The 72089-nt window shown below is 41.8% G+C and overlaps 4 protein-coding genes across 5 annotated transcripts in view; 1 reads left to right on the forward strand and 3 right to left on the reverse strand.

Moving 5' to 3' along the window:
- Window positions 1-3892: 3892 nt before the first annotated feature.
- Window positions 3893-5794, forward strand: c1ql3b (complement component 1, q subcomponent-like 3b; the record flags this gene model as incomplete). Its single annotated transcript, XM_081374407.1, has 2 exons — window positions 3893-4468; window positions 5615-5794. The coding sequence occupies exons 1-2, from the start codon at window positions 3911-3913 to the stop codon at window positions 5792-5794; spliced, it is 738 nt and encodes a 245-aa protein (XP_081230533.1). The 5' UTR covers window positions 3893-3910.
- A 10974-nt stretch (window positions 5795-16768) lies between these two features.
- On the reverse strand, window positions 16769-28775 carry pter (phosphotriesterase related). Of its 2 annotated transcripts, none has more exons than XM_081374401.1 (5): window positions 28642-28775; window positions 25991-26435; window positions 24592-24857; window positions 20504-20644; window positions 16769-17333 (listed from the first exon to the last, which is right to left on the reverse strand). In XM_081374401.1, exons 2-5 carry the CDS (start codon window positions 26420-26422, stop codon window positions 17123-17125), a joined length of 1050 nt encoding a protein of 349 aa, XP_081230527.1. In that variant the 5' UTR covers window positions 26423-26435; window positions 28642-28775; the 3' UTR covers window positions 16769-17122. The 2 variants fall into 2 exon arrangements, with proteins under 2 accessions (XP_081230527.1, XP_081230526.1); XM_081374400.1 differs by lacking the exon at window positions 28642-28775 and adding an exon at window positions 28457-28528.
- Window positions 28776-38369: 9594 nt separating this feature from the next.
- Window positions 38370-45851, reverse strand: LOC308696052 (extracellular superoxide dismutase [Cu-Zn]-like). Its single transcript, XM_081374403.1, has 2 exons — window positions 45653-45851; window positions 38370-39147 (listed from the first exon to the last, which is right to left on the reverse strand). The coding sequence occupies exons 1-2, from the start codon at window positions 45653-45655 to the stop codon at window positions 38476-38478; spliced, it is 675 nt and encodes a 224-aa protein (XP_081230529.1). The 5' UTR covers window positions 45656-45851; the 3' UTR covers window positions 38370-38475.
- An 18799-nt stretch (window positions 45852-64650) lies between these two features.
- Window positions 64651-72089, reverse strand: part of mmp16b (matrix metallopeptidase 16b (membrane-inserted)) — a gene marked incomplete at both ends in the record, with an annotated part of 34756 nt that continues 27317 nt past the window's right edge. The window contains 6 exons of the mRNA XM_081374395.1: window positions 64651-65018; window positions 66858-66973; window positions 67088-67238; window positions 68197-68335; window positions 68409-68626; window positions 70052-70213. Of these exons, the coding sequence (XP_081230521.1) occupies window positions 64651-65018; window positions 66858-66973; window positions 67088-67238; window positions 68197-68335; window positions 68409-68626; window positions 70052-70213 (1154 nt within the window). The remainder of the gene's footprint in view (window positions 65019-66857; window positions 66974-67087; window positions 67239-68196; window positions 68336-68408; window positions 68627-70051; window positions 70214-72089) is intronic.

The raw sequence follows: 72089 nt of genomic DNA on the forward strand, positions 1-72089 counted from the left end.
TCTCTGTTACTTTAATGTCCTATTATCACTGTAAAGCTGCTTTGAAACAATCTACATTGTTAAAAGCGCTATAAAAATGAAGGTGACTTGACTATTAGCTGTATGTCCATTCAGATCTATATGTGGACAAACATGAAAATACAGACATTGACATTGAAGTCAGACAATTTAATATTGTATTTGGATCACCAAAAATTGCTTATTGGCACTAAAAAGTGGAGAGAAACATACGTGTACCAGGAATAGCTGTTTTCAAAGTGCACAGCAAAAAGTGAAGACCAAATACATTGTCATAACCATCAATATGCTAAAAGTTTTCAGAGAGCTGTAATGATTGAACTAGGGTTATTCAAGTGCTCAATCATCAAGATCGAGAAAACATTGAGAGCTCCACATTGTGCCTGTCTGCTTGTGTGGACATGACAACCCATTCTCTCTGAGAGCTGTTTGCCCATTTTCTACACCGCTAATAAGAAAACCAGTCAGTTTCAGTTTAGGCAGTGGCACGTGTGGCGTGTATGGTCACGTCGTGACTTTTTCCTGTTCACAAAGAGGACACTGACACCAACAGACAAGACAGAGCAGGTTACTTTTGATATGAAACTAATTCTCAGCTCTCAGATTCTGTCAATTTTATTACGAAAATCAAACAATATCGTTTTGGCGCTTGTAAATGTGATGTGACAGATCGTGGTCGTGAGCCGAACATCTCTTAGCCTTCTCTTTACTACTAGTTGATACCCAGAGAGCACACGTACGTCTGGCCGACATCGGCCCAACATCGTTCTTAAGTTATACCTTAAGCTGAACCTTATCGTTAATGCGTGTTTCCCGAAACATTCTTAGTTAAGTATACCTTCTGTGAGTCATACATTCGGAAGGTTGGTAGGTATATGGCGGTGAGGATATTTCTTCACCGGTTAATCAAAGTGTGACAATACCGGTATCAATGACAGGAGCTTTTAAATCGCACATTTGAAAGCAAAACTAAAATGTGCACGTCCGCACAAGGATTCATAATGGTGCAGAGCAGAGTGAGCGTTTTCAATTAATTCCCAGCAGAGGTTCATAGGTGCTCTGTTCTGCTTGCTTGCGCCCGTGAACACGCACCATTATGAATGCCCGTGCAGACGTGTGCGCATTTTAGTTTCACTTTCAAATTAGGGCCAATTTGGGGGCGGATTGCTTGAATGTTGAGTTCAGCCGATTATTCTTAATGAAAAACACCAACAAAACAAATTCGCTTAAATAGGCGCTTTTACATTTCGCTTTGACACCAAATATTGCTCCATCATCTTGTCAGTCAGCTCTTTACTCTCTTGATAAATTAAATCTGACTCCTGTTGCCGATCTTTGTTTTTAATTCAGGAGGGTTCAGGTCCAATGTTCATAGAGCGGAAGATTTTGTAGTCAAATTATCAGCACACATCTCCTCTACAAAACAAACTGACCTGGTCCTTAAACTGGTAAACACAGATTGTGATGGTTCACCGGGGCGAGCAGTGCTGCATATACCGCTCTACAGCTTACGATGCAGACATCAAAAGCCCATCATCTGGATAAAGGAAACAGTTAAAACGTATTTGTTGATGTATTTGTTTCTTAACTGCTTTTTCTCAGTGTTTTTCACTCATAGGCTGCTAGGAAGAGTCCGTCTCTACTGTGGGGCTACACTGTAGCTGTTCCTTTTTGATCCCTTTTCTCCTTCTTTCTGGTGTCATTAAAGCATCTTAACTTGAATTGTGTCTGTTCATTATACTAGAGACAGTTACACACACAAAATTAAGATATTTTTCATATCACTATAGCCTACTTTAACTCCTTTAAATACCAGCTGACAGGGCTCTCTGTATGTTTACAGCATTAGGTGAGATAGCTTTTTTTTTTTTTTTTTGAGAAAAATTAACATGTATATATCTTATTTTTAAATATCCAAAATTTCTTATTTTCATGAGCATTCAAATGTTCTTATTTATTGTTCTATTTATTTTATACTATTGTACTATTTAGACAATAACAAGTTTGCAGTAATGCAAAGATGTCATTATTTCATTTTGCAAAAAAATCTTATTTTAATTAGAAAACAATGTGCATTTAGTTGTTGTTGCTAGTTTGAGAAATACACATTTCAGCATTATCACTAATCTGTGTGTGCATTTTCCTTGAGAACCAAGCAAGTTGACTCATGAAACCATTTGATTATTATATCGCAATCGCAATATTGACCTCAATAATCGCAATATGACATTTCCCCCAAATCGTGCAGCCCTACTTTTCAATCAACAAACAATTGTATAAACTTAAGCAATGGTTTTCATGTGTTCATTTTGATTTCATTTGAGGTCACAAGTAGACTCGAGAGCATTGCTTTTTGAACATCTGTTTACTTTTGTCCTATGCATTTACATATACAACACAACTTGCAATAAAAGTAAATACATATTATTGGAAAAAGTTGCTAGATGTTTCTTTGTCTGTTGGAGCACTGCTGTGCACACGAAGATGGCATGTGACTCATGATATAGCAGTGATCGTCCAATCACGCTGAGTAAACCACTGAGAATGCCAGCTGGAGAGGACAAGGCAGGACACAAGTGCTCATTGACTCAGAGAGGGTGTGTGTGTGTGTGTGTGTGTGTGTGTGTGTGTGTGTGCGCGCGCGCGCGCACTGGTGCATCTGTGTTTGTCTGTGTACATACACTACAAGAGGTGTGAGTGAAGCAGTGAGCTTGTCATGCTAATCTATCATGCTTCTTCACATGAGATATGGCACGTGTACGAATGTTCTGTGTGAATATTATGGTCTATTGTCACAGTCTGAATGAATATCATTTCTGTTTTAATTAATCCTTTTCACAGGCCAAAGCTTTCTCAGGGAAGGGTGTAATAATCTTCATTATAGGCAGCAGATCTCTTTCTCATTCACAAATACCTGTCCTCCTTCAGTTTGACGAGGTGAGAACTTCATTGTGAGTCATATATTAGTGTCTAAGATGACAATGTGCGGGACTTTTTAAGGTGCTCCATCACTCTGAATGGGTGAAATTGATTACATTTCTCAAGCAGATTTATGGGTAAGGAGAGACTTTGGGAGACACTGTTACTGTAGGATGTGCAGAATAACAAGTTACACATTTTTTGTAACATTGTAAATGTTTTTACTGTGACTTTTGATCAATTAAATGCATCCATACTGAATATGTATTAATTTCTTTAAAAATAATTATTGCCCCCAAATCTTCAGTAGGCCTATACATACACATAATTCATGAAACTGCAAAAAATTTAAGAATGTCAAATTATTGTATGCTAATTGAAAAATAAAATAAAATACATGTATTTATCTAAAACACATTTGGCAACACTTAACTCCAACATGGCATTTAATTAAAATGTCCTGGATATCACAATTTAACAAATTTTATTTGGCTATAAAAGAAGCTAACAAAAATGGGTTTACTTTTTGATTTTAGGCCACTTGTCTCGCATCAATCTGTCTTTCTAAAGACACAGGTCACGTGCGCGCGCACTCTCTCTCTCTCACGACATACCCACCCACCGCCCACCCTCAGGTGAGATAGGAGGGATGTAATGCATCCCTCTCACACACATTTCTGTTTGTTTCGCCAGTGTTTAAATTTCATTCGTTTTCTCCATTCAAACTAAAACTTCGTTCAGGTGTCGTTTCCACTAGCTCAGGAATTATATAACGTCTTCATAGCAAAGTTAACTGACTTTATCTGGAGCAGCAGGTTTAATTTTTTTGTTTAATTAGATTTTTTTTTTAGATTTGAACATCGCTTCTGCGCCGAGCAAGATTGCGCGTAAATCTCAGCGCGAGGCGCGGCCGGTGCTGTCGAGACTGGGCGTCAGAGCGCGGGTGCTCGCCACGGGAGTGCTGGGTGTCGTCATGGTGCTGGTGCTGGTCATCCTCATCCCGGTGCTGGTCAGCGCGGCAGGATCCGACCCGCGCTACGAGATGCTCGGCGCGTGCCGCATGGTGTGCGATCCGGCCGGAACGAAGTCTCCATCATCAGCACCGATGGACAACCGTTTAGTTCAGTCCCCACCAACTTTCATCCGCGGTACGAAAGGAGAGCCAGGGCGCTCAGGAAGGATCGGTCCGAGGGGTCAGCCGGGTCCACCCGGACCTCCAGGTCCCCCGGGGGTCATAGGAGAACCAGGGCCACCTGGATTGCCCGGTCCGCCCGGAGTCACCGGTGTCATAAGCGCAGCGACGTACAGCACCATCCCCAAAATCGCCTTCTACGCAGGACTCAAGAAGCAACACGAAGGATACGAGGTGCTGAAGTTTGATGATGTGGTCACTAATTTGGGCAACCACTATGACCCCTCGAGCGGTAAATTCACCTGCTCCATCCCGGGGATCTACTTTTTCGTGTATCACGTATTAATGAGAGGCGGCGACGGGACCAGCATGTGGGCTGATCTGTGCAAGAATAATCAGGTATTTCATAAATCCAGCTGTCACAGTCCGCAGGTGTTATAGCCTATTTATTTTATTCAACGAATCGATCTAGTTTTGGCGCATAAGAAACATGCTTAATTTATTTTTAACATATAAATTTAAAAGTTAATAAAAAAAAAAAATAAGTTAAGCATGTTTCGTATCAGTAGTGCTTATACAATTAATCGATTAATCGCATCTAACAAAGATTTGTTTACATAATATGTGTGTGTGTGTATACACCTTTGATGAACACACACACAATATATATATATATATATATATATATATATATATATATATATATACACATATGGGTGTGTCTGTGTATACATAGTATATATATATACACACACAGACATAATATACAGTAGGCTAGTCAACGTTTGAATTGGATCAAAAAAGTTCATCAAAGGTTCCTAAGACAAGAACTGTTATTGTTCAAAATTCATGTATAACTTTGATGAAAGGTTTTGATCCATTTCAAATGTTGACTACTGTATTATATATATATAAAATACATTTATATATATATACATACATATATAATGTATATACATAATGTATAGTTTATACATTATTTATATATATATATAAAATACACACACACAGACATACACACACATAATACATATATTATACCTATATACACACACCCACACATTATGTAAACAAAAATCTTTATGGTAGATGTGATTCATTGATTTGACAGCACTAATTAGTAAAAATATTATTTGGGAAAAAATAAAGCAAAAAAACGTATCTTCGTTTTTTAAAGTTGAATGTTTCTTACACACTAAAACTAGACTGAACAATTAAAATTTAAATATTGTCCAATTTATGCTATTTAAATTGATATTTTTCACTATTTACTTTACATTTTGTCTTAAGAATATTATAATGATTAGATCTGATTAGATATATATACATACATCTACATCTGATATTGCAAAAAAATAAAAATCATTGTTGTGCATCAGCCTACAAACATGCCTTCTTCAGTGGACAAACTGAAATGTTGTCTTGTCTTAAGAGAATAACGTTAAACTTCCATGGGTACAATTTTGTTTCAAGTCTTTGGAAGTACCAAGGAGTCATAACTTAATGTGCACTTCTCTCATGAGATTAAAAATATATTTCTTGCAGGTGCGTGCAAGCGCGATAGCACAGGATGCAGATCAGAACTACGACTACGCCAGCAACAGCGTGATACTACACCTGGAGCCCGGAGACGAGGTCTACATTAAACTAGACGGAGGCAAAGCCCACGGGGGAAACAACAACAAATACAGCACCTTCTCAGGCTTCATGATCTACACCGATTAACACCTGTGGAAGAAACTGCACTTTCAGATGCACCTCGTTCTGACGTCACGGAGGGCACAAAAAAGTTGAACCCCTCGAGCCTGTGAGGGATACAAGCAACAGATCGTCCGGTTGAGAACTATACATCTCCAAGCATGTGAACACACATTCTACACGCAAATTAGTTTTTAGAGAAATCACTGTGATTTAGAAACAAATCTCACAGTGTAACACTGGTGATTGTAGTATATTTATTGAGAGATTAACCGGCAGAAAGCAGAAAATCATCATTCCATTCCATATGTGCCTAACGTACACTGACACATGGCTGATCCGAAGAGGCTGTTACAGAAAACCTGATATTAGCCCGGAAACAGTTCAATGACATTTCTTTAATCATTTCTCATTCTTCGCACACTAAATGTCACATTTCAACCACAATTCTCTACTGTTTTATATCAATGTTTTCATTTAAAAATATTACCACTGTCTGGTATGTGCAGTGTCATCGAACAAATTGTGAATAAAATATATCGTATGATTTGCATCTGTGTATAAATTTCCTATAATACTAAGCATCCTACATATATAGTGCAACTACATCAATCAACAAATTAAATTCAATACTATTTAGAAATATTTTAGCTTCAAAAGCACTGAACTAAATGCTGCTGTAAAACATCCTCATCTATATCCACAAAATAATTAAAACAGACTCATGCTAGAAAAGTCACCAGCAATCAATAAAGAAATGCTAATTTTAAAGTGCCCCTATTATGCCTTTTGGAAAACCACCTTTCATGCAGTGTGTAATATAGCTGTGTGTGAATGTGAAAGGTCTGCAAAGTTTGAAGATTAAAGTGCACCAAATAAATGATTGTCTCCTAAAAGAAAGAACTGATTCTGAACTTCGTACAGATTTACTGGACAGACTCTTTTATTATTATTATTATTATTTTATCATTATTCACTTTCAAAGACTTTCCAGATGTATTCAAATGCCTCTCAGTTTAGTGCTTTGAAAATCAACAATTATTAAACACATTTAAAGGTGAATCCAGTTTTAAGGGAAAGGGAAGCTAGTGCAAAAATCAAAATAATTTGGATAATAAATTCTTTAGAATACATAATAATATTGACAAGATCTGATGTATATCATTTTATAAAGCTTTTTGTTTTGAGAACCATAGACATAAAAAAAAAAAAAAACATTGCTACCTAAACATTTAGTTCTATAATATTAGAAATCTCTGAAACAACTGCTGATTAATTTTTTTTTTTTTTTTAAAGAGTAGCCTATACAAGTTAAAGGAGAACTCCGGTCAATTTTAACATTGAGCTCATTTTTTTGTACATTTGGAGTGCTGTCAATACAGAGAACAACGACAAAAATCGGTGTTGCCTACACCGAGTTATTCTATTTTTAAAATTTGCACCCTGTTGACTTCAATGGGGCAAGTACTAAACCTGCTTTTAGCCTCTTAACATCCTTGATGTGTCATTACAAGTGCACAGAAAATGTGAGTGATTCCTTCTGAGTGAATCTGACTGCAGTAGATGTGAAAGATATGTATAAAAATGATGTTATTTAAGCCAGCGCACATACCTGTATTTACATCCGGTTTTCGGTTGAAGTCCAAAGTGTGAACTCGGCAATCGACTACTTTGGACTTCCACTGAAAACAGGATGTAAACACAGGTATTTGCGCTGGCTGAAATAACATCATTTTTATACATATCTTTCACATCTACTGCAGTCAGATTCACTCGTGTTCACTCAGAAGGAATCACTCACATTTTCTGTGCACTTTTAATGACACATCAAGGATGTTAAGAGGCTAAAAGCAGGTTTAGTACTTGCCCCATTGAAGTCAACAGGGTGCAAATTTTAAAAATAGAATAACTCGGTGTAGGCAGCACCGATATTTGTCGTTGTTCTCTGTACTGACAGCACTCCAAATTTACAAAAAAATGAGCTCAATGTTAAAATTGACCGGAGTTCTCCTTTAATCTCCCCTCCTTCTCACAACCTGTTTCATCACATGAGGTTATGATGCTGTTTTTACTAAATGAACTACAAGATTCTGGAAATTGAAAATCACTTTTTAAATAGAGATCACAACTCTTAATAGACAATTAATCATAATACGTAATTGACAGATTGTGAGAAAATGTTAGTTGCAGTCTATATAAAAAGTATATTTAATACATTTTTATGAATTGTCATTTAAACAAAATCAGTTTGAGTGAATGATTCAAGGACTCGCTCATAAAGACACCACTTGTTTCATTACTGGATGAATCAGTGATTTTTAACAAAACTCTTAAATGAACAATTCAATGACAAATACATTTTTTAAAGGGGCATTATGCAAGTCTGAGTGTTTTTTCTCTACGAGCTCCCCCTAGTGTCTGGTAGTATAATGCTTTCAAACACTCTGTCATAAAAACGAACTGTTGTCCCTCCCCCCTCCCCACGAGCAACCCAGCTGATCAGCTGTCAACCCAGCTGAGCAGATGAACCGGCTATTTCAAAACCAGTTATGTCTACCGAGGCAAGTAAAGCAATACTTTCTTTCCAACTGATGGCGATTTTTTTATTTATTGTGTTGCCATGCATACTAGTATTTTTACCGGGAACGAACGATATGAACGAGGCGAACTACTGCTTTCGTGTTTGTTTGTTTGTTTGTTTTTGGGAGAATGGGCATGAGCATAAAAAATATATATATATATCGGAGGCTAATATTTGTCCAAAGTTATATTAGCAAGGTCTATAAGTTCATCTGGTAGAATGATGGTTTACCTTTGCTTGTCTAAGAAAACATCTGAACGTTTTTTCTAGCTCAATCATGATATGTGCAACATTTTGCGCGTCTGATATTGCCTACTATCAGACGCGTTGACTTAGTGACATAAAATAAAAGTGTAAGTTACACAAATAAAACCGACAGAGGAACTGCCAAACAACTACAGAAATCAAACGTGTTTGCTATGACAATGCTAACATCAAAGTTATAGTATCTAGCGTACTAGTAAGCCCCTAACAGACAGCGATCATAATAAAAACCTTTACAGACAATAGCAAACATCCTGAGGTCGCAATTACTTGAAATTTAAATATTAAACACAGTTTATTCCAAAGATACTTAACTTACAAGTGCAACAGCAGCCAGGTCAGCATCCGTTTTGCAGGCTTCTGTTTCTCTCAGTTCTCACCATTCTGAAAAAGCCGGTCCGATATATTTACTCGAGTCTGACTTCTTGCTCGGTCAGTCTCCCTTTTCCTCTTTCGTTGGTCCTCCGACAAAGATTTCCTAGCTTTCTGCTTCTTTTTTACAGGCTCAGCCATAACTCAATCTATCGTTGCCCTTTGCTTATAGCTAGCCCGCTGGTGCTTGAATAGGGGCGTGTACGTGTGCAGTGCCGTCAAGCAATTCGTTACATCGCGAGACCTGATATCACGCGATACTTCCTGACACCGACCCGCGTCCCAAAGTTGCAAGTGAGTTTTTTCCGCTCTCGGGCACCAGGGGGGTGCGAAACCACCACCATTCAACCCAAAATAAGTAATATAACCATTCCACTGACTCCGAAGCTGTTCAGTTAAGGTTAAAAAGTTACCTAGTGTCCCTTTAACAGTCGCTTGTCGCCACCTACTGGTGTAACGATGTAATTGATACATTAAGTTACTTTCAAAAGGTGATTTACTCTATTTTGAGCGCTTCCGTAGACATCAGTGTTTTGATCATTTGAATTACTGTAACAGAAATAATGATTCTGTGGTTGAAAAGACTGTTTGTGAAGCTGTTTCACACCTAGACATAACAACTGCACTCACTTGCTCAGCGCTTGAATGTTCGTTGTGATCATCCTCGTCAAAGGTTTAAAAGACAAGAGCCGAATCTACTGTAGGAGTAAGATCGAGTGGGTCTTTGAATTGAGATCGTGAGCTTTCAATAATTAATCGTGCAGTTCTCTTACGCGAGTCCTCTCGTACTGCGTTTTATCAAAACGCTACGGGAAAAGTCTCTTTTCACGAAACACTGAAGCAAAAAATTATCCTTTAATTTTCATATATGTAAAACGCGTTGCGGCAGCAGCAGTCAGCTATGGCGAGACGGCTTGCTCGCTCATTGGCTGCTCTGCGGCAACTGCTTAAGCCTATCGAGCGAGGCCTGAGATGACATCAGGCCAATGAGGGCGCTTTGCGCCCTCCTCGCCACTTCCCGCCGAAACGGGCGTGGCTTACCTCTATAAAAGGAGCTCGAGAAGGCTGATTCACTTGATTTTAATCTCTTCAGCGAAGCGCACGCATCGCTGGATCACGGAAGCAAGCGTCGTTCGAAGCAAGCACTTCAGCGGGACGAGCCCTCGAAGCCGCTGGCCAACGCCGCCTTCTACAGCTGTACCTGCTGCGCTTTCCGACGCCTATATCCTTTATTGCTATATTGCTCTGTTTTCTGTGTGTGTGTGTGTGTTCGCTGCAACACTCACCCCTAAAAGAGCTTGCGCTCGCTGACGGCGAAACGCCCTCACTCCGAGCCAATTGCCTACGGTGACTCTGAGGACTCGCCAGGCATCCTTCCGAGGCTGCCCTTCCTGGAAGCGGACGGCGGGATTAGTTTTTCTTTACGTTACAAGAAAAGCTACCCTGCCTCCGCACGCGTCATTCACCGGCGAAGGAGAAAAGAGTGTTCTCAGTCCCACCGTTGGTCGGTCTCACCTCTTTTCTCTCATATTTCTCAGTTCCCTGTTCGGCGACTGGAAATATTATTGCAGCAAGTGAGTCTGTTATAGCACGCTTGCCTGCCAAAAAAAACGCCGAAGAATACATGTTGACGCCGCCTTTGCCGCCAATGCTTCACTCTGTCAGTCCCCTGAAGGCGACTGCAGAGATGCATTTTGCAGCCAGCGAGCGCGTAGTACCCGCTTGCCTGCAACCGAACACCGTTTCTACGGTTCCCGTGCGTCACTGGCGAAAGGAGAATGGAGTGTTTTCAGCCCCGCTGAAACTGGGCGATATCCACTCTTCTCACATTCAAAGCCTATATCCCCCTGTGGCTCAGTGGCGGAATTATAGGTTTTCCGCATGGGAGACCAGAGTTCAAATCCCGGTCTAGCGGCATATATTTTTATGCCGCCAATGCTTCGCTCTGTCAGTCCCCTGAAGGCGACTTCGGAGATGCATTTTGCAGCCAGCGAGCGCGTAGTACCCGCTTGCCTGCAACCGAACGCCGTTTCTACAGTTCCCGTGCGTCACTGGCAAAAGGAGAATGGAGTGTTTTCAGCCCCGCTGAAACCGGGCGATATCCACTCTTCTCACATTCTGGCATATTTCAGGCGTCTGAAAATGTTAGTATTGCATGTCGTGCTTACTCGCATGCCTGCAAGCAAACGTCAGTGTGGATAATACTCGCGCTGACTTTGTCTATGTATCTTCACTGTGGTCCAGTGGTAGATTATTAGACTCTCGCGCGGGGGTTCTGAGTTCGAATCCCGGGTCTGCCGGCAGAAAATATTTTGCCGCCGAATGCAAATCACTCTGTTTGTTCCCCGAGAGGCAACTGCAGACGTGTTTGTTTTCGCAGCCCACGAGCACGTGGTACATGCCTGCAAGCAAACGTCAGTGTGGATAATACTCGCGCTGACTTTGTCTATGTATCTTCACTGTGGTCCAGTGGTAGATTATTAGGCTCTCGCGCGGGGGATCCGAGTTCGAATCCCGGGTCTGCCGGCAGAAAATATTTATGCCGCCGAATGCAAATCACTCTGTTTGTTCCCCGAGAGGCAACTGCAGACGTGTTTGTTTTTGCAGCCCAAGAGCGAAGTCCCGGCCACGGCCGATGATGCTATATGTGTACAGAAGATGCCCACTGCTTGTGCCCATCCCTACACATTAGCACAGCCCTTCACACAGGGCCCGCGCTCATATATTCGACTCGGGTCGATCACGCACACAACATAGTGAACGTGCCCACTGCCTAGTGCCCACAAACTATGTTCTGCATGCCTTGTGGTTTCTGTAAAGACGAAACCTGTGTGCATTCACACTGCTCAGGCAGACAGTGCACTCATTGCAGTAATTGTGCCCGCTCTCCCGCGCCCACACTTACTAACGGCCATTATATGTCCTACGGGACTCGCCCAGCCCTCCCTTGCTCGGTTAAACACCGCAGCGGGGTCGAGCGCAGGCATTCTGCCCGGCCACGGCCGATGGTGCTATAAATGTAGTCTCGATGCCCACTCCTCAGTGCCCATCACTACACATAAGCACAGCCCTACACTTAGGGCTCGCGCACATAAAATCGACTCAGGTCGATTGCGCTTCCAACATAGTGAGAGTGCCCGCTTCCCAGTGCCCACGAACACTTTGTCTAACAGATCACAGGCTCTCTGTAAAAACGAGACCTGAGAGCGCGCGCTCTGCTCAGGCAGACACCGCGCCCAAAGCAGTAAATGTGCCCGCTCCCAGCCCACATCTACTCGCTCACATGAGTCCTATGAGACTTTCTCAGTCCTCCCTCACTCAGCTAAGCACTGTAGTAAGGTCGAGGATGAGCGTTCCGCCCGCTGTATTAAGCGCGCGCCCCGCCTCAAATGCCACAGGCATAACGCCTATGTTTTTATCCCCCGAAGCGCCTCTGTCGCACGGCGAACAGAGCGCGCTCCGTATCCAGCCCCTAGCCAGCCATGCAGAAGCATGGGCAGCGCTTCCAGGGGTTTCGGACTGGGTGCTAGGCATTATAAAGAGAGGCTTCTCGCTACAGTTTTGTCGACGCCCTCCCTGCGTCATAGCGCGCGTCGAAACTACGGTTTCGTTGGAAGTAGCACACCTACTTCGAGCCGAAATATCAAAACTGATAAGCAAAGGGGCGATAGAGCGCGTTCCCCCAGCTCTAAGCGAAGGGGGGCTATACAGCAGATACTTTCTAGTCCCCAAAAAGGATGGCGGTATCAGACCCATACTGGATCTAAGACGGCTGAACAGAGTATTAGTGAAACGCAGTTTCAAAATGCTCACAACCAGCAAAATTCTCGCGCATGTTCGCCGAGAAGACTGGTTCATGTCGATAGATCTGAAGGACGCGTATTTTCAAATACAGATAGCGTCACATCACAGGCGATACTTGAGATTCGCCTTCGAGGGTCAGACATACCAGTATACAGTGCTGAACTATTTGGACGACTGGTTGATCCTAGCTCAATCACGATCACAGCTCGTGGAGCACAGAACCATTTTACTCGATCACCTCGAGAATCTTGGTATCACAGTCAACTGGACAAAGAGTTCATTGAACCCCAGTCAAACGATTTTGTTTCTGGGCGTCGTTCTGGACTCACAGTCTATGACAGCGCGGCTGTCACCACAGCGCGTGTTGCTCATTCAGCGCGCGGCGAGATCTTTCCGCCGCGGCGCTTTCACCCCGCTCAGGAAGTTTCAAAGGATGCTGGGTCTCATGGCCTCAGCATCGTCAGTTCTCCGGCTGGGCTTGCTCCGCATGCGCCCGCTGCAGTTCTGGTTGAAAGCGCGGGTACCGCGCAGAGCGTGGGCGACCGGTCGATTACGCCTCAAGGTCGATCAGAGCTGTGTTTCAGCCCTGGCGCCTTGGATGGCGGACGACTGGTACCGATCAGGTGTAAGCCTGGGGACTTCCTCGAGAGTGAGGATGGTGTCGACAGACGCATCCACCTCGGGATGGGGAGCGCTGCTTGAGGGCAGACCGTTCTTCGGCCTGTGGTCGGAACGAGAAAAGCTCCAACACATAAACTGCCTAGAAATGCTGGCAGTGCACAACGCAATGACGCGTTTTTGTCCCCACATCAAGGACGAGCACGTCATAGTCCGTTCGGACAACATGGCTGTGGTGTCCTACATAAATCGCCAGGGCGGTCTGAAATCCATATCCCTGTACAGGCTGGCGAAACGCCTCCTATTATGGGCTCAGCACAACTTGCGCTCGCTGAGAGCAGTGCATGTACCTGGGCTTCAGAATGTGGGCCCAGACAGACTGTCCAGGAACAATGTTCCCCCGGGCGAATGGTCTCTACACCCACAAACAGTCCGGCTGTTGTGGGAGAGATTCGGCAGAGCGGAGGTGGACCTTTTCGCGTCCCACGAAAACGCGCACTGCTCCGCGTTCTTTTCAAAGACCGACAGCACGCTGTCCCGAAGGTGGCCGCGCTGCCCGTTATACGCTTTTCCCCCCGTCTCCCTCCTGCCACAGGTGTTGGAACGGGTCAGGAAAACAAAATGCCCAGTGCTGCTTGTAGCTCCGTTCTGGGAGAACCAGACATGGTTCCCAGTTCTGATGCAGTTGGCAGATGTCGCTCCATGGCCACTGCCGTTGAGGAGAAATCTCCTCTCGCAGGCCAGGGGGCTTGATTTGGCACCCACACCCGGAACTGTGGTCCCTTCATGTGTGGGCGCTCAACGGATAGAGGGAGTCGTGAATACCATCACTCAGGCTAGAGCGCCGTCGACTCGGCGGCTTTATGCTTCGAAGTGGTCGGTTTTCTCCGCCTGGTGTACAGCTCGGAGCCTTTCACCCCTCGAATGTGAGGTAACGGAGGTTCTCTCTTTCCTACAAGAGCTGTTGGATAAGGGCAGATCCCCTTCCACGCTCAAAGTGTATGTGGCGGCTATTTCAGCGTTCTCTGGTTCAACGCTGGATCAGTCGCTGGGAAGGAATGATTTAGTCATCCGCTTCCTCAGGGGAGCTAGGAGACTGAATCCACCCAGACCTCCTTCAGTCCCTATGTGGGACCTTTCTACGGTCCTGGCGGCCATGAAAGGTGCCCCTTTCGAGCCTATCCAGTCTATTAGCCTCAAACATTTGTCTTTCAAAACGGTGTTTTTGATGGCTCTCGCTTCAGTGAAGCGCATAGGCGACCTGCACGCGCTCTCTGTGAGCCCGGCGTGCTTGGAGTTTGGTCCTAATGACTCTAAAGTCATACTCAAACCTAAGCACGGCTATGTGCCGAAATCCCTTAACACGCCTTTTCGGGCTCAGGTCATTTCCCTGGCTGCCCTGCCGGCATCGAGTGAGGAAGGGGACTCGAGTTTTCTTTGCCCTGTTAGGGCTTTAAGAGCTTATATGTCCCACTCTGCTGTCTTCAGACAGACAGAGCAGCTCTTTGTCTCGTTCAGCGGACGTTCCAAAGGAATGGCTGTTTCGAAACAAAGTCTATCCAGATGGATAATTGACGCCATAGCGCTGGCTTATACTGCCAAGGGCATTCCATGCCCGTTGGGAGTCAGAGCGCACTCTACGAGAAGCGTTGCTTCTTCGTGGGCTTGGTCCAGCGGGATTTCCCTACAGGATATATGTACGGCGGCGGGCTGGGCCTCGCCGTCTACATTTATCAGGTTTTATAACCTAGAGGTTCCCGCCTTACAGGCTAAGCTTTTGTCGGTGTAATCTGTTCAGCCGTCTAGTCAGACCGCTGAAACCCATGCGCAATGCGCTACCGACTATCTTGGGCAGAACTGTGTAAGACCCACATTTTCCACATTAGTTCAGGTTCCCTACCCTGTCTATGTGATGTTATACTTGCGTCTGTGGACATGTCTATTCTACGACGCTACAGTATAGGGAATTAAGGCTCCCACCCTTATTCCCTGACTCTGTGTGTGTCAATCTGGTGATTATGCACTGTATGCCTGAAATAGCTTCCGGTGATCAGTGTTTTTATCCCAGCACGCACGGCGTTTTGCAAGGGGTTCCCGTAGCGTTTTGATAAAACGCAGTACGAGAGGACTCTCGTAAGAGAACGTACTCGGTTACTAACGTAACCTCGGTTCTCTCTAGAAGAGGGAACGAGTACTGCGTTCTCTGCCGTGCGTACGGTTCACTCTGGTTCGCTTCGGCGATCAAAATCAAGTGAATCAGCCTTCTCGAGCTCCTTTTATAGAGGTAAGCCACGCCCGTTTCGGCGGGAAGTGAAAAGAGACTTTTCCCGTAGCGTTTTGATAAAACGCAGTACTCGTTCCCTCTTCTAGAGAGAACCGAGGTTACGTTAGTAACCGAGTACGTTTTATTGCACTACATTTTTTTTGTGCTGAATTCGTATCACTTTCGTAGGCTATTGAAAGAATAAAAGATAGAAATCCCTTTCATTTCCATTGCCAATTCCATCACCAATTTGAACTGGAATGCCAACCCATCAATGCCATCTGACCAATCAAAGCAGAGCAGACCAATCACAACAGGCTGGAACATCTGACCAATCAGAGCAGACAAAGCTCTTGGAAAGAATGGGTTTAGAGAGAATTAATCTTCGAATGAACCGTTTTCGGACTCTTAGAGAAATGAGGTGATGTTCAATGTATATTATGAGAAAATTAAAGTGTTTTCTGACATTTGAGGAACGTAAATCTATTGTAGGAGGCCTCCAAAACAAAATTAGTAACCTTTAAAATAGCATAATAGGAGCACTTTCATTTGAAATGGAAGGAAACGGGGTAAGATGTTTTGATATGCCGTCATCTAATAAGAACGTTATGGATGACTCACACGGCATTTCTTTTTAACATTACCTTGCTGTTACACAGGAACAGTGCAACTGACAGTGTCATTATTTTACAAGAGGAGTCACTGTGAGCGGCCACCTGCTCCGGAGGAACACCTCTCTGTCCTACACAATGACCTGTCAGAACGCACGCCTTTCAATTATTAGATGTGTATGGCAAGCAGTCTTACTTAGACATACAGTCAAATCCAACCACCTTAGTACTAATAGTCAGTTGTTGTAAAGGGGCATCTTTAAATTCAGCATGATATTGCCATTAACTGTGAGATGTTTGCAGCTACACAATATAAGAAAGCACATTTTGCACATTATTAGAGTGCGATTGGCTAATAATGAATTTTGCGCATAATTAGAACTTTGATCGCACCAGTCCCGTTCCTTCTGTGCTCATTCCACACATAATTTTTCATTGTGATTCCCTGAGTTTAATTAATAGTCCAATTACTTAAAAGCATTTTCTTTGGTAGTTCATCCAAGAAAACAAAGCACCCATTTTCTATGACTCAGAGCCATGTTTTTATTTTAACCACTTTTTTGTGGTGAGAGAACTTTAACAAGACTTAAAAGGTTCAAATATTCAAATCAAATATTTAACAGGCTTCAATGATTAGGGTTAAACCTAACTGTGATCTAAGGGTCCCAACTTTAACATCAAAGTCAAAGTCAATTCCATACTTTTACGTGGATTAATGTTCACCAAAGTATGGAATTTAGCACCAAAATCAATTGAACAACAATGTTCTTAACAACTAAAGGTAGAAATCAATATTTAGTATGTTAACTTGAGGAAGTAAATCGACTTTTAAGGCAGTTGATTTATTTAAACGTCAGCCAGTGTTTAGGATTCTCAATCAGTATTTTGTCCACCTGGTTCTGAGTGATTCCTCGGGACAACATTTTGGGAACAATATTCTCCAGGATGTGGGAGTAGCCATGACCGCCATACTTGGTCAGTCTGTGCTTGGTGTGGATATCATGGGCGATGAGGATTCTGTCTTCATAACCTTCCCTGATCAGAAAGACTAAGCTGGTGGAACAAGACAAAATGACTCTCAATGATCTGTTGACAGTATATAAAATGGATAGTCTCATTAAATTTGTGCATTAATCAAATTTGCAGAAACACAGGTGTGTTTACACTTGCCATGTTTGGTTCGATTAAAACGAATCCTGGTGTGATTGCTCTGTTAGTGCGGTTCATTTGAATAAGTGTGAACGCTGCCATCTGAACCCTAGTGGCATCAAACAAGCGGATCGAGACCTCTGAAAAGATGGGTCTGTGTACTTTGTACAGCTTTCATCAGTCCCTGTACTTGATGTCCCCAGAGCTTTGTCCAGCACAAACACGGTCAGAACATTTAGTATGGTCTGAACACTCTCCATCGACAAACGTGTGAAATCGATCGCGAAGGATATATGTGCAGAGTTGACAAAAAAGAACTAAAACCCCGCCTCACCCAGTTCGCGTACCGGACCTGGTTGAAACACTCATGCATCTAGCTGGCAGAGTGCCAAAACTTCGCCGGCGCCTTCAGCACTGCACTAAACATAGTCAAGCCGACGCGGGAATAATATATCACAGGGAGGAGTTAATAATGAAGCGGGTATATTGGTGCATGCAACATAAAGAAGCAACAGGTGTACTGGTGCATACAACATCAGACCAGCTGTTACAAGCGGTCGGTTACCTACAATCCCAGCGTCCGGAATAAATCCACGGGACGAGCGAAGTGCACAAGCACAATAATAGGGCAGACAGCTGAAACCACCGCATACTGAAAAGGTTGTGCAATAAATGCGTTAGTCGTCTAGGTAGTCCAGAACGCGCTCCCCTCGGGAAAGCACTGTGTTTTTCGTGAACGTGAGGAGTGTGATACCTTCGAACATGGATCTCGGGCAGCGCCTGTAGCTGAATGTGAAAGTGTATGCGTCTTTCAGATCCACCGCTATAAACCAGTCCCCTTGTCGAATGTGCACGAGGATATGTTTTATCATGATCATTTCGAACGCGCGCTTAGCAAGTCTTATGCCACTTGGTACCAAGTGAAGATATGTTTATCTTTACCACTAGGTATTTTGTCATGTCTAATGTATTAATAATGCCATCAGAATGCAACCAAAGCACATGATAGCAATAATTAGATGGCTCTAAGTAATTGTAAATCATACAAAATAAATGCCATGATCACTAGATTTTATACAGGTGTTACTATAATGATTTTGTTATTGGTGATCAGCAACCAGATGTGGAAGTTCATGTGGAAGTTACTGCTTTTTGCCTTGGCATAACTTCTCACTTTTTTTTGACAATACAAGTAACTGTAAAACAGTGGTCAAAAGTCAAGTTTGAGCTCAAGATTTTTTTATGTAGATAATTTTCATTACTAAAGCATCTAATTGCCAGATTTCCAGTGTCTTGCCTATAATTAATCTGGCAGGACAACAAAAAATCTAAAAGTCATTTTTCTCAGTTCCACACTCTAGCGAGTTAAAGGTAGGGTGGGTAGGATTTTTATAAAAAAACTTTTTTCAAATTTGTTTAAACTGTCTTTATATACCAATACATAATTAAAATGTAAGTGCTCTGAAAAAGAGAGTATAAAAATCGAGTGACTGTAGACCTTTTAATCTGCAATAAACACAGCTCATTATTTCCATTCGGGACGAAAAAGTTGATTGGTTTGGGCGACTGTCACTCACTCTCGCAACCATGGCTACCACCCATGCTGCTAGATCTGCCCATATGCGCGCGCACCCGTTTGATTTGAGGAGTGCAAGAGAGACGTGGAACCTACGAAGAGTAAAATTATGGCAGAGAAAGAGCATTCAAAATTCAAAGCACCTGCATATGCAGTCAGCGAAGGCAAACAAGGCAAAAACTACTTCCTCGGACCCTGGTTGCCCGCACTCTTGAACGACCTCCTCTGCTTCGCCCTCGACCCCGGACCTGTCCTCGAACCGACGAAGCGGTACTTGTCTCCGGAGTGTAGTCCTCATTAGAGTCAACAATGTTTTCATCATGGAAACTTGCAAAACACCGTATATGTTATGAATCTTACACGAAATTCACCTTCATCACAGTGTAACTGATGGTAATGGAAAAACGTGTATCAATGCAACCTGTTTTTAGCTTTGCCTTATAAATATAGCTCGTTACCTATAAATATAGCTCGTTACCGAATCAAACAAAGTATATTTTAAACTTTACCAGTATCGATATGCTAGCTTGATAGGGAGTACTAAAAGAAATCTTATTTGTTTATATTTATAGTGATAAAGTTAGGTATTTTATTACATGTGATTCTGACATGATGTCACTACATGCACTGCGCTCCTTCCTCTCCACTCGTCTCAGGTAAATAAATGTCGCATTTACCCTTCCAGCTGAGCCTGAGCATTTGGCGTCGCGCGTTCATGCGTTTTGGGGGCGTGGCTTTAGAAGGAGCCCAGAAGAGAGGGGGTGGAGTGAATGGAAATAATGAGCTGTGTTTACAACAGTCGTGAGAGGTCTACAGACCTTGATTTTTATACTCTCTTTTTCAGAGTACTTACATTTTAATTATGTATTGGTATATAAAGACAGTTTAAACAAATTTGGAATGTTTTTTTTTTTTTTTTAGAAAAATCCTACCTACCCTGCCTTTAAGGCCTTTTGCCTTTGTAGGGCAGTATAGGCGGGTCCACAACGTGCGTACACTTTGTCCCGTAGATGTTCTGCTTGCACACTTTAACCTAACGCACGAGCAGATCCATTTCCTCTCTGGAGAAGCATTTTTCTGCTTGCAAATTCTGCCACGTAAATAGCGAATCCGCCATGGTTGCGAGCGCAACTGGCTTTCAAAGGGAATGGGAGATGAGACTCTGATTGGTTTATTGCACGTTATGCCCAAAACACATCCATTAGAGAATAAGGACAACCCTAGACCATTTTTCCTGTCGTTAAACTAGCAAAAGTGGATTCGGACACGACCTAAGTCCGCTTGCACCGTGCGCTTTAGACCTTGCGCTTAGATCGGTAAAATAGGGCCCAAAATGTTTGTTTTTTGGTCCGGACTAAACAAACCAAGCGAATTGAACTACAAGTGTAAACACACCCACAATCATGTACTGTACTGATTACCAGAAAGAGAAAACGAGGCAGATGTTTATGACCCATCTAATGTAATGCCTGCGTTCTGGTTGGACGCAGATACTTACTTCTGAACTCTCTGGCTGTCGCTAGGCATGTCAACACGAAGGTTGAAGGGGTAATTCAGCATCTCTGTGCCAAAGAGGTCATATTCAAGGTAGCTTCCCATCTTTGCAAACTCCAGAAGCTCTTGACGATCATATATGGTTCTATAAGGGACACACAGTAGAGCATTAAAGGCATGACATATTTTTGTAGGTCAAAATCCAAATACAAAGTTACCATTTTAGCACTTCCGGTTCCATCGTCCTGAAGTCAATGTGTTTTTTGAATGGGTTTGCGGTTAAATGCTTGAAATAAGGTCTGTGGTTAACAAGCTCAAGATATATTCACGTTTTATTCTTTGACACTGTTGTTTCCATTCTATACTCATTCTAATTCTATGAGAATAGCAAAGTACAAACAACAACTACAACAATAAAGACAGAGAAGAACGATATCACTTTCAGAACAACTTTTTTTCCCAGCTAATTGACGCTAAAAACATCTGACAGCCGATCAAATTCCACCAGACTTTGAAGAGTTTGCGAATTTAAAGCGGTCAGACTACATAACTGTGTGAGCGCTTATATTAAACAGAACGTTATCATCCATTGGTGTGGACACTAATATAATTATCATTATAGTTATCATTCTTGAAGTGAATGTGCCTTAATGGTGGTGGCATTGAAGTAATTTGACCGTAGTGTAGTTCGTACTGTGTATAGCCTATGTTAAGCTTTTTATATCTGCCGATTGTATTTAGGCTTCAAAATTAAATATATATGCTTGGTTCTCTAAAATTAATAAACCTCAAATAACTGAGATGATTGTGAAAAAGTAACAAAAACATTAGGTTTTGTGAACTGTAAATATAGTGTAAAATAAGTCTCTAATTTGCCTGTTAGTGTTATTGAATTGTATAATGTACAGAATATATACGTAGGAGTTTCTTCAACAATGGGCACTTTTGTCCATCCCTTAAAAAAACAGTTTTCGCACTCTAGTTTAATTTGTCCACTCACTTCGGCCAAGAGTGGACATGCATGCATCACAGGAAGTTCTGTCCTCTTTCTGTCCCTAAGTCATGAACATTTAATCCACCACATTCCACACCGCGCACAAGTCATTTCCACCACCTCCTCCATACACCACCTACATATTTCATATCTCAAGCTCTTCACTGACACGGTACCACTAACAAGTACAGTCATTTTCTATGTGACCTTCATATAAACAAAAAACAAACCCAGGGTCATAAAAGCGCCAGAAGTTATGGAATGTTTCCGCCACAGAATAAAGATTATCTCACAATTGTGACTTTATTTCTCAGAATTGTGAGATATAAAGTTGCAATTGCGAGTTATAAAGTCAAAATTGTGTGATATAAAGCTGCAATTGTGTGATATAGTCAGAATTGCATGATATAAAGTCAGAATTGCGTGATATAAAGTCAGAATTGCGTATTATAACGTCAGAATTGAGTGTTATAAATTTTGCAATTATGACATCTTTTCTCAGAATTGTGAGATATAAGTTGAAGATCTAAGAAGTTGATATATACTGCCATTCAAAAGGAGTCAGCATGATTTTTTAAAAGAAATGAATACTTCAGCAAGGATGCATTAAAATTATAAAAAAATTATATTTCAAATAAATGCTTTTGTTTTGAACCTTCTATTCATCAAAGAATCCTGGGAAAAAAAGCATCAGTTTCCACAAAAACAATAAGCAGTTTTTCAACAGTTTTTAACATTGATAATAATTAGAAATGTTTCTTTAGCACCAAATCAGCATATTAGAATGGTTTCTGAAAGATCATGTGACACTGAAGACTAGCCTATATTAAAACAGAAAACAGTTCTTTTAAATGAGGTTTTATTTAACAAAGTTCGGGAGGAACAGTTCAGATAATTAACCAAATCATGCACAGCTGTTGATTAATCAGTAATCAACTCAATGACAGAGTATAAATTCACAGCAGACCTGTCTCTGTTCATTGAAAGTTTGTCAGCATCCCTCCTCCACCCCATCTCCTCACTTCCAGTTCCATCTACACTTCCATTTCCATCTACTCCTACCAACTGGGGGGAGTACTTTGGGTTCGGGCCTAACTCCGAGCTCGGAGCCCTCCCCCCGGACAGCACGCCAAATACGCATAAACTTATTGTATTAATTATATGTAGATGTGAACTTGTGAAATTGTAATAAAATGTCACAATTTTACTGTTTTTATTGTACTTTGCCTTGGTGAGCATAAGAGACTTATGCTCTTTTTTTACAGTCTATGATTAGACCGTTTGCTTTTTATTTTACTGTTTGCCATCTCATCCAGTAGCGGCCGCTCTAAACGTATTGTAGCGTAGGCCCATGACCAAATCAAACGAATAATAGCCAATAGCCAGCTTGTTTTGAAAATGCGAGACTTAAGAGACTGCGCTGTAATTCCTGCCTATTACACACACATACACGACCCACAGAAAAGACGCGTGTCAGTATCGAGTTCTCTTTCGGGCTTGAACAAACCATAACACACACATAATGCCAAATGTCCGTTTTGTCGAGTGTCCTCATAAGAGCAGTCTTAAATTATTTAAATAAAGTCTTAAATGAACGTAGAGATGTGAGAAAATGCGGCGCGTGTCAGATTGCGTCTCTGTGCGCAGCGGCTGGTCTTAAAGTGTCATTAAAGGGGTGGTTCGGGATTTTTGACATCGGACCTCATTTTTAAGTCAGCCTGGTTGTTATTCATCAGTGGAGACATTATTTTTTTTTTTATTATCCAGTCCTTATATTTGTATAGTTAGCCGATGCTAGGCTAGCGCGAGTCAACGGGTATATGTTAGCCAGCCATTAAAAACCGTTTTACCCACTCCACAGTGCACCAAACGCAAATCAATTATAACACTAGACTATCGATGTATATGTCCGTTGAGAGAATAATGTTAGAAATCAAACATTACCTTTCATCTCAATGATCCCAAAGGAACTAGTTTCTCAGCAGCTGCGGAATTTTACTATGCTCCGGTTAGTAATGCGGCAAAAAGTAAACACACAGTGTGCCTGCGGCAGGTAAATGCCGGTACTCTTGCATCATGTGTGGACCGGCTCACTCGGTTGCCTAGGTAATCAATATCACTCCGCTGCTGCTGTAGACAAAGGCTTATGATTACAGGGAACAAATTATAACTAATGCAATGTGATGAAAGGTAAGTTTGATTTCTAACATTATTCTCTCAACGGACATATACATCGATAGTCTAGTGTTATAATTGATTTGCGTTTGGTGCACTGTGGAGTGGGTAAAACGGTTTTTAATGGCTGGCTAACATATACCTATTGACTCGCGCTAGCCTAGCATCGGCTAACTATCCAAATATAAGGACTGGATAATTTTTTTCAAAAAATGTCTCCACTGATGAATAACAACCAGGCTGACTTAAAAATTAGGTCCGATGTCAAAAATCCCGAACCACCCCTTTAATGTTAATCAAAGAATAAAGGTAAGGTAAGAGAGTAAATTACTCACTCAGACCCGGCGCCAGGAGGATTATTATACCGGTAGCCTAATCAGCGAACGGCTTTTTCACGCAAAAGAAAAACTCTTCATGAAGCGCAGTGAAACTCAGCGACCATGTGGCGTTTCTTGATGGATCGAGTTGTTCGTTAACATACTAACGTTACATTTTACTCGTAGATATTCGAATATATTCGAATACATTGCTTGATATTCGATATCCGTTCGGATTTGATTTTTCTCAAAAGTGACAGCCCTAATACAGACCACCCTGGTCTCTAGATCAGGGGTTCTCAACTCTGGCCCTTGAGGTCCACTTTCCTGCAGATTTTCGCTCAAACAATGATCAATCTAACCTGTCTATAACTTTAAAGGAATCCTGAAGCCCTTTGTTATCTTGTCCAGGTGTGTTTGATTAAAGTTGGAGCAAAACTCTGCAGGAAAGTGGACCTCAAGGGCCAGAGTTGAGAACCCCTGATCAACATGTTGTTATCAGACATTTGTTATCAGACAGCTGTTAATATTTTGTGGTTTTCTTCCTCATAGGAACCATTTATGGAACATGTTCCAGTATGCAGGTGTTTTCCCACCTCTTCCTACCTGTCAAGATGAGACATGACCGTTTTGGAGATATCTCCACCAGCTTCCTGCAGAATGCGGATGACCTCTCCAGGAGCGGCTGTGTCCCGTCCAGGGTGGATGATGACGGGGCAGCCGAGCTGAGTCTGGGCGTGAGCAGTGGCTCGCAGGACCTTTTTCTCACTCTCTGTGATTGGCCAGCTAGTGCCGATCTCTCCGATCACGCCACAGCGGATTTCTGTGCCGTCTGCTCCATGGAGCACCTCGCTGACAATGATGTCAGTAAGCTTGTGGAAAAAAAGATGACACATTTGAGAAATGGGAACAAATCATTTCCATCTAGGGGTGTGCGATAATATTGTTTATGACGATATCGTAATTGTTGTTTTGTTCTCGTTCTAAAGTTAAAAGTGCAGTTCCAAATAAAGCCTTAACAGAAATGTGGTAAGCAACACACAGTGGTGTTTCGTTCCTGAATTAATCAAATTATGCATTCACATGAATCAAACTAAACGGTTTAAGGAATAATTTAAAGACTCACTCATTAAGACAGTGACTTGTCGCCACCTACAGGTGGTTTTAGTTTCAAATGCAAATTTCTTTAAAAAATATAGTTTAATTTTTATCAATAGTGATTAAATCACTAATCTCAGCATTATTTATGCAATTGTAACTGCAGTGAAAATACATCTAAATGCTCCTTTAGATGTATCTTTTGTTCCACTTCAGCAGTGCAAAAATAGATTTCGTTGATCTAGGGGTGTAACAGTATATCGTGTCACAATATATCGCAATACAAAAATGCAACATGTATTGTGGATAGTGACAATTTGTATCATGAATAGTTTACCCAAAATAAAAAATTACTGTGTGAGAAAACATTTCTATTATAAACTATTATAATGATGAATGTAAATGCATAATAATGCAATGGGGGAATATTTGTGGATCCTGATAATGCCAAATGTCTCATGTTACCAGTAAAAAGTGGCCTACATTATTTTAAATATATCTAGTCAGTGACAGAGTGCAAGCATATTCGTCTAAAACAATTCTGTATTTTCAGCTACAAAATCATGAATTTTTTTATTCTGGTGTCACCATTGTCCTGTGCACTGGGTTACCAGCACCAAGTCCAAGCCTCATTTACACCCACAATGTAACATCAAATTTAGCATTTTAATCAACAGTACATTTTTTGTTAACCTTTTCCCATATGTCTTTGAGTATCGCAATAATATCGTATTGTGAGTTCAGTATCGTGGTATGTATCGAATCGTGCATGGCATGAGGGTATCGTTACACCCCTAGTTGATGATGATTTAATTTGATTGGTATTATTTCCTATTTCCATCATTCTGAAAAAAGAAAAGGCATCCGTTTTGTTTTGCAATGTAGTCACAAGACCACACGCTCCAACCTTCTCAACGGTCATCTTTCGCGTCTCATCAGAGTGGGTCACGTCCACATAGTACCCCGCTCCAGCTATGACATGCACACCCGTGTCCTTCGCCAGCTGACGCAGGACGGGCAGATTTCGGTTGATGCCCGTGGTGGTGTTCTCCACTATGGATCCTCCTCCTGCTTTACGGTAACACAGCAACTCTTCCTTCACCGCCTCGATCTCCTGATTCAACAGCAGGTTCTCTTGGTGGCTGTACGGATTCTGCTGCAACCAGTGAAGATGCTTCATCTCAATGGGAGCTGCGGCGAGACCCTCATCTCCAGGTGCTGGGGGAACGTGGCTGCACTCAAACGTCATTGTGAGGTGTTCGTGTGTCATGGTTCGGCCCAGCTGATCAGGCTCGATCAGACCAAGCACTGTCTGCACCTTACCGCTACGCTCAGACATGGTTTCGGGGATCCTGTCCAACAAACAGTTCCATTCATTAATATAATACTGTTCTGACAGTGTGAAATTTGATTAAAAGTGTGTGTGTGTGTGGGGGGGGGGGGGGGGTATACCGGTAGACACGATTAACTGGTAGAAATTTGCCAACCGGTAGTGATTTTGGACTATGGCTGTGAAACAAAATAAATGTTTGTGTTTACATAATAGCTAATATGGGTGTGTACTGCGTATAATTATTTTGTATAAATACACAAACATGCATGTATATATTTAAGACATTTTTGCATATATATATATATATATAATTATATTATAAATATTTTATATATAAATAAATAAATAACAATTTTTCTTAAATATATACATGATGTGTGTGTATTTACTGTATATATATACACAATACTTATACACAGTACACACACATAATATGTAAACACAAACTTTTACTTTGGATGTGATTAATCGCGATTTCACAGCCCTATTATGGATTATCGTGTCTATCGCATGTCTTACGCTCATGTGACTTTGCTGTGTGGTCACGAAAGCTTATCGTTTGCATGCATTTTTAAACATTGCGGTTTAAAAAAAGCAAATTTTAAAACGTAGAAGCGCAAAAAGCAGTCAATGTGAACTCATTTCAGTGTGATTGTTGCCACCTAACTGGGCTTGAATGGTTAAACACATAACTTGTAACTTAATCATAATAACCAAGTATTTGCAAGTAAACGGTCATTTATGTCTTAAGTGAATGAAGACAGTTGAGAAAGAAAACGCACAAGTATATTGGATCAGTGCAGTCGGTCTTAAAATGACAGCATCCAAATTTAGGCTACCTGCTAATGTTAAACAACAAAAAAAGAGAAAATCCGTCACTGCTCTTGACTGAATCAATTTTTATTTTTTTATTTTTTACTTTTATAAGAATGCATTTATATTTCCCAGACAGCAACATAGTGTCGGCCCAGATTCGGCCCACATCTGGGCCGTCACTATGTCACTGTCTGGGTTAATTTACACAGTAAAGACTACATTGTTGTTGTTTTTTAATACATTTGATTACAAATGTACGCAAATATATATATATATATATATATATATATACACACATACACATCTTACGTAGTATTTCTTATTTCTAGTGCTTGACTTTTTCAGGTAGATCTAATTCATTTGTGTCTTTGATCTAATTTAGTTTTTTTATTATTATTATTATTTTTTTTTTTTATCACTATTTACAAGTCTTCATGTATAGACTGAGAGTCTTTGTAGGCTAGTATTAGTTTTTTTGATGATATTGGAAATGAAATTTCAATGGTATCAAATTTTAATATCATTAAACCTCATTTAAAGCAAAAACTATCGTGATATCACGATTTCATTAAATAAAATGATTCACATCGTGATATAAGATTTAGGTCATTTCGCCCACCCCTAGAAAAAATTACTTAAACATCTTTTTCCCCAACTCTATTTAAGCCAAGAAAAAAAAAACCTGCATGTTTGAAGAAGAAGTGAATGCTTGGCTGGTGTAAATCTGTAGGCTAATGTAAATGACTCATCTTGGCTGTGTCTCATTTAACGGGTTAGACACACCTTGGCGGTTCGGACTTTGCACTGACTGAAGGTTACAGACATTGAAATGCATTTAATGCTGTTTACTAATTTCCAAACATGAATTACAGAAGTAACTTAACGGTTAAATGCACTTGCAATGCATGTAAACAAATGCATGCAGGAAGATGTCCGAATAACTGTTACCTGGTTTAATAAACGATCTATTTAACGCTGCAACATTTAAAGTAGTTTAAGATTATGCCCAAAATAAGATGCAACCATGTTCATAACATTGAGATTCTACAATAAACTGAACACAGAATTACGGACTGCGAGACTTCCTCAATAACAACCGTTAAAAGTCACAACACAGTCGATTAGCATGCAGTGTAACTAGCTGTTATTTTAAAATCACACGGCGTTATGCTGTTAGAGATTCTTAATAAACATTGAAATAGAACGAAAAGTGAAAACCAAGACCTGCAGCTGAGTTCAACTTCGAGTCTGCAGATTCAGAACTGACAACGGAGCGATACATTCTCGCGATTTTATGCATATATCGCGAGAACCAGCTTTCACATTCACATTTAAACACTATAATTTGAAGTGCTCAAAACTGAATAATCAAAACAGTACAATTAAATTAGTAAGAATGAATGCAGTACCTCTAGTTTGAAGATGTGGTTCCGTTCACACCGTTAGCCTGTTTTTAAACTTTGAAGCTTATGCCACGCCCCTTCACTGCCGTTATTATATAAGGGCCCTTTGTGGAAATCAGGATTCGGAAAATACATCCTCACTCAGATGAGTGCCATAAAGAAATAAAGCATGTTATTATGAAACATAACATTTGGAAACTATTATCACCATGAAGCTGAAATCCAGTGGAATCCAGTGGAATGTTTTACCAATTGTTGTGTTTCCATGGGAATCCATGGTGGAAAACAACTTAAACCAGCTTAGACCAAGAGCCAGTTGCATAAACACACTGTGTCAAACAGTTGACTGTAGCCATTGACTTCCATACAGAGGCGGCCTTACCTATGTTTCACCCGTTTCAATTGAAACGGGCCCCGCCCTCCAAGGGGGCCCCCAACAGAACAGGAAAATCCCATTCATTTTCTCCCTAGGATATTTATTTTCAGACATAATGTCTAAAGTGGTCCCCAACACGTCGCTCGCGAGAGTAGATCGTGGCCTGATTGGAGGTAGCTCGCAAAGGGCCGTTCACATATTGCGTCTTTTGCGCGCTCAAGTTCATTATTTCAAATAATTGAAGCGACGCGCTCATTTTTTCCAGGCGCAACGAGTCAATATGAAGGATGGGGGTGCATCCCAAACTACGGGTGTTTTTTTCTTCTCCGTAAATAAATCTTCTAGCAGAGCTACAGCAAGCGTTTATCGGTAGTGGAAATCCATTAGCTATTAAAACTTCTCTGTCGTTGTGGAGAGCGCATGGTAGCAACGACAGACGCCACGGGAAAATCGGACCGAATTTTACTATTAATAATAAAAGATAAGCTAATGTGCATTGTAAATGTCAGTATTTTGTCTTTTTTGAATCATTCTTTTTATAAAAATGTTTTAAAGGCTGAAATATGCGAGGTTTATCTTTTTATAAAAACTTTTTTGTCAAAACTTTATTTGAACTTGTACATGTTAGTAGATAACATGTTGCAAGACACTCCTTTCAAATTTGGCCATCATTTTTAATGTTACTATTTTAATGTTTATGCAAACAAAAAGTGCATATTGATGGTAAGTTTATTTGTTATTTGCTGTTTTTCGACATAAAACTTGGTGAATTGATTTTATTGTGTAGTATTAGCCTAGTACTTTTTGAACAGGATTATGTGATAACCATGCTCATTTTGGTCACTATAATCATGAAATTACATTTTCATACCATTTCATCTCTAGTTATGATGCACTATAAAATCAACAATAATTATGTTTTTACAGTATAATATTTTTTTTTATATGTCAATTAAGGGTGACATATATAGGCCTACAATAACTCGTTTAGGTCTAAAACAGTTAGCATAGTTGTTAATATGAGAGTTATGAGACATTATTTAAGAGATTTAATTATTGCATATATCTCGGCCACTTTCATTTTTAAAAAGTAGCTAAAAAAGGTTGGAGACCCCTAAACCATCCAAGTTAGATTGACCACGAGCTACGAGGCTGTGAAACGAAAGTTTCTGCTCCTATAAAAGCCACAAAGTATAAAAATCAACCTTGTTATTTGCGATCTTCTGGAGAAATACTACACTACCCATAATTCTAAGCAAAACACTGACGTCTCTGATTGGTCGAACTTGAGTCGCGCCGCGGTTACCATGGCGACGTTTACCGCCCCCGCGAACGGTGATCTGAAGTAAATAAATACCAGTAGTTTATGTGTTTATACTTTGCCTTTTTTCCGTAAGGTTAAAACGTTGTTTTTTTTGAGCAGGGAAATAATTTGAATAGGAAATGAAACGTACATATGCCAGTGGTGCCTGTTCATGAAGCTGAAAGTGCGCGTAATAAAATAATGATGGAAACCAACAAGAATCCTTGCTTTTTCTGCTCATGTTTACATTTTATGTGGGCAGGGCCCCATATTAGTTATTGAAACGGGCCCCCAGATGCTTAAGGCCGCCCCTGCTTCCATAGTATAGGAAAAAAATACCATGCAGTCAATGGCAAACTCATACACGTTTGGAACAACTTGAGGGTTAGTATGATGGCAGAGTTTTCATTTTGAGGTGAACTGTCCCTTTCAGAGTTTGACATTTTTGTGCTTCTACATTATTTCATTTCTATGCCCTGCTGCTATTTTTACAGCCTAATGAAAATAATTTGCTAGATGTGTTTGTAGCCTGATGGATGTAAGAAATCTTTCTTTGTTCTAATCACATCAACTGACTAACCCGAATCTACTTCCCAAATTGGGAAACGCAATTAGTACAACAAAGTGCACATATGCAAAGCCTGATCTAACCATTGATCCATGATTTTAAAGTGGCACGTTGAGCCATAATACATTTTCTCTGTGCAAGTCTGATCTAAGTAATAGTGACAGGTCCTGGGGAGGTATCTGACCAGGGATTCGTGTACAAAATGAGTCCTTAGAGAGAGCAAGAATGACTAGTATTAAGTATCAACCAACTGCAAATTGCTAAACAGCTGTTGGCGTCTCATGTCACTTCTAATTCATCCATAGACTATAAAAAGCCTGTGCACACTGTTAGTATGTTTATTATAAATGGTCAGTAATCTGATTTTCTCTAACATTGATTTGGTTTGATATTAGTATTTTTCAGCTTTTGCTCTATAATCCATTAGCAAGAATGCAATCCAGGTTCAGCCACATCAAATAATAAAAAAGCCCATCAAAGACTAAAATATGTCTATATATGGAACAAAGGTATATCTGCAAGAGGTCTCATTATAATCAGACATTATTTTTGAAGATGTGGTTTGACTAAACAATGGCCCGAATGAGTCACTGGCCCTAAGGACGTCAATCAAATCACAGAATAATCCAGATATATTTGACATGTGTGAAGACCAAAAACCAAAAATAAGTGTATATATTTAAAGGGATAGATCACCCAAAAATGTCTCAGTGTTTGCTGCATGGACAATTTTTTTATTTATTTTTTTCAAAATATCTTTTGTGTTCCACAGAAGAAAGAAAGCCATACAGGTTTCAAACAACATGAGAGCGATTAAACAATTTAAAAATTTTGGTGAAAATCCTAATTTAAGGTTAAAATTAACAACTGACTACAGCCTACCTCAAATAATACGAGATCACTAAAATAAATTAGGGTGAATTCAGGTAAAGTGCGGGACACTGTTTGTTAAACATGTAGTTTATGTACACAGAAGGAAATTGTTTAAACTAAGTTATTTGGAAGGTATGCCAATATGCTGGAGTCTATCCCAGTGTCTGGGAAACACCCTGGACAGATGGCGAGTCCAACACAGGCAATTATACATGTCAATTAAAAAATAATCAGTGAATGGCAATCAGTTTTAGTTGCTTTATTGGCATGACGCATATTTGTACATTCGTATTGCCTAAGCATTGCAGCATAGCTGCGTTAACAGCACAATCTAAGCCTAATTCATTCATTTGAGTGGAATTACTGAGAGTTAAAATTGGGCCATGATGATTTGATGCCCGTTTGTATACTGACAAACTTCTGTATCTCACCTGAACAAGCGAGTAAATCATTTGATTGGTGGATAAAGTTTATCTTGACTCATCTGTAGAAGCATCAGGCAGAAGATTATTCAAAGCTGACACGGTGCTGCAGCCCTGGGTGTGAATTAGTTCAGCATAATCACTCTATTCTGCCTGACAGACTTGTGACCCATCACAGTTTATGCAAATCTTTGGCGCAAGACTGGGAGATTCATATCAGCGTGTGGTTCTCCCATAACACGTCTGAAGTGTTGAGAGAGGAGTTTAGTTTATGCTGTGCCAAAAAAGATGAAATAATAGCTGTATACAGTGAGGCAGAAGCTTCCTCATACATTTGTGAGTGAAGCAGGCCAGATCTATTCTTGGCCTTTTTAGTTGTCACTATACCTTCAGCAGTGGTTCCCAAACGTTTTGTAAGCATAGCGTTTTTTTTTTTGTTTTTTTTCACGGCACCCCAACCCAATGAAACTAAACGTACATGTGTATAATATTATTATGAAAATAGCATATAAATGATCAAATTGAAAAACAACTTGAGAAAAAATGTATTTAATTTTGTGTAATTTAACCACTTTTAATACTCACTGAAGTTAGCTGAGCAGCGTATGGGACATGCCAAAGTCATACATCCAGTCAAAGAAAAACACATTTCAAGAGATTTATCATTGTACTTCTATGTGTGTAAATGTTTGTTGATTTATCATAAAACCTCAGAACTTCATTATTTTGCATTATGATTCTGATGAGGACTCCAAAGGCACTTAATAGTGATTTTGACCCATATATAAAATTAAATCTAGATGAGCAAACAACAAATGAAGCATAAACAGCAGCATGCATTTATTATGAATGCATCACAACAGATATGGGCCAATCAGAGTTTTTGTCCTAACCAGTCACGACGGCGAAGTTTCTATTTCTGCGACGTCGCACCTGGAACGACAACAGAAAGTATGTTAATCTCAGGTAGCATTTCTGTGCTTTAGCCTATTTAATGTTAAAAGCGTATGTGTGAGTTTGAATATCATTTTGTGTACACGTATATTATAGCCGTACTGAAAGCAACAATTCACCTCAGATCAAGAACGTTCAAACTGTCAAATCATTGTTAACAGACAAGTGTATTTTATGACAACGATTGTCTCAGTAAGTGATTTGAACCAATTAATTAGCTACTTAATGTGGGAATCATTGTAACAAAACACATTTAAAGATTGATACTTAACTATTTAAATAATAATAAACAACCTCAATTATTTTTTTCTTTAGTTTCTCATTTGTTTTGTTCAAACCGGACCTTAACTTAAAAAATGAAACTAAAATATCTGTGCATGAAACTGTGTCCCTGGCATTTTAATGGGATAGTATGTGCCTGCTTTTGCAAGCACAGTAGACCCCAGGTTCATAGAGAACTGTGTGGTGAGTCTGCACTTTGCACGCCACAGGTGAACTGAGTAGGTCTTAATTTCAGTTTTGTGTGCAACTGACACTAAAATGTATTTCTCTACAGACCATCATTCCCTGTGTAGAGTTATGGGGTCATGTCACTGGTATAAGGTAAGGTATGGTATGGTATTATTAGGGCCAGCAAAAACCAGCAACGCAGGTTTAAGAGGTGGCGCCCCGACAAATCTCGTGAGAATCACGACTTGCTATATGGCACGACGTCACATACATCAACAACATATGAAGCAGCCTCTATGGAAGACACTAGCACGCATTTCAGACGTGAATCATGGCAGAGTCGACGAACAAAACGAAGAAAGCGCGGTCGGAAGAGTGCAGAGACGGCTCTGCGTGAGTGGTATTTGAGTCAGTTACGTTAAATACAAGTACTCCACAGCGACTCTAGGGGTTGCTCTTTGAGAAAAACGGAAACTGCATAGTGTGCCTTTAAAAAAAGAATGGAAACGTTGAATGCTCCCGCTTGGTTTATTGTCTAAATACATCTGTTTTAGCCCTCAGGCTATTAGCCACCGCAGGGTAGAGTAGTTTGTCTCCTCTCTTAAATAATAATAAAAAATAAAAATTTATTAGAGAGTATATAGATTTCTTTTTAGACACTGACGCTGGAGCTTCAGATAGATCTTATGTCCAGCCCACGGGGCCATCTGTCTTTTTCCTGAGTACATTGCTCCCTTGAGCTCTGTTTGGGTTTTTCATACAGGCTTAGTGATTTTTTGCAGCCTCTCATAGGAGAAATCTTTCCCTTGAGGCTGTTGCTCCTCCGAGCCTTAGGTAGATGCTTGTAGGCTGGTCCTCACCAGGGCCGCCTCAATAGCTGGCCTAGGCTATACTAGGGATAGTGGAGGGGGTCTGCTGAAGCATTTCTGCCTCTGGCCTTTCACTATGTGATTTTAGGCTGTTTTTAGCATCCCTAGCTGACAGGCTCCTCCCAATAGGGAGTCGTTCGGCCAAGGCCCGCCCCCTTCTCTGCATTCGAGGGTGAGAAGAGTAATGCAGGTTGGTGTAGAGGCATGACTGATAAAGACCTAGGGTTAGACCTCCCCAATACAATGGGTCTTTTTGGGCAGGGTTAGGCCATATTTCTCTGCTCTGGGAAGAGATTGTTTTTTGTTTGCCAGACCCCGTCATGCAAAGCTAGCATATGGACTTGGGCCTCCAGAGTAGGCTCCACTCAGCTCACTGAGCCACTGCTCAAGCAATGGGTTGAAGGTGGTTGGCTTGCAAGCAAGCCCCACTCCCCTAGGCTGGGCCGGGAACATTTCTGTCACCTCTAGAGCCACTGGCAGGCCCACACCCTGTTAAATTCTCAGGGGCAGGTGGTTGGTATTCCCCTGTTGATACAGGGTAGTTCTGAGTACTCCACTCTCAGCTCTGTATCATTCTACCTCACACCACTATGGCTTAGGTCGAGTGGAAAGTTCTAACCTTCACTTCATTTTGGTTTTCGAAGTATGCCCCTTTGAAGCTAGAGCATTGCCATGAGCTGACGCCCATGCGTATAGATGGTAGGCCCCTGAATCTGGGGCCTCCATTGAGGCCGGGTGGCGTATGTTGTACTCCCCTTGCTTAAAGGGTGTTGTGTTTTTGCTGAGTACACTGCCATGGTCAATGTGGTTAGGTACCAGGATACTGTAGGCACTGTGTAAACAGCTTATCTGTCAACAAAGGCTACACTGTCAAGTAGTAGGCCTCCGCAGGCCTCCTTGACGGGCAGTCCCCAAAAAGGACTGTCTCAGTACTATGGTATGCTCTAAATCCTGACTGAAAATCCTTGCAGATATCATTTCTTTCTAAAAATTAACATAGTTGTGAGGATACTGCCTTTTCTAGTATCTTTGTTAGGCTTTGTTAGGAGATTGGCCAGTAATTGATTAATTCTGTAGGATCAAGTTGCGTTTTTTAACAAGTGGTTTAATCATAGCCAGCTTAAGTCAAGTCATCTTCATTTATATAGCGCTTTTAAGAATGTAGATTGTTCCAAAGTGGCTTTACAGAGATACAAGGATAGTTTAAAGTAACAGAGATTGTTTTGTCTTTATAGCAGTTCTTGAATAAAGTTATTTCCCAGCTAAAGTTAATTTGATTGATTCACTACCGTTGCAACGATCATTAGTTATTAACTTAAGGGTCGCTAACACAACACAGTTTTAACAGGAAACTATACAGACTTTAAACGCAAAACCTGTGAGAACGCTGATGGCATGCACATGCGTATTACGAGTTCAGTCTATTGGTATGCGCGTTTGAATATATGTGCGCAGGTTTGTAATTCCCAAACCAAGCCTTAAAAAACTACTGGCCTTAACATTTTTTATATAGAATTTTATTACTTCGGGGTAGATACGCAAACCGAATTTTCCCGACAACGCTTTATCTGTAGAGTGTAATGGGATCCTCCATAAGGAGAAACTAGTTGGCACTTTAGCACCCTGCTATGACTTCGGGTCCAGGGGCAGGTCCTTCATCAGATCTGGATACAGCCTGGTTCCAGGAGGGTGAGGGAAAACCTTGGGATAAACAAAAATACTAAAATTAACGTAGATGCCATTCTTCTTATGATGTAACGAGTACATCAGGATTTATGGGAAGTGTTCCCGGTTCCGCCTGACCTGATCTATGCAGCCTAACATTGACTTATAGAAGTCTATAATGTGTTATGTGTATGCTAGGTCAAAGAGATGTGTCTTTAGTCTAGCTTTGAACTGACAGAGTGTGTCTGCTTCCCGGACAGTGGTAGGAAGTTCCAAAGTTTTGGTGCTAAATAGGAGAAGGATCTACCGCCAGCAGTCGATTTTGATATTCTAGGTATAATCAACTGGCCGGAATTTTGAGATCGCAATAGACGTGAAGGACTATAATGCGTTAAGAGCTCGCTCAAGTAGTGCGGAGCTAAACCATTTAGTGCTTTGTAAGTAATCAGCAATATTTTAAAATTGATGCGATGTTTAATAGGGAGCCAGTGCAGTTTTGACAGAACCGGGCTAATATGGTCATACTAGCCATAGATACAGAGATACTGCTTTACGGCAATCCTTCAGTCACTTTGGTGCGTTCGCGCTCTGCACTTTCTTTTCACTCGAGGCATCGACAACACAGCTGACACAGGTAAATACACGTGCTAGAAGAGTTTTTGTTTTGTTTGTTTCTGGTCCCGCTGCGGATGACACGATGCCATCAAGCGGTATCTCTGGTCGTAATCAGTCCTTCACTGACCAATCAGCGTTCATTAGCAGAATGCTAGCGTGTTATGGGCAACAACAACTCAACTTGTAAGAAATCGAAAAGACATAAGTACTCGTTTATTCAACTTTCGAAATATAACCCATGTTGAACTTGAAAAACCTACAATCAAATCTGAGATTTCTTAACGGCAATCGGATGAAAGAGACAAATTTAGCCGTCTAGCCCCATAGACTCCCATTCATTTTGCACTCATGGGCGATCGCCACCAGTGGAACTCTGATAGAACTACAACCAAAATTCGGTACAATAGGACTTAATAGGGAGTGGGAAGGCTCTCTGTAGACGGGCTCTGGGTAACCCCAGCAATAAATTCAGCAATGTTTTGGTGCTACTTAAGAACCACTTTTCCTAGTTCAGAGCTGGTGTTTTGCGTGTCGAAAAACAAAGAACCGATTTGAAACTAGGCTCTATCTCCGAACCAGCACCAGCACTGCCTTGGTGGAAAAGGGTTAACAAGTCAGTTTTTTTTGGCGAATTAAACTTGTGAGGTAACGCAGCGCTGTTTCATTTGGTATACACTATCACACTGAACTGCATTTGAGTGTGTTGAAAGTTACAATGTTATTCTATGTGTTAGTTTGTCTGTATGAGACTAGCAGTAAGCTAGATGAACATTAGAATAACATACTGATCATATTCTAACATTTCATCATGTTGAGCTATATAACATTGATTAGTTTTATGTACATTTGCTCACCTGTCTAATAAAGTACATGCAAGACGTCTCTGTCAAGTCGAAGTTTGTCACGCACGGACGTGGAGCTCTCGGCATCTCGAAAACACCACGCCGATATTGATCCTCGTTTTAGTTCTCCTTTTGTCCCAAAGTCTGCTTGCCATGGTCCATGGTTACTATGCAAATATTACATCATTGACAGGCGACAAGTGAACACGGACGAGCCGTTATTTAAAATTGGAATTTCTCTGAAATTAAAAAATCTTTGGGAACTTTTGGAATACTGGAAGTACACAACTGCAGGAAACATATCACACTTTGCAAGTGATATTTGGTTATTTTATTACAAAAATCTTACATATTGTAGCTTTAAACACCTTACAAGAAAACCAACACATTTTTGCATTTTGATTCCGTTAACTGTATAAAATACCTATAATAAACAGAATAATATACCCATTTGTTGACATTTAGCGAGAAAAACTTACAAAAAAAAAATAATCTTTTGTCAGAGGTTATGTTGACCAACAATAAGGGTGTCCTCCCTTGAGATGTAGCCACACCCTCCAGTGTCATATTGCACCAACCAAAACCATTTTATCATTTAAAGTACGTCTCTTTAATTAAAGGCCATTGTCATGCTCTTAAAGTGTTAACCCATTGAGCACAGTAAATCAAACTAAACGGCCCACTTTACCTGCATTCACCCTACATTTATTTTTAAGAGTGCATTTACTATTGAAAGCTATGGCCAAAAGGCCTCTGAAAAGACCAAGAAAAAAAAGAAAAAAAAACATGGGAACGTTCAGGTTATGAAATATACTTTAATATAGGACACATACACTAGGAAAATCATGATTATCCTATTTGAATCTGCCCTTCCACCATATCCGACTCCCTCATCTTTGACTCTCAGTGCATTCCTCCACATGTTTTCTTGGGGGGCACTTCAGTCTTCTGCCACAGACTTGGAGTAGTAATACCAATCACACCGAGAGCAATTATCTGTCCAGCATTCCCACTGAGTTCACTCTCCTCATCTGAATCCATTCCCAGATCACCTTCCTTCTCATGAACCACCACCGCACGTCCCAGAATGGAATAAGGCCCAAAGAGCTTGGCGTCTGGAAGCGTCAAGAACTGCCTTATAACTCCTTGCTCGGAAGCAAAGTTGCCCAGGTCTCCAGGATGATGAGGGTGGTCAACATCGTTTGGATTATAAATAGGACCAACAGTGATGCTGCCTTTACTGAGGTCTCCATACTGATGGATGTCAATGGCACGCTCTTGATGATCGTTGGCAGGCAAACCACGGAGGTTGATTTTCACTTCTAACTCTCCACTGGGGAAGAGCTGCTTGAAGAGGATTTGCCCTAAGATCTTTGGCTGGTTACGTGGCAAATTGGGGCTGGGAGTTACTTCACAAGTGGCATAGATTGTGTTACCGAACTCCACGACTTCCGGCTGTGGAGCTTCGGCAGGCAAACAAACTGGATTTTTGGAGGCCTCTCCTCCTTGTATATGCAGCGCCAGCAATATCAGAGGGAATATTAGGATGATTTTCTCCATGTTTATCTTTAAAGCCTATAATGAAGAGTGGATTCAGTGAAATCATGCCGTTTGGTTTAAGAATGTAATATTTTTGATAAAAGGTCAAAGCTTTGTTGCAGGGAGCTTTGAGAATGGAAGTTGCATTAGGTAAAATAGTTCCCTTACGAGAACGTTCTCTCGTACTGCGTTGCAAACGCTGTGGGAAAACTCCTTTTCTCGAGAATATTGAAGCCTTTATTTTAAAACGCATTGCTGCAGCATAAGCGAGAGCATCAGGCTCGCGCGAGCTAGCTGATAGGCTATGCTGCATGCAACTGCACGAACCAATGGCGAGAGAGCAGAGGCGCACGAACCAATCAGAGAGTTTGGCGCCCTGCCATACTCGAGCGCGCCAAATAGGGCGTGGCAGAAGAGTATAAATACAGAGAAATCTCGCCATAAAACAGATCTAATCTCCTTCAGCTTCGAGACTCACCTCTTCGCTGAAATCTCCAGAGAGAAGCCGCTCGTCGTTGAGAAGCCCTTCAGCGGAACAGCTTCAGGTTTTGGCAGATCATCCTCGCAGATCGCCGGCTGAGCGTTTCCCTGTGGCATCCGACGAGTATCCTTTTTGCACTATCTAAAAGAGCATACCGCTGTTTTCACAGCGCGCGAACAGCGTTGTTTCAAATGTCTGTTTGCGAGTCCTGCGGGGTTTCCCTGCATGTGTCTGACAGACACACACTGTGCGCGGTCTGTCTCGGTCCTGAGCACACCGAGGCAGCGCTCACTAAAGGCGGCTGTCCACACTGCGACAGCATGACCATGGCGGTTCTCCGGTCACGTCTCGCCCTCGCTACTTCAGAGGGCGAACCCGCTTCACTTCCGTCTTCGGCGCCCCACGAGCCCCGTAGGAAGAAGCGACGAGATCAGAGGATCCCCGAAAGCGGTGAGGTTGAAGAGCTCACGCCGGGTCTCTCCCCGCGTGCTTCACCCGCCTCCCAATCCCCGGTTCTGTTCGCGAGAAGCGACCAACGCCCCTCTCTCGAAGCGGCGGGACTCGTTTCTTTTGGCGGATCGGCGGATGAGGATGACGCTGTTTCTGTGGCGGCATCCGAGAGCGAGGAATGGTCGGGCTCTGTGGACCCCGCCCCCTCTTCTCTGAGCGATCGTCCTGACACACGTGCGAACATTGACGCCGAACTTTTCCGTGTCATGTCTCGCGCTGTCGACGAACTAGGACTCAACTGGCTTTCCCCAGCTGAACCTGCAAGAGGCCGCCTCGACGAGTGGTACCTGCCGGGCCGCCAACAGGCCCCCCGTCAGCGCGCCGCTCCTTTTCTGCCGGAGGTCCACGAGGAGCTCACTAAAAGCTGGCGCGCGCCCTTTTCAGCGCGAACGCGCGCTTCCGCTTCTCACACGCTCTCCTCTGTCGACGGCGCTGAAGAGAAGGGCTACGTGTCTCTTCCCCCCATCGAAGAAGCGGTCGCCGTCCATTTATGTCCTCCCACTGCAGGCAGTTGGAGGTCTAAGATGACGCTGCCGTCTAAGCCCTGCAGGGCCACTTCAGCTTTGGCCGCCCGTGCCTACGCCACCGCTGGCCAAGCTGCCTCGGGGATTCACGCCATGGCCACACTTCAGGCGTTCCAGGCCAAACTCCTCCGCTCCATGGATGAGTCAGGCCCTTTCCCGGACACCCTGAAAGACCTCCGTAGCGCTTCAGACTTGGCGCTTCGGGCCACGAAGACCACCGCTCAAGCTCTCGGCCGCAGCATGGCCAGTTTGATTGTGCTTGAGCGCCACCTGTGGCTTAACTTGACGGAGATCAAGGACGCAGATAGAACCGCCTTCTTAGACTCTCCGATCTCCACATCTGGTCTCTTCGGCCCATCTGTCAATGGCTTCGCGGAGCGCTTCACCGAAGCACAGAAGGCTTCTAGTGCTATGAAGCACTTTCTCCCCAAACGCTCCAGCTCGGCTTCACGGCGTCCCAAGAGCGCGCCGCGGCCAGAGAAGTCAGTTCCTCAGGTTCATCAGCCCCGCCCAGCGGCTGAGACCGGTCAGCGCTTAAGGCCAGCGAAACGTTACCCTTTCCCTAAGCGCCAGGGACCCAGACCGAAGCTCACGCTCGACCTCGAGCCGAAGAAGCCGTCCTAACCGGCAGAAAGAGGGGTTCATGTCCCGCCGCGGCCGGACCAGCCCCGAAGATCGCTCGAACACTGCTCACAGCCCCCTCTTCAGTTCAGGCGGCTGGAGTAGTTTTAAATGCAGAAATAGGGCCTGCTATCTGTCATGCACCTCTGCACACAAACGCTGTTTTAACAGCGACCCACAAAAAGCACAAATCGAGCAAAATTTCACTTTCATGTCTAGTCGAGCCCCCGTCTCCGGGCGCTCAGTCTTCAGATATGATCATACCTCTGGTTCATCGGGCTCTGGCATGGCAGGCCATACCCGGAGTCTCAGAGTGGGTAATGAACATCATAAAGCGCGGTTACTCGCTTCAGTTCTCCCGCAGACCACCACGCTTTCGAGCGGTTATTCAAACTTCAGTAAGGAGCACACTAGTTCATGTCCTCCGCACCGAAGTACAGGGTCTGCTGGCAAAGGGGGCTATCGAGAGAGTTCCCGCTGCACTAAGCGAGTCAGGGTTTTACAGCCGTTACTTCCTCGTTCCGAAGAAGGACGGCGGCTTAAGACCCATTTTAGATCTCAGGCATCTGAACAAAGCCCTCATGACACGGCCGTTCAGAATGCTTACAACCAAACACATCCTGGCGCAAATTCGCCCAGGCGATTGGTTCTTTTCAGTGGATCTAAAAGACGCGTACTTTCACATCCAAGTGAACCCCCACCACAGGCCATTCTTGAGATTCGCCTTCGAGGGGCAGACATACCAGTACACAGTTCTACCTTTTGGACTGGCACTGGCACCTCGTACGTTCACGAAATGCATGGATGCAGCTCTCTCCCCCCTGAGACAGCGGGGAATGCGCATCCTGAACTACCTCGACGACTGGCTCATTTTGACTCAGTCAGAGGCGGAGTCCAATACTCACAAAGCCTGGCTTCTCAGTCATTTAGAATGCCTGGGGCTCAGGGTGAACTTCTCCAAGAGTATTCTGTCCCCCAGTCAGCGTATTACGTTCCTGGGAACAGTTCTAGACTCCGTACTTATGAGAGCGTGGCCCACTTCTACCCGCGCTCTCTCAATCCAACAGCTCGCCGCGTCGTTCACGAAGGGCACTCATGTACCCCTTCGAACGTATCAGAGGATTTTGGGCCTTATGGCTTCGGCAGCTTCAGTACTCCAACTAGGTCTACTGCGCATGCGTCCTCTTCAGCTGTGGCTAGCACCTCGGGTACCCCCTCACGCTTGGCGTACAGGTATCCTGAACATCAGGGTGGACCAGCATTGCATTCTAGCACTGGCCCCTTGGATGAACGCCAGCTGGTATCAGCAGGGCGTGAGCATGGGAGTGGTCTCAGAAAGGAGGGTCATTTCGACAGATGCCTCCAACTCAGGTTGGGGAGCCCTGTACGAGGGCAGGCCTGCCTCCGGCCTCTGGTCGAGCTCGGAGAAACGCCTACACATAAACTGCCTCGAGATGAGAGCAGTTTTTCTGGCCCTAAAAACCTTCCTTCCACACCTGGCAGGACACCATGTCTTGGTCCGGACGGACAACATGTCAGTGGTGTCCTACATAAATCGCCAGGGCGGTCTCAGATCCCGCAATCTGCTCGCCATAGCTACCCAGCTGCTACTTTGGGCTCAAACCAATCTGCGCTCGCTCAGAGCAGCTCACGTGCCGGGCACGTTGAATACAGGAGCAGACATGCTCTCTCGGGGCAACGTTCCCCCAGAGGAATGGTCTCTCCACCCCCAGACAGTTCTCCTATTATGGGAAATCTTCGGACAGGCAGAGGTAGACCTCTTCGCCTCAGAAGACAACTGTCACTGCCCAATCTTCTTTTCGAAGAAAAAGGACGCGCTGGCCCACGACTGGCCCAATCGTCCCCTTTACGCGTTTCCTCCGGTCTCGATGCTGCCTCAGGTCATCGAACGGATCAGGAACACGGGGTGTGCGATCCTCTTGATAGCTCCTCTCTGGCGGTCCCAATCTTGGTTCCCAGAGCTGATGCAGCTGTCAGTTTCAGACCCTTGGCCAATTCCTCTGAGGAGCGACTTATTGGCTCAAGCGAACAGAAGGATATGGCACCCCCGTCCCGACTTGTGGGCCCTTCATGCCTGGCCGCTCAACGGCTACCCCAGGACCTCCCAGAGGGCGTCCTGAATACTATTCTGGAGGCTAGAGCTCCGTCTACTAGACGTCTCTACCACCTTAAATGGTCAGTGTTTTCCAGCTGGTGTCAGGCTCGAAACCTCGACCCTCACTCTTGTGAAGTACCGTTGGTTCTTTCCTTTCTCCAGGAGCTGTTGGACGCGGGACGTTCCCCGTCCACACTCAAAGTTTACGTGGCAGCCATCGCGGCTTTTCACGTTTTGGTGGCTGGCTCTTCTCTGGGAAAATGCGACCTTATTGTTCGCTTCCTTAAAGGAGCCAGGAGGCTCAACCCGCCTCGGCCTCCCTCAGTGCCGGCCTGGGATCTTTCTCTGGTTCTACGGGCCCTCAAGGGACCCCCCTTTGAACCCTTGGGGTCCACGGACCTAAAGTCCCTTTCCCTGAAAACTGCTCTGTTACTGGCACTGGCGTCAGTCAAAAGAGTAGGGGACTTACATGCGCTTTCCATAAGCGCTTCCTGTCTTGAGTTTGGCCCCAACGACTCTAAAGTCCTTTTGAAGCCAAAACACGGTTACGTGCCTAAGGTGCTCTCTACTCCGTTCAGAGCGCAGGTAATTTCGCTGTCGGCCCTCCCAGTTTCGGGAGAAGACAGTGATGCTCATACGCTCTGCCCTGTTAGAGCGTTGAGATTATACTTGGAGCGTTCGGCCTCGTTTAGGCAGTCCGAACAGCTCTTTGTCTGTTTCGGGGGCCGAACCAAAGGGTTGCCGGTCACGAAACTCACGCTATCCAGATGGATAGTTGATGCTATTGCTTTAGCATACACCTCACTGGGCCTTCCTTGCCCCATGGGTGTCAGAGCTCACTCCACGAGAGGCATCGCCTCCTCGTGGGCTTGGACTAGTGGTGTCTCTATTGAAGACATTTGTGCGGCGGCAGGCTGGTCAGCTCCGTCCACATTTGCGAGATTTTATAACTTAGAGGTCCCTGCTTTACAAGCACGGGTTCTCTCAATCTAACCTCGGCTCTCCGATCCGGGTTAAATTTCTAAGTTGTATGGGAACTTTACATGGGCTGGCCCCTTTCGCCCTAGCCTATGTACACACCAAGTATCTTTAGACCCGATGTTCTGGTCTGTGGTATTCTGGCTACTTTCTATCCCGGAAATTCCTGGATTAGAGTAGCCACGAGACTTAGCACGGCGTTTTAAAAAGTGTTCCCACAGCGTTTGCAACGCAGTACGAGAGAACGTTCTCGTAAGGGAACGTACTTGGTTACTTACGTAACCTCGGTTCCCTTAGAGATAAGGGAACGAGTACTGCGTTGCCCTGCCGTGCTATCCTCGAACATCAGGTATTTTCGTTCAGTCGATTAGACCTGTTTTATGGCGAGATTTCTCTGTATTTATACTCTTCTGCCACGCCCTATTTGGCGCGCTCGAGTATGGCAGGGCGCCAAGCTCTCTGATTGGTTCGTGCGCCTCTGCTCTCTCGCCATTGGTTCGTGCAGTTGCATGCAGCATAGCCTATCAGCTAGCTCGCGCGAGCCTGATGCTCTCGCTTATGCTGCAGCAATGCGTTTTAAAATAAAGGCTTCAATATTCTCGAGAAAAGGAGTTTTCCCACAGCGTTTGCAACGCAGTACTCGTTCCCTTATCTCTAAGGGAACCGAGGTTACGTAAGTAACCAAGTACGTTTGCAACGGAAAACCATAGAAGAACCCAGACAGCAACATAGTGTCGGCCCAGATCCGGCCCACATCTGGGCTGTGTGTAATCCATATGTACCAGCTGTGGGGCAACACTATGTTGCTGTCTGGAAAAATATAATTTTTGAATTGCTATGTACCCTTGTGAAAAAACAACAACAACAACAACAACAACAACAACAACAACAACAAAACCTTATTGGCATTGGATGTGTACAGTAAATATCAGTACATTCAGCAGTGCACTTTAACCATATTTCAAAGACAATACAAGTAGTTATGAAATAGATTACAAATAAAGATGTACTTCAGTCAAACAAAGGACTGTTTAATATACATTTAAAATATGCATAAACATGCAATTAAGTCTGAAAACTTTACATTCTTGCACTTAAGAATATATTTTTATAGGTTTATTTTCAATAATTTGTATTCTTCTTTTTAAAGCATGCTAAAGTGTACTTTTTCACAAGGACAGGTAAAATAAAAGACCATATCTATACTTTTGCTTAAACTAACTTTTTTTAGTTGTACTAAATTAAGTCAGTTGATGGAGAAAATGGAATGGAGAAAAAAAACACAAGCCTAAAACAGCAAAGGTGGATTACCATATAGCTGAAAAGTTGTCCTCAATCCGTGTGGAGCCTGAATATTGCAGTCACAAAAATACTACAACGCTTAATCCGTGTGCAGTCCTGACCTGGGGTTGAGAGAATGTTCCTTTGCAATCACACTTTTGGCTGCTCTTTTAGGAACTCATGTTGAGCTACAAGTTAACCATGATAGTCTGTTAGTCACTAATTAAGTTCACCTGTGTTTCATTTAGCTCCCTTTGTTTGCCTGTTTATATATAGCACTCAGTTTATCCAGTTCTTTGTCTTGCATTGCACAATGTGTTCTTCAGTGTAGATTATCTTCATTGTTTTGTGTTTATTAAAAGAAGTTCTGCTATAGATTCCTCTCCTCTTCATTTGGTAACTCAACTGTGACTCATTAATTCTCAGTTAGTGTTCAATTACATGTGAATTCCATGCTTGACATCACTTCTTATAGAAGATATTCATCTCACTTAAGTTGTTATTTTTCAAGAAGCTATTTCTACAGACTCTGATGTACCAAGCTTGACAAGCCTACATTGGACTGTTATTTAATTGTCTTTGAAGGCAGAAGTAAAAATTTCTGAGGGAATGATTCTTCTATGGCATCGATGTTAAAATCCCCTTTTAGTAGAATGAATGCAGGGAAGGTGGGACACTTGTCATCATGCACTCCAGACAAATTTCTTTTCAGGTAATGTGACCCATCCCTAATTTATTGAAAAATGATCCTGGATCTTAAAAACACATGATTTATTAACACATCACACAAACATATTCCACAGCATATTTAACAGACCCAAAAGCACATAGATAGGCTATGATGAGTAATACTCATCAGTTCACTCAATGCATGTGTAAAGTTCAAAACAACTAGAACATGTTATGTTGACATGAAATTTTATGAAATGTGAATATCAGATATCTTAATGAACTCTACAACATATTACAAATGGAACTACAACACATGCAACAACAAATAGCTAGGCTAACAAAAATTCAATAAAATTCGTTAAAATTCATTTGAATTGATCTGCTACCAGCTTTCAATCGCTCTCAATGAGCCGCGGCACGGCGGCAGTTTACACAATAGAGAGAATAAACGGACACTTTGCAAAGTCTTTGATTGTAGCACCTCTTAGCGGTAAGAGGCTGCAAATACACACCCGCAATTTACCGCCGCGGGAACGGCGGCAGTAAAAGTATTATTCTGGTTGAGTACCATCAGAAAGGCAACAGATCGTAATACCTTATTGCATGCAAATAGCGTTTATCCGCCATGGCTTATTGATAACATACCCTTTGGACAGATCCAGAGACAAAGGCATATATGTGACTCAGCTCAAGATTTCCAAAATCAATCGATGGATATGCAGCAGCGTTTTCGACAAAGAGGATATCGAACACAAACTCTTGTTCAAGCTCATAATAGAGCACAATCACTTGAAAGGAAGAGCCTGCTCAAGTCTATACCCAAAAGAGTGTCAACTCAGAAACCTTACTTTGTCACTCATTATAGCAAAGAGGCTGTCCAGATTAAATACATTATTAAGAAAAACTGGAATATTATTGAATGTGACCCGACTTTACAGGAAATATTCACGGAACCCCCTGGGATCAGCTTTAAGAGGGCCCCTACAATTAAAGACAAGTTAGTAAGAAGTTACCTCCCTGCTCCTAAACGTGAAACTATAGGCTTCGTCAACCTAAGGGACACTTTCCTTGTGGTAATTGTTATTATTGTGAGAATATGGCTAAAACTGCTACATTTATGGATGTTTTCAGTAATAAGACTTACGCTATTAACAGTTTTATAAATTGCAATACTACCCATGTTGTCTATCGATTAGAGTGTACTTTTACGTAGGCCTCACTAAAAGGAGACTGAGAGACAGGGTACTGTAGCTGAGTATAGGTATGCCATCCAGACTAGAAATATGAATTCAATACGAATCCAATGAATGGCCAAACATTATATAGACGCAAAACATGGGAGGGATTCGACCGTACGAGTAGTGGGCATTGAGGCTATTCGCCTTGATGCCAGGGGTGGGGATATAATCAAACGCCTTAAACAGAGGGAGACATATTGGATCTATTCCTTGAGGGCCACTAGTCATCCAGGTCTCAAGAAGATTTTGACCTTTCACCCTTTTTGTAATTGTTGTGTCTTAATAGGGACAGTTAATTGCTGTTTGTAAATGATGACTAGTTTTTGAATGCAATAGACCCAGTTGTCATTTTTGTACAATATTCATGTTGTTTTAGAACCATCTCGACTATGAATTAAGAATTATGATGTGTAACTGGTTTATTGACTTTTGGTGCATATTGTGTGGAGTACACTGGATGTTTGCAGTGGTGTCACTCCAGGGCCCTGTTTCAATAAGGAGGTTCAACCAACTCTGAGTTAAAACTTGAACTCTGAGTTGACTTACCCTGAGATGGGAAACTCTGAGTTTTCGGTTACAGAACAGCTGAAATGAGTTAGTTCAATCAACTCTGAGTTGACCTACTCTGAGTTAAGCGCGTGCACCACAACTATAAAAAGCCATTATCAATGGAGCGCAGATATTACGAGTCACCATGGCAACAGCGCCAAACAAAAAGAGGAATTACTGTTATACAGTGTTGGGTGTAATTAATTACCAAGTAATCTAAAAATTGTGATTTAATTAAAGGGATAACTCTTAATTCTTCTGTAATTTAAAATAAAATCTGATGTAATTACATTAAATAGGCTACTGCATAGACTATAGAGAACAATTCTGTATAAAACAATAGTGGATTTAACATACATTTTTAAAAGGTATATTTTTTATGTAACCTTCTCCCTCTACACACTTTGGTCAATTCAAGAATAGTTCATGCAATTGTATATTGTTTATTTGAAAGCATTAAAAGTGCAGTTTCTTGTCTCTCCTTGTATTGTTCAAGTGGTTGAGGTTGATATGGGATTTAGTAATTAGTAATAAGTAGACCAATACTTTCTAAAGATAGTAATTATTACATTAATCTAATTACACTGTTGAAGATAACTATTTTAGAGTAACTTACCCAACTGTTATAATATCAGAGGTGAAACTGGAAGAACAGTAGGCCTATGTTATTCAACCTAATTTTAATTTTCATGTGGAGCAATCCTGCAGGCATTAAAAGAACATGGCAGCAGCTGAAAATTAAATATAAAAACATAATTCAATCAGGTAAGGCTTGAGCATATCATGGGTGAAGGCTACCTGACTTTACAAACATTTGACATATTAAATTACTAAATAGCATCCAGTGTCTAGCAGTGTAGCAGCATTTTTGGCTGAGGGAATTCTAGGAGGGACTTCAGAGCCAGTCACTTCCAAAGATCCAAGGGCCTTCATAAAATGTAAGAGGTTTATGTGTTATTTTTTAGATAGGCTATTTTTGATATTTCCATTTATTTTACTTTGAGGTTGGGTTTTTTGTTGGTCGTAACAGATTCTGATGGTAATATCTGTCTTTTGGAGCCTCCTGTCCCAACAGAACCCCAGGCAGTTGTAAGTCGCCTACTCAATACACCAGAAATTAAATAGTGTTATAAAGTGCACTCGACCAAATGCTCATCTTCACAGGACGATGAGGATAAATAGTTTCTGCTGCCACAGAGAGGCCTACAGAGGTAATGTTAATATTATGTGTCTACACATCAAACAATCTACCCATTCAGATTTTTTCAAATTTTTATGTGGATAATCTAAGTTTAAATCTAAGTATAAACGGGTATTCGTATCTCTCCCTCCGCCCTTAGAGTGTGGAAGAACAGCTGGAGGATGGTCCATCAACTTCTGTTGCACAGATGAACAGTTCAGTGATTTCCAGTAAATGCCACAGTTTAATTCTGTAGAATTTGTTTAGAACTACATTATGTAACTCTAATCTACTACTGTATTTTCAGTTGCCAGTTGAGTTATATAGACTTCGGTGGCGAGGGGGGCGTGGTTTTGCGAAGTCTGTAGCCGGAGAGAAAGGAGGGGGCCGATCGGTGAGTAAGTAGGTCAAGTGCAAAATGATGAACACCTGTGTCTGATTGCAGTGATTGGCGTGGAGAGACCGGATATAAGCCGGCATGCGGGAGGAGAGAGAGAGAGAGTTTGGACTGGAACCTCACACACACGCTGTTGTCGAGTAGAAGCTGTCTTTATTGTTTATATTTGTTTTTGCTGTGCGTGGCACGGTGAATTCGCTACGTGCGCCCTTTTTGTTTATTTGTTTTCTTTAATAAAGTGAGTGTTTCAGTCACGCCGACCCCTGTCTTCTTCCTTCCTTACAAATACAACATTGAACCTCATTACACTGGTGCCGAAACCCGGGAAGGAAGAAGATTGCCGCCGCCATGCAGACTCCGCCAGGTACGCCATTTGCGGACATTATCCAATCGCTCGCTGGTCTTCACCAGGAGCAACATCAACATCTGCTGGCCATAAAGGAGGAGCAGGACAAACGGTTCGAGGCGCTCCTCCGAGGCCAGCATGAAGACCGCGAGCTGTTCCGGAGCTGGATAGACCGGGAGGTTAGGGCTGTCCCCCCATCAGGCAAAAACTCGTCCGCGCCGATACCTCTCAATAAAATGGGTCCCCAGGATGATCCGGAGGCATTCCTGGAGCTATTTGAGAGGTCGGCTGAGGACCGGGGATGGCCCTCGACGGACTGGCCAATGCGGCTGATACCCCTGCTGTCAGGAGAGGTGCAGGTAGCCGCGCACCAACTGCCAGTCCAGAATCTCCTGGTCTATCAGGATCTCAAGCGGGCCATTCTTCAGCGGGTTGGCCGGACTCCGAACAACATCGGCAGAGGTTCAGGACACTGAGCCTCGAGGAGTCTGGTCGACCCTTCATCATGGCCCAACAGCTCCCGGACTCATGCCGCAAGTGGCTGATGGCCGACGAAAGCGGCGTCGAGGAAATCATCGACCGTGTGGTGCTGGAGCAGTTCGTGGCGCGGTTGCCAGGAAAGACTGCGCAGTGGGTCCAGTGCCACCGCCCGACGTCGCTGAACCAGGCCATCCAGCTGGCGGAGGACCAAATGGTGGCGTGCTCAGGGGTCGGCGAACCCCTACCATCTGCTTCTCTCTCTCTCTCTCTCTCTAACCCCCCCCCCTAAGCCCTCTCCCCTTCCCAGGTACCAGGGGAATCTGCCGCCGAGGCCCGCTCCAAGGTGGAGGACAGGGGGATCCGCGGAGCCGGGATCTGCCCCCAGGCCTCTTCCCCGGGGAGGGGTCCCATCGAGGGGGGGATTCTCCCTGCAGGCTGCGCTGTCTCTCTCTCCACGTCAATCCCTTGACCCGCTTCCTGCCACTGGAGCGGCGGGGAAGCCCGGGCCGGCTTGTTGGCGCTGTGGGGACCCGGGTCATTTTATCGACCGGTGTCCCGTAATGGAGGTGGGGACGCTGATCCGGGTCCCCGACGCGCCGCAAGCTGCCCCCGATCAAGCTGGCCTGTACCAAATACCCGTGAGTATAAAGGGGGGTACTTTTCAGGCTCTGGTGGATTCAGGCTGTAACCAAACCTCTATCCACCAAAGCCTGATTCAACCTAAGGCATTAGATAATGGCCGCATGGTTAAGGTTAAGGCCGTTAATGCCTGTGGATATTCAATTTAGGGGTCAAAAGCATGGTGTGGAGGTGGCGATTAACCCGCACCTCCGGCATCCGCTGATTTTGGGGACAGATTGGCCAGCTTTTAATGAATTATTGGGTCATTTATGTGCGGATGCTTCTTGGGTGGAAAAAGATAAGCGGAAGGTGGCGATTGCTCAGTTGGGAGAAGCTGATCCAGAACCTCTGGGTACTGGTTCAGGGGAACAGAGCGCACTGGATAGAACCATCCTCACAGAGCGCGATGATTTTCCCCTGGAACAGTCCCAGGATGACACGCTGAAACATGCCTTTGATCAGGTTCGCTCTATCGACGGCCAGCTTCTCCACACGGACCAACCGCTCACCTATCCGTATTTTACAATTATAAAAGATAAGTTGTATCAGGTAACCCAAGATGCCCAATCAAAGCAGGATACAACTCAGTTGTTGGTACCCAAAAGCCGCCGGGAAATGCTTTTCCAGGCAGCTCATTCTAATCCAATGGCCGGGCATTTAGGACAAACAGCGACACTAAACCGTCTCATGGCCCGATTCTTTTGGCCGGGCATTCATGAGAATGTACGCAAGTGGTGTGCGTCTTGTCGTGAATGTCAGTTGGAAGGGGACCTGCATCAACGGAATAGGGCACAATGGTGCTTTTGGGTTGGCCGGTGGATTCACCAACTGACATTCACCAACTGATTGATCCACCAACGTGAATGTCAGTTGGTGAATCCACCGGCCAACCCAAAAGCACCATTGTGCCCTATTCCGTTGATGCAGGTCCCCTTCGAACGAATTGGCATGGACCTCATCGGGCCATTAGAACGGTCAGCACGGGGACATCGCTTTGCTTTAGTCCTGGTGGATTACGCAACGCGATATCCTGAAGCAGTTCCGCTTTGCAATATTTCCGCAAATAGCGTGGCGAGCGCTCTGTTTCAATTAATCTCCCGGGTGGGAATCCCGAAAGAGATTCTCACCGATCAAGGCACGGCGTTTATGTCACGGACGATACGCGAACTTTACGAATTATTGGGCATTAAATCGATCCGGACCAGTGTCTATCACCCACAAACAGACGGGCTGGTCGAACGGTTTAACCGCACTTTGAAATCCATGATTCGAAAGTTTGTACAAGAAGACGCTAAAAATTGGGATCGGTGGTTAGAACCCCTCTTGTTCGCTGTATGGGAGGTCCCCCAAGCCTCCACGGGGTTTTCCCCCTTCGAGCTTCTCTATGGGCGTCAGACGTCCTTAGAGAGACTTGGGAGGACGGACCTTCAGCTAGTAAAAATGAAATTCAGTATGTCCTGGACCTGAGAACAAAACTCCACACTTTGGGGCGGCTGTCACGGGAGAATTTGTTACAGGCTCAGGACAAGCAAAGTCGGCTGTACATAGGGGGGCTAAACTGCGTCAATTCATACCGGGAGAGAAAGTGCTTGTATTACTTCCTACTTCTAGCTCAAAATAACTTGCAAAGTGGCAAGGACCCTTTGAGGTTACACGGCGAATTGGAGATCTTAACTATGAGGTAATACGAACAGATAGGGGCGGGGCACATCAAATTTACCACATCAACCTGCTTAAAAAATGGTCTGAGGTGGAATCAGTGATGCTGGCGATGGTAGTGAGTGGAGAGGAGGATCTCGGTCCAGAGGCGAATGTCAAAACAAAATCTCTCGCCCTGGCCGCTGGGGGGGACCACCTCTCACCATCCCAACTCACTGATGTACGGAATTTACAAGCAGATTTTGCTGATGTGTTCTCGCCCCTGCCTGGTCGGACAGACCTCATTCAACACCACGTTGAGACAGAGCCGGGTGTGGTGGTTCGCAGCCGGCCGTATCGACTGCCAGAGCACAAAAAGAAAGTTGTGCAAAGCGAATTAGAGGCGATGCTAGAATTGGGAGTAATAGAAGAATCTAACAGTGACTGGGCGAGCCCGATAGTTTTGGTTCCTAAAACGGACGGCTCGGTCCGGTTCTGTGTAGATTACAGGAAGGTGAATGCTGTGTCGAAGTTCGACGCTTATCCAATGCCAAGGGTTGACGAATTGCTTGATCGGCTGGGTACTGCTCGATTTTATTCGACATTGGACTTAACTAAGGGATATTGGCAGATCCCCTTATCTCCCATATCCAAAGAAAAGACAGCTTTCACCACGCCTTTTGGATTACATCAATTTGTCACTCTTCCTTTCGGGTTGTTTGGGGCTCCGGCAACGTTTCAGCGTCTGATGGACAGGATTCTCCGACCGCATGCTGCATATGCCGCTGCCTACTTGGATGATATTATCATCTATAGTGGTGACTGGCAGCGTCATATGCAGCAGGTGCGGGCTGTCCTGAAGACGTTGAGACGGGCTGGGCTCACGGCCAACCCGAAAAAGTGTGCAATTGGGCGGGTGGAAGTTAGATATCTGGGCTTCCACTTGGGTCATGGACAAGTGCGTCCCCAAATTGATAAGACGGCAGCGGTTGCGACTTGTCCGAGACCCAAGACCAAAAAGGAGGTTAGACAGTTCCTGGGGCTGGCGGGTTATTACAGAAGGTTTGTGCCTAATTATTCGGATCTCGCCAGCCCGCTGACTGATCTAACTAAAAAGGAGGTACCAGATACGGTTCAATGGACGGAGCAGTGTCAGCGGGCTTTTACCCAGATAAAGGCTGCTTTATGTGGTGGACCGCTCTTACATGCCCCTGTCAAGGTCAAGTGCAAAATGATGAACACCTGTGTCTGATTGCAGTGATTGGCGTGGAGAGACCGGATATAAGCCGGCATGCGGGAGGAGAGAGAGAGAGAGTTTGGACTGGAACCTCACACACACGCTGTTGTCGAGTGGAAGCTGTCTTTATTGTTTATATTTGTTTTTGCTGTGCGTGGCACGGTGAATGCGCTACGTGCGCCCTTTTTGTTTATTTGTTTTCTTTAATAAAGTGAGAGTTTCAGTCACGCCGACCCCTGTCTTCTTCCTTCCTTACAAATACAACATTGAATCTCATTACAACTTCATCTTATTTAAAAAAAAAATAGAAAAAAACTGCAGTAAAAATAGCAATATTTTATTTATTAATAAAATATTAATTTTATTAATAAAAATTTACTGAAAGAATGAATGAGTTGTTTAAACACCGCTTCCCCTTTAAAAAAGGGGAGGAGACCGATAGAAACTCTGGGTTTACCGAAGAAAACCTGCTCCCGACCAGGTTAGGTTCACAGAGTAAGTTACCATGGTAACTGACTCTGAGTATAACTTACCTCTCTTTCAGAAACAGGCTTGACTTACTCTGCTTTGTCAGGTTTAACATGCCTCCCATTCTGAAACAGAAAACTCAGAGTTTCCCTCATTTAAGGGTTAACATACTCAGAGTTTTCACTTAACCTCCTTTCTGAAACAGGCCCCTGTTCTTCTACTTGGAGATATCTCATTTGGTCTTGTATGGTTTAACCTCTGGCATTAGTCATGACCTGAACTATTGCCTCTAGTGGCAAAGAAATTGTGTTGCAATTGTGCCAGATTGGCACACCTGAAATCAATGCCACTATAAGTATGGCTTGATTCTGTCTGTTTGTTACAACACCCTGATGAAGGCCAGTGGGCAGATACGCGTTGGTGTTTTAATGCTTTATCCCTTTTAAATAATAAAGGCTTTTTTAACTTTTGCATCCTACTGAGTGCCTGGACCTGGATTTTTTTTCCAATTTTTTTTTTTTATAAAAAAAAAAACTTTATTGATACTTTGCAGTCACGTGATATCTGGCGGGCAACAAACGCGGTTAGTGCATCCCATCGCACAACAACTATCTGGCATGTCGTGTACACCTCAAAACACCAACTTTTGTATATTAAAACTGGCAACGTCCTGGCAAGATCCTTAGTTTACTGTTTTTTGTTGCTAGAGTATGACGTTCTTGCCCGCCAGCCAGTACAACTGACGTCACGTGCAAAGTATCAATTGGGGCAAAATCATTTGTTATTGACCTGGCTCCAGCTTTAAGATGAAAAGTTGGTCACATAATTCTCTGGGTGGACTGAACCACAAAGCAACACTCACAATACTATCATCAAAAACATAAACTGGACAAAGAAAAATTTACTCTAATATCCTATGTTCATTTTACTTTATTTATCAGCACACTGTTAATAGTTAATCTTTAGTGGTTTGATAAATCTTATATATATACTGTATAAAAGTAAGCATTAACCTGAACATGTTTCTCTCACCTTGTCGGACTGCACCTGACTGCTGTTTATCTTCATTCTCAGATTTATTTTTTACAAAATCTGTCACTGGGACGGTACCCTTTAAAAAGGTTCTAATATGTACCATTTAGGTACAAATACACTTTTGGTACCAATATGTACCTTTGAGGTACTAATATGTGACAGCTTTTGTACCTTTTTTTTCTGAGACTGCTTTTCATGCAGCAAACCTCTGACTGCAGCTCATCTGCATTAGGGCTGCATTAGCGCTGCTGTTGTGATAACTCACTCCGCTATGTTGTGGAGGCAAAGCTGAGTGACAGCAGAGAAGTATGAAAAAAAATCCAAAATCACCTCATTCGCCATTGCGATCTCCCAGCAAGACCTCTTCCTAATTTATGGAGAGCCCTGCTCTCTCAGTGTGGGCTCATGGCTTGGAAAGAGGGGGATGAGAAATGGTGCTTTGCATCTCAATTTCAAACCTCAGAAGAATAAAACTCCCACTGTGTTGATGACAGATGTTAACATCTTGAGTCTTCAGAGATAAATGTCAGTGGCTTGTTTTATTCTTTTGATCAAATATAAAGTCGAAACGGAAAACACCAATTTCTAGTGAAGCTGTTTAGCTTCTCCAGTAGTGCTTTTGTTGAATTTTCATAGTTTGTCTTGGGAGGCATTTAATAGACAAGCACCCTACATCCAGTCAATGCTAATGTCTACAAGAAAATACAATAAATATTTTGAAAAGAACTTAAAGGGATTCCTTTAATTAAAAAGAAGTGTACTTAATTGAATTGAATTTGCCCTTGTAGTGTACTTCAAGTTTTATTATGTGTTCTTTCAAACTGTACTTGCAGATAATATACTAATGAAAGATGACTTGGTGTCATGGCCTGATTGTTAGAGAGTCAGACTGGTAGGCCTAACTGAAGGCTGAGGGTTTGATTCTCAATACCGGCAGGAAATGAACGAGGTGCCCTTGAGTAAGGCACATAACCCCCAATCGCTCACCGGGCGCCACAGCAAAAATGCCTGCCCACTGCTCCGTGCGCGCGTGTGTGTGTGTGTGTGTCTGATTGCATTTAATATAAATTTAAACATTTTGTACATTTTCATTTAATTGCAAAAAACATGTAAAGTGTCCGATTACATTACATTAAAATTTGCACTATTATTTATGCTAAAGTGTACTTCTCTTTCACAAGAGTTCACCCCAAAATAAAAACAATTCTGACATCTTTTACTTGCCTTCATGTCATTCCAAACCTGTATGACTTTCATTCTTCTGTAGAACATATTTTGTAAAATATTGGGAGCAGAACAACATTAAAGCTAAATTGCATTCTATGGACTAAAAAAAAACAGACATTTCAGCTGACATTTCTTTCTTCGTTGCAGAAAAAGAATGTCATGCAGGTTTGGAACAATATGAGGTTGAGTATAATGACAGAATTTCCTTTTTTTTTTTTTTAAGGTGAACCAACCCGTTATATAATATAATCTTTTTATAATCTTAATTCACTTGTAATATTCAAGGCAGAAATGTTATTTAATATGACCACATCAAGCTGACTGCTTTAGATGACACCTATTATTATTATTATTACACCTATTATATGACGCTATTATTTGTCTTCAGAAGACTTGGTGAATAAAATTAGATTGAGATTACATACAGTTATTAAATATTATTATTATTATACAGAAAATATATATAATACATTAATATAAATATATTGTGTACTATTAATATTAGTATTAGTCCCCCTTTAAAAAAAATCTATTTTACCTTTTATAATTTGTTGGAAGATTTTTATTATTATTATTATTATTATTATTATTTTAATAGGGGGACCAATAATAATATTAATAATACATTTAATATATTTAATCAATTTGACCTTTTTAATTTTTTAAGTTCTTTTCAGTTTTGGTCCCATCAAACGGCTGTATGTTCCTTTAAATTGTGGAATCTCTGTTTTGTTTTGGGCAAACACCAGCAGAGATGTGATTTGAGCAACAAAATAGCAACAAAAGCTTTCATCTATCCCACATTTATGAAGTGCACGTAAAATTGTTATCTCAAACACTGTTTCTCTCATCTCTGTCATGGAGGATTGTAACTCTCAAATTTGTACAAGGCTCCAGGCAAATCCAGAGTTATTCCATATTTGCATAAGGCATAACAAAAAATCAGGCAGTAACGCAGAGAACGAGGCAGATAATTGTATAATGGCGCCATCTACTGGTTTTAAGCACAACTACACAGTTACTAGTATATGTTTTATACTTTGTAAACAGAAGGAATCGTATTCTTCTCTGTTGTGAATCTGTATGAATGTAGCCTACTCTTGTCAACATCTACACTTTCATATAAACAACTTTCAACAAGATCTATTTTAGCCTACTAAAATAATTCATTTTAAATACCTCATTAGGCTACTTGCAAATCGCAAGAAAATAAATTATTAGTCTAATTGCAAGCATTTCTGAAACGTAAACACCAAATACTCACACTACTTACGATGCTGGTCATTTTATATTTCAAGAATATTCATCTCTCTTCAATATATTGCCCACAGAATATAAAATTTACACAAAATTGGATATCTTGAGAATGTTCATCTGTGCATCTATATTCAGTATAGATTGGCCTAAAATATTATTCTTACCAGATCACCAATTAATCATGAATGTCAAGCAAGTAATTGATTAATAACAAGTAGCAACCATCCCCACTGTGTACTCCATTCCCAGGTCAGGATCTGATGGGTGAACCAAGTGAGGAATTTCTGAGCCTGTACCAGGTCCATCTGGAATAGATTCCTTACATGAGTCTGAGTCACACAGAATCGAGTCATCACCTGGCTCAGGAACATTCAGAACTTATTTCTTGCTTCATGTCTATAGATATATTTTGTATTTTGAGCTGATTGTCTTTATGCTGCACTTGAATGCATTATATTACCTGTCTGAACTATATGTCCAGTGTCTATATCAATGTGGATTCTGCAGATTACTTTAATGCTCACATAGTCAAACATTTACCATGTTTTGTCTGCTAGTGGTTGATTTTCATTGATCTCCATATAAAGAATAACTCCCACATTCATGGATAATCTGATCAGGCACAACCAGAGCTGCTATTGGAGTTCATGCATGACAATCAATCTGATATTAACATGTTTTTGGCATTATCATTCCGTACATTTAAAATGATGTGCGTGGTGAGCTGGGACATGGCTGTGTCACAATGGGAATTTGGAATTTCCTTTTTTTTGTTCACTGACGGTTTTCATCCGGCGCATCAACAGTCGTCTGGACCAATGGCCAGCACAGAGGCTAATGCACTAGATTGTGTAGGCTGGGAAGGGCTGCACTGGTCATGGCCTCCACCATGGTGACATATATGATTGAAACATTCTGGTCAACATCAAGTTGATCGTCTTTGGCTGTGGAAAATGACTGCGTTTTAAATCTCCCTTTTTGATTATTTTCTCAATTTTGCATAATATTTATCGAAACATTTGAGCGGAAACTAGACGTGAACATGGGCAACAGGATGGACTGAATAAGTCCTGGGCCAAGGCTATGTCTGTATGCATTTCCCCTGATTGTTCCTGGAAGTTCTAGAGAGGCATCACCAGGACAGGGTTCGTCTACTACTAGTAGCCCTGTTTTGGCCAAGTCTGACATGATGTCTTTCCTGGATGGCTCTCCATGGGAGATTCCTGTACGGAGGGATCTTCTGTCTCAGGCACGATTTTTCAGGAGATGTGGAAATTGTGGGTTTGGTCCTTTTGGGGGCGATCAACTCTTGAACGCTGGTTTCTCAACTGATGTTGTTGAAATCATCCTGAACTCTAGAGCTCCCTCCCTGAGGAAAATGTATGCCCTAAAGTGGGGACTTTTCACTTTATGGTGCAGAGAGAGTTGGACCCAGTCAACTTTCCAGTTTTTATACTATAGTTCCTTCAGGATAGTTTTTCACCTGGGTTAACCCCCTCCACATTTAAGGTTTACATGGCGGCCATGGCTGCTTACCACACACATGTCAGTGTTGAGTCTTTGGGGAGACACCCTTTAGTGTCCTGTTTCCTGCGTGGGACTCTACGGCTGAGGCCTGATACCACTGTTGTTTTGGAGGGTTTGTCAATGGCACCATTTCAGCCTTTTGAATCAATTTCTGACTTTCAAGATGGCATTCTTACTTTCAATCACTTAACTTAAAAGAGTAGGAGATCTGCAGGACCTGTCTGTTGCCTACTCCTGCTTAGAGTTTTCTCCCAGCATGGTCAAAGCTTTTCTTCACCTTAAACTGGGTTATGTTTCTAAAAGTGCCTAATAATGTAGCACACTCCATTGTTTTCCAGGCCTTTTGCCCTCCTCCTTTTCAGATGGCGGACCCAGAGAAGCTTACTTTGCTTTGCCCAGTTTGAGCCTTCAATTGTTACGTCCATCAGAGTCCATTCTACCAGGAGAATGGCTTCCTCTAAGGCATTATTGGTTTCCCTTCAAGAGGTCTGTGGTGCGGCAGGATCGTCCTCTACCCACACCTTCATTAGATTCAGAAGCTTGAATATGGAGTTTACCCCAGGCTCTTAAGCTTTTGTGCTTGTTATGATTCACTACGATTGGCCAGGCATTTGTTCAGTATGACATGGTGGGCATGAATTTTCCCAAAGTGTCAACATGGGAAGGGAACGTTTCGGTTACACTAGAAGTAAGGGACCTAGCCCAACCCCTGAAAAAGAGCCCATATCCTCCTCCACCAAACATTAGCGTTTGAAAAATGCAGTCAGGCAGGTAACATTTTCTGTAATCCCCCAAACCCATACTCACCCATCAGACTGCCAAACTGAGAAGCGTGTTTTGTCAGTGTTTCCACTGCTCCTATGGCAGCATGCTTTACGCCACACCATCCAAATCTTCGCATTGTACTTGTTGATGTGAGACTTGCATGCAGCTGCTCGGCCATGGAAACCTATTACATAAAGCTCCCGCTGCACAGTTTTTGTGCTGATATTAATGCCAGTGGGTGTTTGGAACTGTTCAGCGATGGAATCAGAAGAGCGCTGGTGACTTTTATGCACCATGCGCCTCAGGACTCAGTGACCCCGGCCCGCACTGTGACTTAATGTGATCTTCAACTTCATGGCTGAGTTAATGCTGTTCCTAAATGCTTCAACTTTACAATTATACCACTTACAGTTGACCGAATATATAGCAGGGATGAAATTTCATGAACTGACTAATTGCAAAGTTGGCAACCAATCACAGTACCACGCTTGCATTCACTGAGCTCTTCAGAACGACCCATTTTTTCACAAATGCATTTCAGGGTTACGGACCTAGATGAATAATCCCACCACCATCACAGTGCCAATGGTTTTCTTTCCAGTGTTCACTAACCTTTTCCTTTTAGAGTGAACCTCAGTGCTTAAATTTCTTCTGAGATGCAGTGTACCAGGCAGAACCTGCAATCTGCTCTCTAACAGATTCATTTAAATTACATACTCTGTTCTACATTTACAACTTCACACTGAATGGAAGTCATGATTTTGCACCTATTTTACAGTCACTGCATTTCAGGGTGAGGTGAGCAATTGGGTGGAGGAACATAATCCATCAGCGTAGCTAGTTATTATATTAGATTTGGGTGTATTTGCCCTGTTGCACTGCAATATTGTGCAGATACTACACTGCCCTTTTTTTAAATAGGCAGCATAGTATCTGCACAATATTGCAGTGCAACAGAGCGAATACAAATATCCTGCTCAAAAGTTATATATAAATAGTTAAAGAGTGAGGAAAAGAGACTTCTTTCATAAACATAATAAAACTTATCAAGCCCAAAACCTTACTGAAGTTCCCCCATAAACTTGTGACATTAGAGAGACAATATTTTCATGAGTCAACACTATTATTTAATATATAATTGTTTAATTATATCATCCAAACAACCTTTCATGAATCTCAGTGATAAATTACATGTTAATGTCTTATGGTTGCCTGATACATTTTGTTAACTTCTTCATTAGAGTTCACAAGATTCACACGCCACATCTTAGATATCTTATTATTGACGTACTGCATAATTTGCCTTTCATGTCTGTAATAAAGACACTACATGAGATATATATACAGCATGTTCAGATACGCATCCAAGTGACCTCAAAGGTAGAATGGGGCATATTCTTGAGATGTTCTTCTGGTAATAATGAAAACAACAGTTCACACATGGAAATTCTTGTTCCCGTCTCAGTATTGTTCAACTGGATGGCTGATGCTGATGGCATGGTGAGAAACACCATAGTCCATTATAGATCAGTTCTTAAAAGAAAAGATAAAACAAGACATGTGACAATATTCACCACCTCCAAGAAACACTCAAAAGGAATATAAAACGGCAACATCTGATGTGTTCAGTCACTGAGTCACAGATATATATGCTCTGAGAATGATCATGCTAACAAATATTTTCACATGGTCATCATTAAGCAGTAAAGCTATTCCTCTGATTGCAGTATCTTAGTTTCCTTTTAGCGGTGCAACAAATGCTATTTTACCCAAACCCATCCCTGAAAAGAGCATTTTATGACACTCAAGCGTGGACTTTACCAGATAAACATTGGGTGTTTGCAAGGCAGCGCTGTAATAATTAACTTCACACAAAAAGTTAATTCTCATTTTATTCTTCTTTTCTGATTGGTAAATCACAGCATTGTATTCTGTACTGTAATGGACTATGTTTTCTTAGCAGAAGCTACAGCTACATAAAGGTATATTTATAAAATAATTTAAACTCAAATCAATATTTTTTCTGTCCACATATTTATTTATTTCATGTAAAAGTTTCTTTATTTTAGCCGTGAAAAATAAAGTGGAATAATGTACAGTCAGCCATTTATTATCACAAAAAAGGGATTTGTGTACTAATAATAATGATAAATGGATTGGACTGTTTTCTGCATTAATAAGCATCCTGCATCCTGATTGGCCAATTCTTGGCATCATTTTGCATACTGTACGCCAGTGTTGGGGAAAGTTACTTTTAAAAGTAATGTGTTACAATATTGTTTTACTCCCTAAAAAAATAACTAATTGCATTACTTAAGTTACTTAAAATTTACTTTAAGTAAAATTTTTGGGCAAAAGTGAAATTCATGCCTTTACAGTAGAGGGCACAGCTCAAACAAACCTTTCATCTGTACTGCCATTCTGGATTGGGGAAGGATACACTCAATAAATAGGGAAAGAAAGTGGTAACACTTTATTTTCATGTGACGTAGTTACATGTTACTACATGTACTTTCTATTGTAATAACAGTACATTATTCATAATTACAAGTAACTAACCCTAAACCAAACCCTAACCCTAACTCTATAGTTAGTACATGTAGTTAATTCATGTTACTCAGTACTTATTTGAGTACAATGTAACTACGGCAAAAAAGTGTAACCAAAAAAGTAACTTGCGTTACTTATTTGAAAATGTTTTGTTTTTGTTGTAAATTTAAAAGTAATGTTGTAAAATTAAAAGTAATGTCGTAAATTTAAAAGTAATGCGTTACTTTACTCGTTACTTGAAAAAATTAATCTGTTTATGTAACTCACGTTACTTGTAATGTGTTACCCTCAACATTGCGGTACGCATGCTGCCCTATTTTCCTAACTACGTGTACTCTGTACGCTCATTTCGTAAATTATTTTGTCTGTCAAATTATTTTTGCACTAATTAGATGGTCTACAAGGTGCTGACACTGTCTGAAAAAGAATCAGAAGAGAAAAACAACAACAGCAACAAACCACTGGAAACCACGAAAACAATGCCGGTGTTGACAAGCACATGTGTGAGAGAATAAAGAGATACCAGGCCTCGGCTCTAGTTTAAAAGAGACAAACAAATGTAATCAATCATAACTTCTGTTAAGAAATAGCACAGGCACTCAACAAAGATCAAACTTTCTAGTGTGCCTGTGTCGAACCGCCTTGCAATCAAATGGAATATAGCTATACGATCAGCGCTCGCGTCTAAACCGAGGTGAACTTTACACTGCAAAGACAATCTTGCATTACAGGTTGTTTTTCGAAGACGGCCAACAGAAGATTCATACAGTAAGTGGCTCTGATGCAGCCTTTCCTTCACTGAACCAAAGCCCAAAGCTAAACTTAGCCAAAACCTTAACACTATTCTCTTGCTGCCTTGCAAGCACAAGTATTTTCTTCAGAAAATGCAAATATAGCTAATTTCAGTGGTTTTTACAGATAATCTATTGATTCTTAAGAGCATCAGGAAGGTTCATTAAGAATTTCTGCTAAACGGCATCCTTCTGCTTAATGAATTCTCTACAATCTGATTGGAAGCACTTACCAAAAGTCTAATTTTCTATGCTGTGGTTTGAAGTCTGGAAAAAATGCAGTAGTACAGAACATGGACGGCAACCATACACTCGTTTTCAATTAAACTTTTCAAAAGTCAGCGGTACTTTAAATCATACTGCAAGTTCCCATTGGCCAGCAGAGCGTCAAAAGAACAGTGACGTACAAAAGAAGAAATGGAAAGGGGTCGCATTCACACAGGCACATGTACACTAACATACAGAAAAATAAACTCAATATGTGATTAAGGCATTCGACGAAATATTGCATGTAGCCCCAATGTTATATGTCAAGGCCCTTTCTGATTTCCAAGCAAACAGATCCCATATATTCTGCAGATGAATGCAGCTGAATGGAACTCAAATAATGATCGATAATCCAGTCATCTCAGGACATCCCATGTGAATGAAGCAATCCTCTTTGGACACTAAGGGCATATTTGGTTTGGGTTCAGTTTTTCAACACAAGCAAGTATTTCGGAGTGACAGGTGATTTCGCATGTTATATGGAGTATCGAGATCAGCAGTCTGAAGATAAATAATTCTTGAGTCAATTGAAAAGTTGATAATTATGGTTTGAAGAGTACGAGTTAACTCCAGCACAGGACTCTGGGAAGCAAAATGGCCGCCCAAAGCCACACATAGTTCCAAAACCATACAAAAACAACACATTGTCATCTTCAAAGGTGGGTGAAGGAAGTTGGCATGCTGTCCATTTATGCCATCCTTCACTTCTGCCAATTACTTCGACCTTTGAGGGGATTTTTAAGACGGAAATAGTTTTAACAGTAGGAGTGGAACCTCAATTTCTCAGACCCACTCCTGCATGGATCTCTTGCAGTACAGTATGTGGCGCTGCGTGTCCTTCCTCTTGAAGCGGAACACGGTGTAAAGCAACACCATCATGCACAGGGCCAGGACACAGGGGATGGCAATGGCCACCGCTTTCTCCGCTCCACCGCTGCTCTCCAGCTTCAGCACGATATCAACGTCATCATCGTGGTCATATTGAGGCGGTTCCTCTTCTTGTGGGGAGCTCCAGTCCCAGTCGGGGTCGGTGGGCAAACCGTCGCAGCCCATAAAATCCCGCAAGATAGACCTGGGGTAGCCTTGCTCCACTCTCAGCCGCTGGTTGTTGAACTTCCAATACTCCTTCCCCTTGTAGAAGTATGTGAATCCTTAGGGAAGAAGGAAGACAGCTCATATTGAACCACACATAATGGAAAACATAAACCGAAACATAAACAGAAATTTCAACCAATCCAGTCATTGCTTGTACAATGATTTGGGATAATAAAACAATGTAATTAGAAGTCAGTTAAATGTTACTATAATTATAGGCCTATTATATTATATTGTATTATATTATATTATACTTTCTTGTGCTCACCAGAAAGCCACTTTGGACCGCGCTTGGACAAAACACAATAAATAATGCCAAAATGCCCGTTTTGTCAAGTATCCTTGCAAGCATAGTTAAATGAGTAAAATTAAGTCTTAAATGTACTTAAAGAGTTAAAGGATGCATGTCAGATCCGCATCATGTGGCTGGTCTTAAAGTGACAGCAGCCTAATAAACCTGCCACCGTGATGTCTGTCATTAATGTTAAATCTTAAAAAATATAAAACTGTTAAACATTTAATTAATGTTAAATATTCAAAGAGCACCATTGTGTTATCAGATTTGACAAAAGTGGTAACCCACAAAAAAGACCATTCAAATTAAAGTAAAACGCTACCAAACCTTTTTTGAAGGTCCCATTTGGCAACTATTGGTTCAATTATGAGGAAGTAGAAGTAGAAGTTGAAGTTATAAATCACCCAAATGCTGCCTAGAACTAGTTGTTCCTTAAAAAACTCCAAGAGATTGTTGAGAGAAGCCACACTGAGGCCAATTATCACATCGAAGGAGCTCAGAGATCAGGTGAGGACTCACTACTTGCACAGAGTACAGACATCATACATAAGTTTCAAGAAACTTTTTATCTTCTGCCAGTTGTCACCAACACAAAGTCTGAAGCTCAGCACCTCAGAGTGAGCCAATTACTTAAACCCTGCGCCTCTGAGGGGATTCTAGAGTTTCCAAAAGACAAGTTTACATTCAGGTCTCTCAACAAAATATTTAAATGTGGGGTAAGGTGACCAGACGTCTGTTTTTTGGGTACTGTCCCAGTTTTCTTGGTCGCACGCTGCTATTTTAGCCTTGATAAACTGAACCCAGATGAGAGCAGAGCATTATAAGGTACTACTTACATACTAACTATTCATGTTAAAGTAAAACTGTTTGTATAAAACATTTAAATGTTTAAAAGTTCCACATTCAAGATGCAGTATCTTTCAAGACACACACATCTTAACACAGTGGTGAAAATACACCTGATATAAATTAATAATAATAATAATAATAAACACACTTAACAATTGTATTTTGAAGAATCCACATACTTTGTGCTTAAAATGAGCCTAAAGTGCAAAGTAATAAGCATAATTAGCCTTAGATTTTAGCCAATGATCCATTTCCAAAAGCACAAATATAAAATAACCTTTGAGTTAAAAAGATATAATTACTGTATATAGTATATGTTTATTGTTTGGTATTTTTCATTGTGTGATTTTTGGTGAAATGTATTAAAACCAGTCAGACCTGCAAACATCATAATAATTAATAATAATTATAATTATTGAACTAGGAAATGTCCCCGGTTTTGTAAATCTTAATGTGTGGATTAAGTTAAGCAAAACATAATATTTCACTTTGTAATTAAAAAAAAAAATTAAATATAAAAATAAAATAATATTTTTTCCAGTTTTACTTAAAAGAGTATAAAATGCAAGCATACTCAAACTTGCATTACCCACATAAAAAGTCATATCTCAGTGTGTCTGAGCATTATGTGCAAACCACCAGACAATGGCACCAATGAAAACGCAATTATGGCACTTACAATGATTCATTTTGATTTCCAGTTTTATTACAAGGCACTGCACAGTTAGCTGGGATCATTTCAATGTCTTACCATTGGCTTTGTCGACAAAGGCTCCCTGTGGAGAGTCTGGGATGCCTTTCCACACAGTAATAGGTTTTGGATATCCAGGGTCCATGGTCCTCATGTCCTCATTGTACCTCCAATACCTTTAACAGTAAACAGAGAAAGAAAAATCGGTCTCGGACGTTAAGGAACAATCCAGTGAAGGGGGTATCCACTGGGTCCCATTGTACACTGTGCCTGGAAGCTATAAAACTGACCTATCGCCTTTGAAGAAGTAGGTTTTGGCCACATCTTCCCACCAAACAGCTGTTTCAATGCTCTGCGTAGGCATTCCATTGCCAAAAAGAGAAATGTCCTGAGGATATGTGGGCTGCAAAGTTGTATCCTTAAACACCCAGAACCGGTTGCCTTCAGAAATATGGAGAAATGGAAAGACTGAATGTTTAAATAAATGGCATCGTCTTCTCATAATAATAATAATTTGAATACTAATAATACTGATGACAATTATGGCTGGTTTATAAGAATGCTTGTTTCCACCACGGAATAAAAAAGTTAAAAAGTTTGTGTCTCACAGTTCTGACGTTTTTTTCTCAGAATTGCGAGTTTATACTTCGCAATTCGGACTTTATAACTTGCAATTGTGAGTTTATATCTCACAATTCTGAGGAAAAAAAGAAAACTTTAAACTCGCAATTGTGAGATATAAACTTCTGACTTTTCAGAATTTTAGCAATTCTGACTTTATTTCTTAGAATTGCGAGTTTATATCTCGTAATTTTCTCTTGTGAGATATAAACTCGCAATTGTGTTATAAAGTCTGAATTGCGAGATATAAACTCTGAATTCTGAGAAAAAACTCAGAAATATAAAAAAATACAAATTTCTTAATTTATCCCTTACTTATAGTCCATAACTCAATTTGTTAGCGATCACATCGCAGCTGATTGGTTGCGGTGGCATCAGCAGCCAATAAGCTTGCTGCTTATCTTTCAAATACTTATCATTCAAATAGCAGTCTGCAGTGCGCTTCAGAAACCCCCCACCTTCCCCAGCTCCACCTATATAGATCTGCCACGGGTTATTTCATGTATGTTACATGTGCAACAGCAGCAGCATGTCTTACTTGTTCACAGCACTGTCTGTGAATGTATTTACTGTAGCAAGTCTCGGTACTTGCTCTGAAGCAGCAGCAGGAGCGTAGCAGATCTATTCCGCCAATACATTAACATTGCCCAATCCATTACCTTGGCAGAAACAAGCTTCCACAGTTTTAATAGACCCTGAAAGCTAAGGCCTTTCCTTCACATATTCACATCTATATTTAGGCTGTAAGATTTAAAAGTCAGAAGGAGAAACATCTTACCTTTGAAGAAGACAAATCTCCCCTCGCTGTTTTCGTAGACAGCATCGATCTTGGGAGGCAGACCTCTCCAGAAGTAGCTTATTTGCATTGGGTATCCAGGCACCACAGAATTATCTCGCACCCTCCAGAACCACTGATCCTAATAAGAGCGCACTGGTGTTAGGAAACGTTATACGGCACTAATTCTCTGTGAAGCTGTTCATTAGTCATACCTTGAAGACAAACAGCTCCTGTCGTAGGATTGCCAGAGTGTTGAATCCTCCGTCGCAGATGTTGGGTTTGGAGTTGGGGTGGGTGGGTTTGGACTTCTGCGGAGGGCGATGAGGGCGACCCTGGCGGTCCTGCTTTCGAGGGTCAGTCGGTGGGTGCAGGCGAGGAGGCGTAGCGGTCGTGAGCAATCGTGTTGGCTGAGGGTTTTTGTCTGGAGGGCCTGCAGAAGTAATGAAGAATTCAAATGAAGAACACAAATAAGGTTGTCAAGAAAAGGCAAAACTCTTTTCAAAATCTAGATGAAAACACATGTGGCAAATAAATGTACTTTGTATTTCATGTGGTTGTGAAAAACTATTATACCATTTTCAAGAAATGTAATGACTTAACCATTAGCAGTGTGCCCCCTATACTCTCATTCACTATTCCCTACATTACTCCACTAATAGAGTTCACTTGAAGGAGTGAATGAAAACAAGTGATTGAATTTGGACACTGAGTGCACAGGACGGGCTTCTGATTTTGCATAGTTTGTTCTTGCTGTTTAATAATCACTTGAAACTGGCAGCTCCAGTAGTAATGGAAATACATACGGTTTTCTTTTCAATTATTTTTTTCTTTTTAATGGCTTTTTTCTTCAGTATGACATGCTCATCATATAAAAGGTATGTATAAATTGCATTTTAAATATGTCTTTGAATAAATCAATAGATCAAAAATAGAACATCACTTTCAACGTCCCTTATTTAACATATTTGCAAACGATTACAAAAAGGATATGCTTGTTTCTTATGCCACTTAAAGGGATGGTTCAGAGTAAAATCAACCTAGGGCCTTTGCACCATGACCTTGAGCCAAACACCCCCCCATCCCCCGAAGCCTTTTTTCCTTGGTCGAACATTATTAAAGTTAGAGCTTATTTAGAGATATCAGCCGAATGGCTTAGTGCAGGCGCTAATGGATCCTAGGCTGTATCTCGTAAATTACCCCACTAATAATGCCCAGAATGGTACTAAACTTCTACAGTAGTACAAATAGGTTCTGTCCTCATAAAACGAGGCATTGGAAAGTTTGTAAGTACATCAGGAGTTAATTTAAATAACACTTGCCTGATGGCTAATGCTACCGCTAACCCGGACGTCGAGGTCACTTCCGTGATTAGGGAAAAGCACGTAAAAGTCCTGGCAGAAAGCGATGCATAAGGATGTAGTGTAACGACGCCCAGTTCCAGGAATGCACTAATATTTTGTTGGTAGTACCAGTTTGTAACAATTATTAGTTAACACAAAGTTGTCAACACTTCGGAAAAAATAATATTTTGTCATTACACTACATCCTTAAGCATCGCTTTCTGCCCTTTAAAATTCATTTAAATCCTTGAAAGTTTACTAACAAAATACAAATTAAAACTTTTTTAATATACATGTTTTTAGTGTGTTGCTATGTGGTTGTTTGGGTATTATGGGTGTTGCTAGGCTGCTCTTATTGGTTGAAAGGTAATTGCTTACTGGTCTAAATCAAATAAGCCCACAACCACGTTTTTATAATAACCTGGGCAGCATGCCTCGGATATGGAGAAATGTATCCTAGCGATTGTAAAAGAAAAAAATTGTAATAGTAATGCTGTAAACAGGTTTAAACGCACCATATATTTTCTGGATGCCCTGGAGATCATCATGAGGCAGTTTGAAGCTCTCAGTGTCCATATACTGATAGAATGGAGCCATTATAGCCGTAGGATCATTCGAATGTTCCAATCCCAAAGCATGACCAAGCTCGTGGACCGCCACAAGGAACAAGTCATTACCTAAGGAGTAGAAAACAACAGTGAAAATACAATACACAGGATTTGCTTTGTTGTAGTAGTTGTAGTTGTTGTTGTTATGCTTGTGTTCTTATTTATGAAAAGTATCAGGCATTATGACTCACTACACAAGTGCTTGACCTGAGATCCATCTTAATGTTGTAATGTGCAAGTGTACGGTGTGTGTGGGCATGACAGAAACAGTAGCTTTGGAAACAGAATGCAAAACAGATCCCACATTGCTTTAAATCATACAACAAAACTGGAAATATATTCCATCCTGAACTAATGATGAATGAAAATGTTATGCAAGATATCCTTCTCAGCAAAAATATTGTCTTGAATGTTCAGTTGTACAAGTATTATGAGGGTCACGCTTTTTATTACTAAGTACTTAAGCAACTGATACAATTTACTTATTATGTGCATACATGTTGGTGCATTGTAATTACATTTAAAGTACTCACATTTAATTACTAATTTGTAGTTGCACTGTTACTTTACCTCTAACTGTAACCCAAACCCTTACCCCAAAAATTAACTCAATCCTAATCCTAACCCTAACTCCTAAACCTAACATTCTTCAAACTCATTAGAAGTAAATGTGGGAATTATTTACAAAGTAAATATATAGTTGTGTAGGTATTTAATGTAAGTAGTTAAGGCCACCTAATATAAAGTGTGACCAAAAGAGTAGTTGTGTTGCACTCACGAAAGAATGTCATACAGGTGTAGAACATCATGAGGGTGAGTACGTGATGTAGAATTTTTGGGTAAACTATCTTTTTTTCTTCTTTTTTTTGCAATTTGTGTAAAGGGTCATCTTGTCATCTTCACTGACCCCTCACAAAACAGATCTGGTAACAATGAGTGAATGTTGGGGAGGCTTTCTAAATGACTCATCAAAAATTATCCCCTAATTGCTGCTTATTCTATATTACATGCTGTTGGCAATCAGCCTTAACATAAAGAAAACCACAGTGTTGTCCATATGGACTGTGGTGACTCTAATGAAGCCTGACTGAAACCACGGGAAGCTATTATGCCAGGCACGTGTAACATCAGAGACGGCAGCAAAACAAACAGCCGAAGAGTGCAGGTGGCAGTAAATGTGAATGTATTCGCAGCCATTTATTACTGTCTCGACTGAGACATTTTGTGAAAGGAGATGAGCATCTTAAAAGCTCTCTGCATCCAGTCGGCCCAGGTAATTAAAGCTGAGTGCCTCTAAGTGCGGCTCGCAGTGAAGAGATGGATCTGATTACCTCTCATTTAATGGGCGCAACCGTAATGCAAATACTATATATCAAACAAAGCTGACACCTGACATGCACAGAAACATGAACGCGCATACACAGACTTATTCAGGGAAGAATAACTTAAGAATCAATTGCGACCAATGATAGAATTGTTTACTTGCCTTGTTTTAGCACCTGATTCACTAAAGGAAATATGTCAATCATACCATGACTAAAAAATGTGCTGAACACTATTTGCATGCCACAATTCCCCATCTCGCAGGCCGGTTTTATCAGGACTGTGCAACTCCATTCCACCAATGCGATCTAGAATACACTTGTCAAATGTCAAACTTGATGTAGCTTGACTACATCACATGGATATATGTCTGGATATATGGCCACCATTTACTGCCATGATCATTACAAAAGTTTGAGAAACCAGTAGAATCCAGTTTACCACATGATACTATGGGCAGTAATAGAAAGCTGTCATGTCTGTAGTAAAATTAATAAAAATGTGTTGTAATGCTTCAACAGGGCAAAGTAATGGAAGTAAATGTAAAAATACATGAACAGAGATACCAATTAAAGCAATGATCAGTAGATTTGATCTATACCATCTCGCAGAAAACATTTTT

This window comes from Scardinius erythrophthalmus (assembly GCF_964197995.2).
Source record: "Scardinius erythrophthalmus genome assembly, chromosome: 9".
NCBI lineage: Eukaryota > Metazoa > Chordata > Actinopteri > Cypriniformes > Leuciscidae > Scardinius > Scardinius erythrophthalmus.

What these genes read in the sequence shown, in the direction of transcription:
- pter (XM_081374401.1), bottom strand. Translation starts at nt 26,422, where the DNA reads ATGTCTGAGCGTAGCGGTAAGGTGCAGACAGTGCTTGGTCTGATCGAG. An exon ending in GAAAGATGACCGTTGAGAAG is followed by an intron (nt 24,858 to 25,990) that starts GTTGGAGCGTGT and finishes TTTTTCCACAAG; the next exon opens with CTTACTGACATCATTGTCAG. An exon ending in GTCATGTCTCATCTTGACAG is followed by an intron (nt 20,645 to 24,591) that starts GTAGGAAGAGGT and finishes TGTCCCTTATAG; the next exon opens with AACCATATATGATCGTCAAG.